Source organism: Gallinula chloropus, assembly GCF_964237585.1.
Source record: "Gallinula chloropus genome assembly, chromosome: 7".
Lineage (NCBI taxonomy): Eukaryota > Metazoa > Chordata > Aves > Gruiformes > Rallidae > Gallinula > Gallinula chloropus.
Genome location: NC_140092.1, coordinates 21,417,956 through 21,486,273, shown reverse-complemented (window position 1 = coordinate 21,486,273; position 68,318 = coordinate 21,417,956). Strand labels below are relative to the sequence as shown.

At 55.2% G+C, this 68,318-nt stretch overlaps 3 protein-coding genes across 3 annotated transcripts; 1 reads left to right on the top strand and 2 right to left on the bottom strand.

Moving 5' to 3' along the window:
- Window positions 1-20,644: 20,644 nt before the first annotated feature.
- On the top strand, window positions 20,645-49,287 carry PRAG1 (PEAK1 related, kinase-activating pseudokinase 1). Its single transcript, XM_084266636.1, has 5 exons — window positions 20,645-20,986; window positions 22,704-24,493; window positions 35,867-36,024; window positions 42,081-42,802; window positions 48,036-49,287. Exons 1-5 carry the CDS (start codon window positions 20,663-20,665, stop codon window positions 49,071-49,073), a joined length of 4,032 nt encoding a protein of 1,343 aa, XP_084122762.1. The 5' UTR covers window positions 20,645-20,662; the 3' UTR covers window positions 49,074-49,287.
- Window positions 49,288-52,392: 3,105 nt separating this feature from the next.
- MBOAT4 (membrane bound ghrelin O-acyltransferase MBOAT4) lies at window positions 52,393-54,565 on the bottom strand (the record flags this gene model as incomplete). The annotated part of the gene is made up of 3 exons (XM_084266729.1): window positions 52,393-53,305; window positions 53,576-53,791; window positions 54,447-54,565. The coding sequence occupies 3 exons, from the start codon at window positions 54,563-54,565 to the stop codon at window positions 52,393-52,395; spliced, it is 1,248 nt and encodes a 415-aa protein (XP_084122855.1).
- A 4,524-nt stretch (window positions 54,566-59,089) lies between these two features.
- LOC311193871 (ribonuclease CL2-like) lies at window positions 59,090-60,161 on the bottom strand. Its single transcript, XM_084266839.1, has 2 exons — window positions 60,066-60,161; window positions 59,090-59,642 (listed from the first exon to the last, which is right to left on the bottom strand). Exon 2 carries the CDS (start codon window positions 59,634-59,636, stop codon window positions 59,178-59,180), a length of 459 nt encoding a protein of 152 aa, XP_084122965.1. The 5' UTR covers window positions 59,637-59,642; window positions 60,066-60,161; the 3' UTR covers window positions 59,090-59,177.
- Between the last annotated feature and the right edge of the window lie 8,157 nt (window positions 60,162-68,318).

Below are 68,318 nucleotides of genomic sequence, written 5' to 3'. Positions count from 1 at the left end.
CCTTCCCCTTGCTGCTGTGGGGCTTGTCCTCCTCTTCCACAGGATCTCTCAGCATCCTGTTTGCCAGGGGCTGTTCAGCAGGACCCTGCAGCTGGAAATTCCTGTTTACACTCCCCTGACCCTGGGGCTTCGCTCTTGTCACAGGCAGTGGGATCCCCCTCCCTGTGCCACTCATGTGTCACGCCAGTTCTAGTGTTCCCAACTGCTTCTTGGGGCCAAAGTGGCCTTGGCCCACACTGGATGTGGAGCCACGCCTCATGAAGGGTTGAAGGACTCTGTTCTAACCATTTTGCTGCTTTTTCTTCTAGGCTTTGGAGCAGGGGAGCTTCTAAGAGCACAGAACGGGGGTTCCCCTCCCATGACTCCTGGGAAACACGCTCTGCATTGTGCAAACAGCTGTGTTGTCTCTCAAACCGACTCCCAGCCTCCTCCCTGCACACACACTGCTGGCTCTGTGCGTGCTGGGAGGCTGGGGGCAAGCCCCCCAGGCAGGGTCTGTGGGTCCTTCTTGCTAGCTGAACAGGCCTGGAGCACAGGCAGTGCCCTGCTCTCCAGCCTTTGGAGCAGGACTTCTGCCAGTGGATTTATTATGTCTTCCCTTTGCCTGGTGACCTGTCACCCTCCAGGATGGCCGTGGCAACGACGGCAGCACCAAGGATGCATTTGGGAGGGGTTATTGGAGACCAGGAGATGTGGTGGGTGATGATGGCAGCCCTAAGGATGTGCTTTTGGGAGGGGTTATCAGAGACCAGGGAATGTGTTGGGTGATGATGGCCCCAAGGATGCACTGGGGAAGGGTTATCAGAAACCAGGAGATGTATTGGGTGATGGTGGCAGCTCTAAGGATGTGCTTTTGGGAGGGGTTATCAGAGACCAGGGGATATGTTGGGTGATGATGGCAGCCCTAAGGATGTGCTTTTGGAAGGGGTTATCAGAGACCAGGAGATGTGTTGGGTGATGATGGCAGCCCTAAGGATGTGCTTTTGGGAGGGGTTATCAGAGACCAGGGGCTGTGTTGGGTGCATGAGGTCGTGGGTGTTCTGGCAGGTCCCTCCCTGGGGCTGTGACCCAGCAGTGGTTTATCAGGCACAGGCCTGTGGCTCATGGGAATCTCAGCTGTGCCCCACAAGCAGCTCAGCACCAGGGAGCTGCACACCCCACCCAATCTGGGAGCAGCACCCCTCACCGCCCCCAGTAAATCACCCAGTGAGCGCAGAGATTGATCCTGCCCTGTTTCCATGGCCCAGCTGTGACTCTGAATGCTCCTCAGACCAGATCCTGGGAATGAGCTATTGAAAGCCCTGTTAGATGCCCTCCAGGTATTCACTCATCCATTAAACTCCCTCACTCCCAAACTGCTGCACTCAGACTTGCCAGATTGCCCAGTGCTGCTTTGTTTTCCGTCCAGAGAAGAATATAAAAGGCATTTTTGTGGCTCTATCTCTTTATTTTGTGTACGTCTGACTCAGTCCTGCGCTGGTTGAGAGGGGTTTGGGCACAGAGCTCTTGTGCTGGGCTTTGGAAGCACGGCCCTTTTTTGGGCAGGGAGCAGAGAGCAATTACAGCTGGGCCTGGCTGTGGGAATGGTGTGTTTGTCCAGTTCCTGGGCCGCAGAGCTTGTGGAGCTAAAGGGCACTGCCAAGGCACGTGGGCGCAGAGCGTGTCGCAACGAGCCAGGTGAGAGCAGCGCTGGGGTGACTCATCCTCATGTACTTTGATCTCCTGATGGGATGAAGAAGGGACGAAACCAAAGCACAGGTGGTTTATGGCTGGGGCTTGATGTGTTTTTCTAGCAGTCTGGCCAGAGCTGTGGGTCAAACCTCTGGGCGTGTGGTCACAGAGAAGCCCTGCTCAGACCTTTCCCCTTGAGAAAGGCCTGAGGAGGAGGCAGCTGCTTCCCTTGCCTGTCCTGGGGATGGAGAAACAGTGGCACTTTCTCTGCTCTGCCCTGTGAGGCCACAGCTGGAGTCCTGTGTCCGGAGCTGGGGCCCCCAATTCAAGAGAGATGTGGGGCTGTTGGAGAGGGGTCAGAGGAGACACAGAGATGCTCAGAGGGCTGGAGCAGCTCCCCTACAGAGAGAGGCTTTCTTACGGAAGTCTTGCAATGAAGGGAAACTTCTCCTCTTCTCAGCATGGTGTCAGACCTGTGCAGTACAACCTGGGCCTGATACCACCAACACATACTTTCCAGATAGTCAAGTACCCCAGTAGAGGCAAAACTAAGGTATTTCAGCATGGAAAAGCTGATGAAATCACCAGCCAAGGGCAACATGAGGCATTGGTACAAGCAGAGCGAGGTTGGTTTTGGGTACCTTGTGCTTTCCCTTTCTTACCAAGGTAAAAAGACTCCCCCCCACCCTGACCTGTGCCCTGCAGCTCTGTGAACATCTGGTTCTTCCCAGCCTTGTGTCCGCTGGGGAAGGACAACAGGCGACCCCTACAATCTGTTTGAATGCTCAAACACACATGCTTGGCCAGCAAGCTAGAGGCTGGGCTGGGGTGTGAGGGGAATATCACCATGGCTCCCATCCTCTGGTAGTAACACCTCGCTGGTGTTACTGACTGCCCTGTCCAGAGGGAGTTTTGCTCATGAACCTCAAAGGTGCTGTTAAATCATCAAGATGAGAAAGGTCTTTATGAACTGTTCACACAAGTCCTCTTTTTTCCTAAAATGCTTATGAGGTACAGGACTGCTTGCTGGTCACCCCGTGCTGCCCTGCACGTGTGTCATCCCATGTCCTGTTCCTTCCTTGGGTTGGATTGATCCGATTTCACAGCGTTTCACACCTGACTTGATTGAATCTCATCTGACTGATGTCAAATCCTATCTTCTACAGGTCTTTAGGGTCAGCTGATGAACCTGCTTCCTGGCATTCTTCTGGTCTTGTTTTCTTTATCACCATCCACAATGTCTCCTGGAGAGAGTCCAGCGGAGGCTGCGAAGGGGATGAAGGGCCTGGAGCATCTCCCCTGCGAGGAAAGGCTGAGTGAGCTGGGGCTGTTCAGCCTGGAGAGAAGCAGCCTGAGAGGGGATCTGATCAATGGGGATCAATAGCTGAAGGGTGGCACACAGGGGGACATGGGCAGCCTCTTCTCAGGGTCTGTGTGGACAGGACAAGGGCCGATGGCCTCACGTTGGAGCCCGGGAAGTTCTGCCCCAATGTGGGGAAGAACTTCTTCCTGGTGAGGGTGAGGGAGCCCTGGGCCAGGCTGCCCAGGGGGTGTGGAGTCTCCTTGTCTGGAGAGATTCCAGCCCTGCCCTGTCCTAGGGACCCTGCTTTGGCAGGGGGTTGGACCCCATGGGCTCTGGAGGGCCCTTCCCACCCCAATGATTCTGTGACTCTGTGTAGATGTCCTCCTAGCCTGACCATTAGCCACAAATAGTTCTTGTCACTAGAGCCAGGTGCTATTTTTTGCCCCAGTTTTCCATCCATCTCCCATCTGGATGATAATTCCCTTTCTTTCTGAACAGAAGTCTGAGTGGGATAACACAAAGTCTTCTATGGAGCTCAAAATTATCCCATCAGCTGCTTCCCCTTCATCTGCCAGATCTTTGAAAGAGGCAATTTAAATGGCTTGATATAGAATAGCTCTGAAGAAACCCCAGTTGTCTGCTTCTCAGACCCCATTTTAGCCCCTTTGGTGCCTCTGAATCAACCCTTTGTGCAGGTTGAGTTTCCAGACACTGAGTTATGGATCTCTAGCTTGACTTCAAGCCCTATGAAAGAGGATGCTCTGCTCGCTCCGTGCCACTTCCTCGCTTCTTCTCCAGCCCTCCAGCAGTTCTTGGAGAGCGTGGCTTAGGAACTGGAGGCAGCTCCTCCTCTGATAATGAGTGTTTTACCTCTCTGAAAGTTCGTGAACCTCTTATTTCACAATCCTGGCCCATTTCCCGACCCCTGTTCTCTTCATCATCATGGCTAAATGCCGGGGCAAGAGTTTGGCTCTAGGTGCCTCAGAGACAGGCTGCAGAGTCTCAGCTGGTTATCTTTTGATCTGGGTGGTTTGTGGAGAGTAATTGATCCCTTCAGTGAGTTATTCACCCCTAGACCCAGCTTCCATGTGAAAGCTAAATGCAAGAAAGGCAGCAGAGCCATTGGTTTCTTCCATTTTCTCTTCTGAAATGAATAATAGGGATGGCGTCACCCAACCCTTGGTCCTCCTACAGCTGCATCTCACGTCCATCACGAGCTTTTTGGTGCATCAGCTATCTCCTTGCTGCTAAGCAGTCATCAGCGAGGCAAATGCTGGGCACAGAGCTAGCTGGTTCAGCTTAAGGCCACCAGCAAACATCTGAGCTTGGCTAAGTTTCCAGTCTTTCCTTTGCTCCTGTTCTCTCCTGTCCTGCTTACAAAAAGCTGCTCTGAACCTTTTACATCTCGGCCTCTCCAGGACATCCTGGTTTCTCAGCTCCCAGCCTTGCCAGAGCAGCCGTTCTGCCAAGTAAGGGCCAATGGCCTCAAGTTGGAGCCTGGGAAGTTCCACCCCAATCTGGGGAAGAACTTCTTCCCGGTGAGGGAGCCCTGGGACAGGCTGCCCAGGGGGTGTGGAGTCTCCTTGTCTGGAGAGATTCCAGCCCTGACCTGTCCTAGGGACCCTACTTTGGCAGGGGGTTGGATCCCATGGGCTCTGGAGGTCTCTTCCAGCCCTGCAGGTCTGATTCTGTGTGTGAATTGCTCTCATAGCTCCAGCCTGATGCTGCATTTGAAGGAACCTTCAAAGGCCTCAACTTGCAAGCTCATTGCTGAGCGTCCTGAGCACCAGGATTTGGGATTTAATAGCTGGGGCTGGGAATGCTTTGTGTCTTTTCCCATGGCCAGGACTGCCCTGGGTGCTGGTGCTTCTTCTGTTGTTCTTCTTGGCTTTGTGGCCACAGCAGTAGTCAGGGTAAGGTCCCATTGCAAAGTTTGCCCTGGGACATACACAGGGTCACTGAGCTGCACTGAAAGTCCTCTGTGTCTTCTGCCCCTCTTCATCCTGTGACAAATGCCTGATTTAAAATGAGAAGCGAGCAATGATGGTGGCCACAAGACTTCATTGCTCCCTCCTTCATCCTCCAGACCTTGCCCTTCATCCCCAAGGTAACCCACAGATAACTGGGATGTCAAATACTCTTGGCAGTTGTAGAGGCAAGCAAATTATTGTATTCCAGGTGCCTGGTGAAGAAACTAAGCCCAAAGAGCCTGGAGATGTGTCCTGGAGGCCAGCCAGAGATGGAAGAAAAGGTGCTCCCATCTTCTGGAGACACCCAGGTAGCACCAGTGAGACCTTACCTCTTCTTGCCTGGCTCAGAGGGCTCACTGGACATATTTTTGGAGACCCTAGAAATACAGAAAGTATCACCTACAAATGGCTCAGCCTGGCTCTTCTGGCCTTTCACACCACCACCTACTTTTGGAGGATGGGGCAAGGGGCTTGGTCCCAAGGCACAGCCCAAGCAAAGACGGCTCAGTCTTTCCAGAAAGTTCCCTGAGGACCTGGCACAGCAGGGACAGTTCACAGCCTGGTCACTGAACAAAGCTGTGCATGTCTTTCCTAACTGCCACACGCTCTTCCCTCAGCCCTCTGATTCACCCAGACCTGCCTTGTCCTTGCATGCCAGCAGTGCCTCAGAAGCTGAGCTGCCTGACGTCAATGAATCACCTAAAACATCCGCTAACTCACCTGGTAGGAGCTCCTCTTACTCATGGGGCAAATTCCAGCTCTCAGCTGCTCTGAAAACTTTCTGCTCACAATGCAGTGAGGACAGCTGAGGTGGTCAGGGATGCAGTTTAGCACAGGACAAGGACAGTTGGACTCTAGGAGCTTAAAGGGCTTTTCCAGCCTGGTGATTCTGGGATATAGAGATGCTACTGGTCGCATTTTGGCCCATCTCCATGAGGGACATGGGCTCACATAGCTAGAAGACAAGGTCATAGAATCATAGAGTGCTTTGGGTTGGAAGGGACCTCAAAGCCCATCTAGTCCCAACCCCCTGCCATGGGCAGGGACACCCCCACCAGCCCAGGGAGTCCAAAGCCCCATCCAACCCGGCCTTGAGCCCTGCTGGGGACCCAGGGGCAGCCACAGCCTCTCTGGGCACCCTGTGCCAGGGCCTCCCCACCCTCAGAGTGAAGAATTCCTTCCTTATATCTAGTCTAAATCTACCCTCTTCCAGTTTATAGCTGGCTAAGCTATAGACCTCAGGGACCTCGGTCTGCAGGGACCAGCGCTTTCCCTTCATCAATGCCCATCCCTGGTGTTTGCTTTCAGAGGAGGTGGGCTTTTTGAGATAGTAGGTGGGGGGTTATGGTTCTTTTTTGTTATTTTTTCTATGTCAGAGGTTCTGTGTTGTTTCTGAGTTTGTCCAGCATTACACCAGGCAGAGAATTCCACTCAGCCCAACAATGTGCCAGGGGCTTGTCCTGGCAGGGCTGCCCTCTCAGAGGGATAGATGTTCAACGTGACGTCAACCACAGCTGCAAAGCCAAACAGGATCCAGTTCTGATCTGGCTCTTTAGCTTTTCCTACCGCAGCTGGAGTTGCTCCTAGGCTGTTCCATAAAGCATTCCATCAGCAGAGGGGTGGCAGCAGGGACAGGGAGGGGATTGTCCCTCTCTGCTCTGCCCTGTGAGGCCCCAGCTGGAGTCCTGTGTCCAGAGCTGGGGCCCCCAGTGCAAGAGAGATGTGGGGCTGTTGGAGAGAGGTCAGAGGAGCCACAGAGATGCTCAGAGGGCTGGAGCAGCTCCCCTATGGAGAGAGGCTGAGGGAGCTGGGCTGGTTCAGCCTGGAGAAGAGAAGGCTGTGGGGGGACCTCATTGCAGCCTTCCCATCCCTGAAGGGAGCAGAGGAACAGGAGGGGAATCAGCTTGTTCAAGGGCAGAGACTGGCAGGACAAGGGGGCTGGAGTGAGGCTGGAGGAGGGAAGGGTTAGAGGAGATCTCAGAGGGAAGTTGTTTGCAGAGAGAGTGGTGAGGGGCTGGAAGGGGCTGCCCAGAGAGGGGGTGGGTGCCCCGTGTCTGGGGGTGTTCAAGGCCAGGTTGGCTGGGGCCCTGGGCAACCTTGTGTAGTGAAAACAGCCCCTGGGGAAGCGGGTAGCACCAAAAACATCTCCCCACCCTGCTGTGCGTCTGCACTGCTCCCACAGCCAGTCTGTCCCCACCCAAGGCACCGTGCCTGTTGCATGTTATAGCCCAGCAGAGGACCTGGGATCTCAGCATTCCTGGCAGTGACTGGGTTGGTGCTGGTGGGACCCTCCATGCTCTAAAGGAGCCTTCTCCACAGGTGATACCCACCCTGGGATGGACGGTGTTGTACTTGTGTGTAAAGCCAGCTCCTTGCCGGTGTCCTTCGGATGTGCAGGGCCTCGTTTCAGAGCTGTTACCAGTAGATGCTGAGGCTGGAAACACGTTCCATGGGGAGCACCAGGAGCACAGTGTGGTGCCTAGGAGGAAATCAAGATGAAGTGCCTGAAGGACAGCAGGAGAAGGGTGAGTAAATCCATGTATGCTGGAGGGGACATGAGCGCACGCTGCTTCTCCAGCACAAGAAACAGGATCTAGGAAGTGTTGAATGAAGCCAGGAAGTGACAGGTCCAGCTATCAGCCATGGTTCTTCCCTCACCCTGCACAGAGCTGCGGAATCACGTGCTGCAGGATGCTGCAGAGAGGGGGTCCTGTTGGGAGACTGTGACTGAACAGCAGCCAGCAGTGTGCCTGGGTGGCCAAGAAGGCCAAGGGCATCCTGGCTTGTGTCAGAGCCAGCGTGGCCAGCAGGTCTGGGGAGGGGATTGTGCCCCTGGGCTGGGCACTGGGGAGGCTGCGCCTCGAGTGCTGGGTCCAGTTCTGGGCCCCTCAATCCAAGAAGGACCTGGAGGTGCTGGAGCGTGTCCAGAGAAGGGCAACCAGGCTGGGGAAGGGGCTGGAGGGCAAATCCTCTGAGGAGCAGCTGAGGGAGCTGGGGGTGTTGAGCCTGGAGAAGAGGAGGCTGAGGGGAGACCTTCTCCCCACCTCCACTGCCCTGCCAGGAGGGTGCAGAGAGGTGGGCGATGGTCTCTTCAGCCAGGGGACAGGAGATGGGACGAGGGGGAATGGGCTCAAGCTGCCCCAGGGCAGGGTCAGCTCAGCTGGGAGGGAAAAGTTCTTCCCTGGCAGAGTTGTGGGGCTGTGGCACAGGCTGCCCAGGGAGGGGGTTGAGTCCCCACCCCTGGGTGTGTTTAACAGGTTTGGTACCAACCCAGATCCCCGTTACTCAGGACAAGGTGGGTTTTGTTGATGTTCTGAGACAGAATTACAGACTCTCTGAGCTGGAGAAGACTTTTGAGATCATCAAGCCCAACCAGGGCCCACCAGCTGCCCCATGGCAGGACACCTGGAGATGTGGAGCTCAGCTTCTGGCCTTTCAGTGTTCCCAAGCTGAGTCTCCCAAAGGTCTCCAGGGCTTGTACTGGGGCAGTACCATGCTGCTTGCACTCCTGGAGAGGCCCAGGGAGCCAGGGAACATTGTGTGACACTGAAAAGCAGGAGTGTTGAGGGATATATTTTCTGGCTGAACTTGTGGAGGCATCTGGAGCCAATTTTGGGATGCACCTTCCTCTGCCTGTGCTGTTTCTTCCTGTTCCTTTCTCTCTTGGCCTCACTTTCTGGCACACTGGGCTCGTTTCCCTGTTGTTTACGAGCCGCTGAGGAATCCTTGGGTGTTATCAGCATTTCTCTGTTTGGGCTAACCTGAGTGCTTTGCCTTATTTTCATACTTTTCCTATCAACACACGTCCCCTGGGACACGGAGGACTCTTCCCCTGCTTCCCAGCCCCCCAAAAATCACAGCTCAGGATTGACCATTGGTCCCAGGGCTGTGAGCATCCAGTAAACCACCCGTGGCCAGGGACATCTCTTTCCCACAGCAGCCTGTGGTGACAGGGACCAGGTCACAGCTCTCTGTAGGTATCATAGAACCACCTGGGTTGGAAGAGATCCTTAAGGTCATTAAATCATAGAATGGTCTGGGTTGGGAGGGACCCCAAGGAGCACAGAGCTCCAACCCTCTGCCACAGGCAGGGACACCAACCTCCAGGCCTGGAGCTACACAAGGTTGCCCAGGGCCCCAGCCAACCTGGCTTTGAACACCCCCAGGCACGGGGCACCCACCCCCTCTCTGGGCACCCTGTTCCAGCACCTTGAGATCATCGAGTCCAATCACAGCACGTCCTAGAGGTTCACACAGCTCTGGTCCTCCCAGGCTCTCCCATATAGCCTGGCTAGATCGATTCAACCCCTAAGTTGTGAGGGTCCCTCTCCTTCCTCTGTTTGGGGCTCATCCTTTGAGGGAAGAGGGTTCAGAAGCTTCTTGCCTTCTCCGAATCCTGACAAAAAATCAGCCCCAAATATTCTCTTTGAAGCTCCTCGCGCGGCGCTGAAGCGGTCTTGCCTTCAAAGGGGTTGCTGGAGACAGACAGGCTGCTTAAAACGACACTCCAGAGCTCTCACATCATCTTTGGGGCTCTATTAAAATTTCACCGTGCTGCTTCCCCACCTCAGATGAATCGCAGCCGCTCCTGGAAAGCATCAGGAGCTGGGGAGGGGGCTGGGGAAGGATGTGTGCAAGGAAAAGGGGCTTCTGAAAGGGATTATTAATGCACAGAGATGTTTTGGTGTCTGAGAGACACTCTGAATGGCAGCTCTGTGCTTTCTTTCCCCCCCCCTCCTCTCTGTGCTCATTAACAGGGTGTAGCTGTGGAGGAGCTGAGAGAGGGGAGGATGCTCAGGCTTGGAGAGAAGGCCTGGGAAGACAAGGGAGGTGGGTGCTGGCTGTCTCTCCCTGAGAGGCAGTTTCAGGTTACTGAGTTCAATGCCTGTGGATTGGGGATATGGCAAGTCGTCTCTTGATGCTCAAACAATTAAAAAGAGGGTGTGGGGCAGGGGGAAGAGAGAGAAAGCAAAACACCTCCCCCTCCCCACCCCACCGCCCCGGGATCTGGCTGCCTCACCTAAGGTGCCTCTGGGAGAGGGAGTTTCACACAGGAAAAATAGTGCTGGGGTGGTTGGGTTGCTTGGAGGGTTGGGGTTTGGAAGCGTGGGATCAAGCCTTGGGGGGGTAAAGGGTATTCCTCCCTCTTTTCTCCAGGCGTAGAGTGGGTCTCTGGGGTCACATCAGGGGGTTTGGATGGCCTTTCACTGGCCCCCAAGGTTGTCATAATACTGGAGGGAAGGCTATAGGGGTAGTCAAGGGGGCAAGGTGCCTTTCTTCACCTGCTAGCAGCATCCTTGGGTGAGGGGAGCACCTCTCCTGCTGCACCTGCCTGTGCCAGGCAGAGGTCAGCTCCCCAAGCTGTCCCCGAGCTTGCAGGCTCCCACTGGGTCTCTCCACCTTGTCTTCTGGAGTGATTTCTCATCCCTCAGGCAACAAAATGCATGACTTTTCCTCCTCCTTTTGCTTCCCAGCCCAGCTTGGAGAGCTTTCATCACAGCACTCTCAGCACGTCCCAGGAGGTGCCTTCACCAGGCTGACCCAGCCGATGGAGATGAGGGATGGGAGGAACCCCAGTGTGGTTCCTCACAGGGCAGGATGCTGCTGTATTTCTGCTTGCCACCTCTTCACTCCAGAACCTGTAAGCAGAGGGGGGAAAACCTCTTTTTTGCCTTTTTAATGCTAATTTTCCTTTCTTCTTCACCTGCCTCAGCGAGCCAAGCAGCAAACTGAGGGCTCTATTCTATCTTCTGAGAGTAAAAACGCCCCCCAAACCAAGCCCTTATTCCTACTGAAGCTGAAACATGCAGTTTCTCTTCTCTGAAAGGATGAGGAGAAGGGGGGGAAGGTGTATACAGGTCCTGGCCACCCTGCTGTATCTCCCACTGCCTCAGTTGATCTGCCCCAGCCGTGCCCCTTGACGCCTGTCACTCTGCTGACAGCAGGAGAGACAAACACCCGTTTACCTTGGCCAGAAAACTTGCCTTGCAAAGGGGAAAAAAGCCAGCTCAGGGCTTTTCCCTTTGGAGAGAGAGAGAGAGAAGAATAGACTTGAAAGCAAATTCCCATGTGTTTTTGCTGGGGGTGAGAGCTTTTCCCACGCTCCCCTGGAAGGAGCGCAAGGAGCAAGCGTTTCCCAGCGCCTGTAAACACCAAACAGGGGGAGAAGAAAACAGCCAGGCTGCTTGCAGAGCAGCAGGAATCAGTGGTGTGCTCTCCTGCAGTGCCTCGGGTCTGTGTGTCTGTCCTCCTGTGGTGATGGCTTCGCCAGACCTAGTGGTGTCTTTACTGGGCGCAGGGCAGATCATGGGGTGCTTGGCTGTGGGAGCTGGTGGGGGTTTGCTGCCCCACAACCACCCCTTAGATGCTCCACAGCACTGGAGGCTGCTGCTTCACAGCATCACAGAGGTGTAGGGGTTGGAAGGGATGTCCAGAGCCCATGGGGTCCGAGCCCATGGGGTCCAAGCCCCTGCCAAAGCAGGGTCCCTAGGACAGGCCAGGGCTGGAATCTCTCCAGAGGAGACTCCACACCCCCTGGGCAGCCTGTCCCAGGGCTCCCTCACCCTCACCAGGAAGAAGTTCTTCCCCACATTGGGGCGGAACTTCCCAGGCTCCAACTTGAGGCCATCGGCCCTTGTCCTGTCCCCACAGCCCCTGAGAAGAGGCTGCCCATGTCCCCCTGTGTGCCACCCTTCAGCTACTGATACCCATTGATAGCCCCCTGTCCTGTCTTCTCCATGAGAGTCTCAGCAACTGCACTGGGAAGAGGCTGGTGGGTTTGCTTCCCAATCTGGCACCTTGACATTTATTCACAGCACAGGACCAACAGGTCACTCTGAAACACTACTGCTTCCCCTGTGAGGAAGGCTGGGAAAGGAAAGCCTGGTTTGCTGCATCCCCTGTGCATCTCCTCATCACCTTGGTCTGATTCCTGACCCCTGTGTGTGGAGAATGGGAGAAATCAGTGAGCATCTTGCCTTTTGGCAGTCCTCAGCACCCAAGTTTTCCAAAGCACTGAGTGCCTTGGGTTCCTCCATGTCCCATCCCGTGCCCCATTCTTCCCAAGTCCATCTGCTTTCCCCAGAGCTGGCACCTGAGCAGCCAGTCTCCAACGGGGCTCTGCAAAACCCATCCATGCGTGGGAGAGCTTGCCCATGCAACTCGTGCCCCAGGAACTGGTTCACCAGCTCTGCAAGCAGAGGCCTGTCTCTGATGAGGGCGTCTCTGTGTCTCCCTACGTGTCTTCAAAACTGGCTGAAAAGGCAGGTGAGTGATTTGAGGGCAGCTTTTGGGGGTGAGGAACCAGTTGAGGCTGGGGATGCTCATCGGGTGTCGGTGTGGGTTGGGTTCAGCTTCTCCAGGAGACTGCTGTGATGAGGGGGAGGTTTGGAAGCTGGTGCAAATCAGTCCCAAGGTAGCCAGGAGCAGTTAGAAGTGTGTCCTGCAAAATGCCCCAGCATAATAGCCTCAAGTTGGAGCATGAGAAGTTCCACAGCAATCTGTGGGAGAACTTCTTTTACGAAGGGGATGAAGGGCCTGGAGCATCTCCCCTGCGAGGAAAGGCTGAGTGAGCTGGGGCTGTTCAGCCTGGAGAGAAGCAGCCTGAGAGGGGATCTGATCAATGGGGATCAACAGCTGAAGGGTGGCACACAGGGGGACATGGGCAGCCTCTTCTCAGGGTCTGTGGGGACAGGACAAGGGCCGATGGCCTCAAGTTGGAGCACAGGGAGTTCCACCCCAATGTGGGGAAGAACTTTTACACAGTGAGGGTGAGGGAGCCCTGGGCCAGGCTGCCCAGGGGGTGTGGAGTCTCCTTGTCTGGAGAGATTCCAGCCCTGCCCTGTCCTAGGGACCCTGCTTTGGCAGGGGGTTGGACCCCATGGGCTCTGGAGGTCCCTTCCCACCCCTGTGAGTCTGTGATCCCAGTGAGCCCGCTGCTTTTCCCAGCTGGCCAAGCACAGAGCATTCCCAGCAACAAACAGCCCTACCCAGCACCCCCAGTTTTAAACCAAGCACTGGCCTCCCCTCACTGGTGCATCCTGGTGCATTCCCATCAGTGAGAAGCTGTCTCCTTCCCCCCCACAACCCCCACCCCAACTCCCCATCACCCCCCTCCCCTTGCCTTTGGTCTTGCTCACAGCCAGCCCTGCCTGCAGCCTGCGTGTGCTCGTATCTGCTCCTGTGATCTCCCTTTGTTTGGCTGCCAGCTTTCTGCACCTGCGTGCAGGCTCAGTCTCCCTCCCGCTGTGGTTAGTCCTTCCCTCCCTCTCCTAGCCCAGGGGCAGGAAAGAGGGTTGTAGCTGGGTCCTAGGGGAGCTGGGGCAGCATCTGGCAAAGGCTGACATGTGCACAGACTGGGAGAAGAGCTCCCTGAGAGCAGCCCTGCTGAGCAGGACCTGGGGGTTCTGGTGGGTGAGACACTTCCCATGGGCCAGCAGTGGCTCCTGCAGCTCGGAAGGGCGATGGGATCCTGGGCTCCATCAGCAGAGGGGTGGCAGCAGGGACAGGGAGGGGATTGTCCCTCTCTGCTCTGCCCTGTGAGGCCCCAGCTGGAGTCCTGTGTCCAGAGCTGGGGCCCCCAGTGCAAGAGAGATGTGGGGCTGTTGGAGAGGGGGCAGAGGACCACAAAGATGCTCAGAGGGCTGGAGCAGCTCCCCTACGGAGAGAGGCTGAGGGAGCTGGGCTGGTTCAGCCTGGAGAAGAGGAGGCTGTGGGGGGACCTCATTGCAGCCTTCCCATCCCTGAAGGGAGCAGAGGAACAGGAGGGGAATCAGCTTGTTCAAGGGCAGAGACTGGCAGGACAAGGGGGATGGAGTGAAGCTGGAGGAGGGAAGGGTTAGAGGAGATCTTAGGGGGAAGTTGTTTGCAGAGAGAGTGGTGAGGGGCTGCAAGGGGCTGCCCAGAGAGGGGGTAGGTGCCCCGTGTCTGGGGGTGTTCCAGGCCAGGTTGGCTGGGGCCCTGGGCAGCCTTGTGTAGCTCCAGGCCTGGAGGTTGGTGTCCCTGCCTGTGTCAGGGGGTTGGAGCTCTGTGCTCCTTGGGGTCCCTCCCAACCCAGACCAGTCTGGGATTCTGTGAATGGCAAGCATCCCCACTCCAAGGGCAGCTGTGGTTGGGATATGGAGGACACAGGCAGCTTGGTTTTTGGGGGATGAAGTGCAAGTTGCCCTGTGATTCACCCTCTAGAAGGGTCCTGCCATCATCTGTCTTGGTGGGAGCTGGAATCTCCATGCTTCCTTTGCTGATTGAGCTTGAATGGCATTAGCTTATCCCACCTCCAAATCCCCCCAGCAGCCACACATGCTGGTTGGGATATGGGGCTCGTGTTCTGTTGGGACAGGGATTAAAGAAACAAAGTGGGTGTGGGTTTTGGGCTGGGGTTTTCAGCTCGGGTGTGGGGTGTGGGGTTTTTTTGTTGAGTAGCAGGTGGCCTACCCTGCCTTCTCCAGGGGTTTTTGGAGCAGGTGGCCTGTCTGACCTTCCCTGGGGGGATGCTCCAGGTTGCCACCAGCCTCCAGGTCAGCACCACCAAAGCCCTTGCAAGAAGCAGGTGAGGCCTTTGGCTGGCACAGGCTGCCAAATATTCACCAGCTGCATGGGGAAAGGGAACCAAAGTGTACAGACACATGTGAGGATGTTCCCTGTCAGCTGGACCATGGCCCCGAGCAGCCTCTCCTGCCCCAAGCTCCCTCCTGATTGGCAGGAGGAGATGCTCTGCCATGGTTTCAGCTTCTTAGAGAGATGCAGGGAGTGAATCTTAACCTCTTATCTGCATTGCACTCCTTTGCTTGAGCTTTTGTAGCCTCTTCTCCCTTCCAAACCCCCCTCCCAGTGGCAGAGGGGGCTGGAGCAGCTGTGGGAGCCCCCAGCCAGGGCGTACAAAGCCCACTTGTTATCAGCACTGTCATATGCCTCTCTGCACCCTCCCCCTTCCCAATTCCCCCCCCTCCAAGACAGCTACATCCCAAAAGCACAAGCCAAGCATCCATCAAAAGGACTATTATCCCACGGCTTCTGAACAGCCACTGTTGCTGCTGGGTAGGGAGAAGGGAGCTCCCCCTTCGACACAGCCCCCCGAGCGAAGGAAAAGCAGTGCCTGTCGCTGGCTGGCATACTGATTTGGGGGGGGGGGGGGAGGGGGGGGAGTTGCTAACTGCCTGCACATGGGGCTGTGTTTAGGCCTTTACACCAGCCCTACAAGGGAGATGGATCCTATAGAGCTCGCACTTCAGGCTTCCAGATGTTGGATAATCCCCTTGGAGGGGGGGTTAAGAGACCACATCAGGGTCTTGTTCTTTATGGCTGATGCTTTTAATCTGCTCCTCCCAGGAGAGAGGGGCTGGGTTTTTGAGGGGTTTGGGGGAATTGGGGTCTCATGGAGTTGTTTTGAACAAAACGAGCACTTGTAGCCCATTGTATGTTCTCTTCTGACAGCCAGACAGGGTGTTGGGGTGGTGACAGTCTCCCCAAAAGCAAGGAGAAGTCCCAGAGCTGGGACCAGCCAGTGCATCATCTCTGGAAGGAAAGGGGGGGCTGGGGGAGAGAAGGGACCCAGCAAACAAACTCACATGGGAAAGGAGTCTGCATGAATGGAGATGTAGTTTTCCAGGGACATCCACATTGTCTGAAGCAGCTCCTTGAGTGGCAGCAGGTATCAGCATCCCAGGAGCCTGCTGAAGGATGGCTCCTTCTCTGGGCAGCAGTACGTGCAGGCACTGGTGACCCCCAGCTCCACCACAGGTTCACTCTTGCCATAGCACCGATGGTGCCACCAGAAAGATCTACCAGCTGCGACAGCGTGGGTGAAGCTGGAGTCCTGAAAGAGCTGTGGGGCTGTGGCACAGGCTGCCCAGGGAGGGGGCTGAGTCCCCAGCCCTGGGTGTGTTTAACAGCCGGGGAGATGAGGTACTGAGAGATCTGGGTCAGCACAGGACAGGGACGGGTGGACTCCAGGGGCTTAAAGGGCTTTTCCAACCTGGGGATGCTGTGATTGTGTCCTGGCAGGGGCAGGAAGATGCCCCAGTGCATCGGGGACCATGGCCAGGAGAAGATCTGGTGGAAAGGAGTATTTGCTCAGGCACAGGGCAGGGAGCAGCACTGATACGAGGGTCACGGTTTGGTCCTGCTAGGATGAAGTTTAAATCTGGTTTTCCATCCCTGAGGTGTTCCTGACTCTTCCTTCGCTACGAAGGCATGCTGAGAAAACCCTACCACCTTAGGAGATTACAAGGCTCTTTTTAAGCTTCCAGGCATGAAATTCAGGTGCTTGAATATGAGGACGTTTATTGTCCTCCAGAACTAGGAGCTATGGCCCAGCCACTCTTTCACCCAAACCTTTTAAAATTGGGAAAACAGTGGGAATTTGGGCCCCTTTTCCCATCTCACCAATGAGATACAGCCAGAGGAAGAGGTTTCTGTCCCGACAGGGGCGTTTCTGACAGCTGATTTACTTGTTCACACTGGCACCGGGACCCCACGAGGCAGGGAAGTGGGTTACTCATACGTCCTCATGGTGATACAGCGAATTAAACAGTGGGTTTCCCATGTTTTCCTGTGTTTCTGCTTACTCTGGGATCTCTGAGCTATTTTGGGAACAGATTGAAGAGGGATGGAAAGCACAGAGCAGACAGCACAGGAGTTAACAGCAGCTGGGATGCTTGCAAGCAAAGAAAGGGCTCTCAAGCTGCAGTACTGCCCAAATTCCCTGACATGGAAGAATTCACTGGGATGGTTTGTTCCCAGGGGGGTGTTTTTATTCTGGGATGAGTGCTGGGAATATCTCTGGCTTCTGTTTTCCTACTCTGGGCTTGGATTTCCCATTGCACAGGTTTATTTGCCTTTTTAATCCACTGATGCAGGAGCCCAGGAGAGGTTTGTTGCAGTGAAGGAGAGATGCCTCAGCTCATTTCCTTGCTTGAGGCCCTGAGCAGGGCAGGGGGGACCTGGGTTCTTGGGGGTTTTTCTCCCTATTTTTTGGAGAATTTTGATGCCCCAAAATGAGACACCACAGAGCAAGTGTGAGGGTGGGGAATGACCTGTTCCAATCTGCTCTGAAGTGCAGCTCAGACACCACAGGGAGCAAAATCCCACTCCACTCGCCGTTATCACTGAATCCCAAGGTTGGAAAAGCCCTTTAAGCCCATGGAGTCCAACTGTCCCTGTCCTGTGCTGACCCAGACCTCTCAGTACCTCATCTCCCCGGCTGTTAAACACACCCAGGGCTGGGGACTCAGCCCCCTCCCTGGGCAGCCTGTGCCACAGCCCCACAACTCTGCCAAGGAAGAACTTTTCCCTCCCAGCTGAGCTGACCCTGCCCTGGGGCAGCTTGAGCCCATTCCCCCTCATCCCATCTCCTGTCCCCTGGCTGAAGAGACCATCGCCCACCTCTCTGCACCCTCCTGGCAGGGCAGTGGAGGTGGGGAGAAGGTCTCCCCTCAGCCTCCTCTTCTCCAGGCTCAACACCCCCAGCTCCCTCAGCCGCTCCTCAGAGGATTTGCCCTCCAGCCCCTTCCCCAGCCTGGTTGCCCTTCTCTGGACACACTCCAGCACCTCCAGGTCCCTCTTGGAGTGAGACCTGCTCATCGATCCCCAGCCTCTCCAGCAGCCACCAGGAGTTTGGGATTTTCCTGAGGTGCCACCTGCATTCTTGGGGCAGTTCAGTGGAGTCAAACCCTGCTTTTGGTCACTGCAAAAGGTCTCCTCCTTTCACAGCATCCCCTGGGGCTGAACTTCACCACATCCTTGCTCGAGTGAACTTTTCCATCTCCCAATGCCTTCCAGCTGCGTCAAGACCTTTCCTCCAGCCTGGTGCAGGTGCCGGCTGTTTCCCCATCAGGGGTGTGCGGGGCTGCTGGGGCATGCGGGTGCCTCCATCCTCCCGGGGCGTGGGGGGCTCGATACGCGCGGGGGATGCTCTGAGACGGTGCCTGTCTGCTAGGGCAGGGGGTGTGTTTGGGGGGGCGTGGGGGGGGGGCGGGTATCGCTGCGTGCGCTTTGTGCGGAGGGCAGACACGCGTGTGCGGGGGAGCGGGAGGAGGGGGGGGGGGTCCGCCCTGCCCCTGCCGGGGCTGCCGCCCACGCCGTGCCCCGAGGGGGCGGGTCGGGAGGCGGGTTGGGGCGGAGCGGCCGCTGCCCCCCGGCCCACGCGAGGCCCCGTTTTACCACTCGCCCGGTAGCGGCGGCCCTGGCCGGGCACAAGGCGGAGCGGAGCCCCGGGAGGCTGGTGAGAAGGGAACGGGGCTGGGAGCGGGGGGGGAGCGGGTGGGCGCCGCGCCTCCGCCTCCCGGGACAAAGCCGGCTCGGGAAGGACCCCGCGGCTGCTCGGGGCCGGGCCGGGGAGGGGAGGGGAGGAGAGGAGCCGCCGAGGTGGCGGGGCCGTGCCGGTGCCCACCGAGCATGCGGGCGGAGGGCTTGGGGAGGCGGGGGAGCGCTGAAGCCGGCTCCCGGTGCGCTGCGCTCCCGCCCGGCACCACCCCGGGAGCCCCGGCGGGCCCTGCCCGGTAAACTTTCCCCAGTCCCGGTGGACGCCCAGTGCCCCGGAGGGGCTGGGCGGCAGCCGGAGCTGTTTGGGTTGGGTTTTGGGGGGTGTTTGGGGTGGGATTTTTTGGCGCCGGAGCATCCTGGTGCCGCATCCTCGCATCCCTCCCCCGGGTCACTGGTCGCCCCCGGACCGGGTCCTCGCCGGTACCCCGGGGTCCGTGCGGTACCCCGGCTCCCGGCTTGCGGCTTCCCCGCTCCGAGTCTGCCCGCTGCGGGCTGGGTACCGGCTGTCCCAGCGTCTGTCTGGGCGGTGAGGACCAAGGGCTGGGTTAGCTGCAGGAAGGGAAATCCCGACCTTTAAAAGGCATTCGGCGGCGCCGGCTGCTAAAGCTGGAAGCGAGGAGTTTTTTCTGGCTCCGGTCCCTGCTTCCCTCCCTTTGATTTGCCTCTTGGCTTCGCTGCCTCTCATCAGGACGCTTGTCCAAGTTTGGGTGATGCCGGACGCTGCTTCCCAGGTCCGAGAGGAAACCGAGTGTTTTTAAAAGACCTTTTTTTCCCTGCAAATAACGTTAATTTTGTCGTTGAGGCGCATCCAAGGGTCATTTTGCTGCCTTTTGCTTAATTTGGACTCTGCAAAATCCCTGGAAAAACCTGCCTAACGCAGCCTTCTCCCTAAAAAGGAGGGACTCACAACTCCCATTCGCGAGTCACATCGATATTCCCCCTTTTTTCCTGCTCTTTCATTAAACAGAACCTAATTTATCAGCTTGCCAGGCAGGACTCTGCGGGTACTGATGCTTTAGCCCATCAAAGCCTCCCTTCCCAAAGGTGGGAGTTCAGATAATGCTGGGGGGATGGGTGGGGGGAGGCAGCAGCTTTCCCACGCACACATCACTTTGCCCCACGAAGCTCATGGTAGTCTTTCTTTTTGCCATGTGATAGGATGGCTATTAGAGAGGATGGCCAGGGCATCTCCAAACCCAGAGGCAAGAGGGTTTTACTGGGGGGCTGGTTTGGAGGCAAAGGTGTCCATAGCTGCGGAGGTGATGCAGTATGTGGTCAGGACACGGGTATAAAGGTGCCTCTTCGCTTGGAGACTCCCAGAAAAGGAGCCAGGGTTTGCTTTATCTTTGGATTGGGATCAGCTGGCCAGGAGGTGATGACCTGAATGTGGTTAGGTGAGGAAGGATCCGTGGAGGGATGTGGGGGACTCGTGTGCCCTGACATCTCTAGCAGCCAGCTGCAATTTTCCTGACCTAGCCACGCTTTCTGATCTTCTCTCCCTTAATCCACTGAGCTTTGTGGGAGTCCTCCTCTGAAGTACCTCCAAAGTCATTAGCTCCAGGTAGCTACTGGCTGAGTGCAGACTTGGGGGGGTGGGGGTTGGGGGTGAGGGGGGGGGTGGAGAGAACGACACAGGAATGCAGGAATGTCTTATTCCTGGGGCATTTCCTCCTGGGGAAGGAAGATGGGGAAGGGATCCTTGTCTGTAAGCCATCCAAGAGCACAAAAAGCTTCTCCCTTTGCAGACAATGAATCATTTCAGCGAGCTGACACTGTTATTTGTGGTTCCTGGCAGAGCAGATAAGAGCTTTCTGCCAGGCACTTGCTCAGATCCGTGCCAGCCTCAGCCCTGCCGATTCCCTTCTCCGATGCGCTTGGGTGGGAGAGGAGCCTTTGTGTACCACAGCCGTGCTTTCTGGGTGAAGGAAGATTGTTGCTGGTCCCCTTGGTTACACACTCACCCGTCCTGGTCCTTGGATCTCCAGGCCTTTTTTATTTTTCTGGAGAGAGGATGCAATGCCACTTTGGAGAAGGGGGGGTTTTCCTGCCCAGCTCTGCTTGCAGGACTGTGAACTGCTATTTCTAAGACCTCTTGATCTAAACCTTCTTGTGTGAGGCTTGTTATGCGTGCTCGTTAGGCAGGGAATTAAATCATGTAGGAATGCTGCTCGCTTGATGTCTTCTCTATTACAGAGCTATGCTTAGAAGTTGAGGCTTTTCAAGTGATTGTGTGGGCTTGAGCTCCGAGCAGGGGGGGAATAAAGCCTCGTAAACAGTAAGCCTTTGTGGTGAAGGCAGAGTAAGCATAATTATCTCCTGTCCTATTAAAAATCTTCCCGTTTTGGGGTATAACCAGAGAAATCAGACGCTGTTGTGCTTTTCCAGGTAGCCAGGAGATTGTTAAGAGCAAGGATCTGGGGAGCAGGCGCAAGATGAGCAGCGGAGGCCGGCGTGGAAGATGCAGAGGGCTCTCGGTCTGAGCAGTGAGGGTCTGAAGATGTCTGCGTGCAGTGACTTTGTGGAACACGTCTGGAAACCTGGCTCATGCAAAAACTGCTTCAGCCCCAAGAGTTCCCACCGCCTGCAAACACCCCCGGACGCGGGAGCTGGCGGCGCGCTCCCGAATGGAGTTAGGAGCAAGGCTGAGAGCCCAGCTTTGGAAGATGAAGGTGTGAGTGCCTCCCCCTTCTCAAAGCCAACGATCGCTGTGAAGCCAACTATGATCAGCTCAGATGTTTCGGACACGTGGGCGGATGGGAATATGAATGCAGATCTGTCACAGGTAATGATTAATCCAGGCAAGGCGTGACTTCCCCTTACCTCTCCTAACGGGAGCAGTAGGGATATCTGTTAAAACAGTTTCCTTCCCTTTGTTCTGCCTCCTGCTCCCAGGTTTCTAAGCCCTGTGTTGGCTTCTCAAGGTGGCTGAGCTGCTCGCAAGGCATGGGTGAAGGAGCTTAAAACCCACCTTGTTTGTTTAGGAACTTGCAGGTTTTAAATGAGGATGTGGGTTAGAAGTTATTTTCCTGGGAAGATCACCAGAAAGAAGTCCTGCATCCTTCTGTGCCTGCTTGCAGTCCTTGCTGACTGCATCCTGGGGTGAGGAACCCCAGCTTCTTGGGCTTTCCCCAGAGCAGTGATGCCCTCAGGGCATAGCATCACAAGCTGTCAAGCCCCAGTACTTGGGGTTGCAGTGGAGATGGTTTGCTCCTTGTCCTGACCAGTTGATATCAGCACTGTCCCAGCTACAGGGTGACACGTGGGCTGCTGTCACCTTGCCCTCAGTACAGGGGTGCTACACCCCCTACCCTTACCCCAGGCTGAGTTTTGCACTATGGGAGTGAGTTCTGCTACCATGGGACAGGGGGAAAGTCACTTGACAGGTGATGACGAAGGGATTTTGGATACTTTTCCCCACCTGCTCCCTCATCCCTACTGCTGGGCACAGCCAGGCTGTTCTCCCGGTATAACCCAGGATGTTCCACGTGTGTAACACTGGAGCATCAGCATGAAATGGAATGAAAATAAGCAGAGGGGAGGTGCAGCTATTTCTTCCCTCTCCAAACCTTTAATTGCACAGGGATTCACAGGCAGGGTGACAGGTTGGGTGCCTTTTTGGCAGTGCGCTCGCAGGAGGAGAAAGGAGAATCTCTTGTTTCATCCTTTGTCCCTAACACAGGGATCCCAGATGGTCCAAGGAATAGGATGAGTGTAGAATCACAGACTTGAAGGGGTTGGAAGGGACCTCCAGAGCTCATCAGGTCCAACCCCCTGCCAAAGCAGGGTCCCTAGGATAGGTCAGGGCTGGAATCTCTCCAGACAAGGAGACTCCACACCCCCTGGGCAGCCTGGCCCAGGGCTCCCTCACCAGGAAGAAGTTCTTCCCCACATTGGGGCGGAACTTCCCGGGCTCCAACTTGAGGCCATCGGCCCTTGTCCTGTCCCCACAGACCCTGAGAAGAGGCTGCCCATGTCCCCCTGCGTGCCACCCTTCAGCTATTGATCCCCATTGATCAGATCCCCTCTCAGGCTGCTTCTCTCCAGGCTGAACAGCCCCAGCTCACTCAGCCTTTCCTCGCAGGGGAGATGCTCCAGGCCCTTCATCCCCTTCGCAGCCTCCGCTGGACTCTCTCCAGGAGACCCCTGGCTGTTTTGTCCCAGGGAGCCCAGCACTGGACACAACACTCCAGGTGGGGCCTGACCAGGGCAGAGCAGAGGGGGAGGATCCCCTCCTTTCACCTGCTGGCCACGTTCCTCCTGATGCCCTCAGAATCCCCAGGATTCAGTGTAATTTAAGTAGGAAAGGCTTGGGGGTACTCATTGAGGGGGGAGTGAGCACAGAGCAGACCCCCCCAGTGAGCGCAGGAGGGCTGTTGGGCAAAGCTAGGCGTGTGGTTTTATTAAATTAAATATATTTTTAGTAATTTATTTTTTTTATTTCTCTTTTGTTTTGTGCACACACAACCCTGACAGAGCCTTTGTCTCTTTGGCCCGTGCAGGTCAGCTGGGGCATGGTTTCTGGGAAGCAGCTCCTCCTGAAACCCAGCGATGCACCACGGCTCTGCCTGGATGGTTTTGGTGGCGTGAGGAAGCCCTTCCTTCACAACTCCCCCGGCGACTGCTCGGCTTGCTGTCCTTCCAGCTACTCCATGGTGGGTCTGCGCAGCTTGGAGAGCAGAGTGGAGAGAAATGTCTCCATCCACAGCCTGGTGCTGGTGGGTGAGGTGGGAAAGCAGGAGGACAGAGCCAAGGACAAGCTTCCTCTGCCACGTCAAGCCCCCTGCTCTAATCCGTCAGGGGACAGGATTGTCACAAGCTCTGGTAGAAACCCTCCTTCCCAAGGTAGAGATGGGGCAGTGCTCCCCTCAGAAGGGGACCGTGGTTGCCTTTCCCCCAGCTTTGAAAGTGAAGGGGGTGAGTACTGTTCCATCACGGACTGCTGCAGGGAGCGCCTGGCCTCCCGGGAGCCCCGCTGCGCGGAGGGGAAGGGCTGTGAGGATGGAGGCACCGCTCCCTGCGGATGGAGGCGGCGGGATGCCCCCGAGGCTCCCAGGCCAAGCGGCAGGGCCGTGAAGTTCGGGGAGGAGGAGCACAGAGCGGTGAATGTGGCTTTCTGCATCACAAAGGACCAAGGTGACCCCCTCCCCTATGCCCTGTGCTCGGAGAGGAAGAAGCTGGCTCTCCATGCTGAGAGCCTTGGGAGCAGGAAGGCAGCCGCCTTGGCTCTATCCCAGGAGGATGAGGACTCCCCTCTCCCTGGAGAGCCCTCTGTCACCAGAAGTTCCCAGCCTGAGGGCTCAGGCACCCCTCAGCAGGCTGTGGTGGAGCCGCAGCGGCCTCGCCTTGCCTTGCCAGCCCGCGCCGATCCCATCTACGCCGAGAGCAGCAAGAGGAAGAAGGGGCAGATGAAGGCTGTGGGCACTGGCAAGGAGCAAGGTGATGGGGCGTGGAGGGACGGCGGCTGGGTTTTGGCTGGTGAGAAGGAGTACCAGGACTCCACCAGTCAAGTAGCAGCAAAGATAACCATAATGACAGCCCACACTGAGGATGATCACAAGACCATCTTCCTCAGCAGCCCTGACTCGGCGGTGGGAGTTCAGTGGCCGTGTATCAGCCCCGCTTCCCACCCTGATTTCAGCACGTCGCCCACCGCAGAGCTCGGAGAGGGTTTTCAAGCATCTGGAAGTGAGAGCAGCCTGAGATTTCATTTAGCAGCTCCTGCCAAGGCCTCAGTTACTGAGAGCCCAGCCATTCCCCCCAAGATGTCCAAAACCAGCCAGCCAGGCAGCGAGGGGAGCCGTGTGCCCCCCACGAGCTCCCACGTGGCACGGTTTGGTGAGGACAACAGCCACGATGGAGCCGGTGCTCAGGTCCTGCCAAGGAGCTATACTGATCCAGGCACTTTTGGGGTGTCCCCTTCTCTCTGCACTCACGTCAACGGGGTCTCTGGGGAAGACTCCAGCAGGGGACCAGCGGGCTTGTCCTATGACCGGAGGCAGAAGTACTACACCCCAACGTGGACCAAGCAGTGCCGGATAGAGGAGGAGGAAGAGGAGGAGGAGGAGCAGGAGGAGGAGCAGCAGCAGCAGCAGCTCTTAACCCACCAGTGGGCAGCAGGAGCTGAGAATGAAAGAGCTGGTGCTGAACCCGTGGATGATGGACTGATGCTGGAGAGCCAGACCGGGATCAGCAAATCATCATCTTTCTCCTTTGAATTCCCCAAGGACAAGAGCAATGGCGTGGAGTTTGTGCCACCACCGCCACCACCTCCACCCAAAAAGCAGTCCAGGTACAGCCCTGGGAGCGTGTGCGTGGCGGGCCATTAACTGTTTGCTGCCGGGTGATTCCTGCAGGGATTAATTGCACAGGAGGTGCTTCCTGTCCCTTTTTCCTTCCTTTTCTGCTCAGAGGTGGGCTCTCAGGAGACTGTGAGGTGATTGCATGGCTGAAATGCTACTTTTCCCCACTCTGAAAAGCTGTCAGATCTCTGCAAGTCCTGGTTCTGGTGCTGTGCATGCTTGCAGAAGACCTTCAGGGCTGCAAGATGCAGCCTTAGGTCCTGATATTGAAGTGAGAGCAAGGTCTGTGCCCAGGGTGACTGGTTTTTCCCAGGGCAGCTTCATTCCCTTGATGATGAATGTGATGGAAGGTGCATGGTTGCGAGCGTGGTTCCACCTCTTGTAGGTGGAACTGGGCAACTTCTCCTGATGCTGATAGCAAGAGCCTCTGAAATGCTCTGATTTTCTGCTTTCACAGTTAAATCTTGAAGCTGTGGCTTCCCAGAGCTCACTTAATGTGGGTTTGGGATGTGTGGGAGCCTTCTGGGTTCAGCCAGCACTGTCCTGGAAGGCAGGTTTGCAGGCAGGGTGACTGGAGGTCCTAGGGAACAAATGTGAATGAGGGATTGCTGTCCATCTGGGAAGGAAGTAGCTCTGCAAGGCGACTAAAAAAACCCACCCCTGGCTTCCGATACTGTGTGTGAATTCAGCATCTGCAGCTGTGTGTATCGAAGGGAAGGGAAGGGGGAAAAAAGGAGGGGGGAATAAAAGGAGAAAAGGAAGCAAGGAAAATTCCTTTCCTTTCCATGCAGGTCATGGATTAGGTTGTTTGGTTGTCCTGGGGAGGGATGCTTCCACGTTCCGTGGGCGTCCTGTGTTTGCTTTATTGCCTGCAGCAGTTTTGCTACCTGGAACTCCAGCCCCTGGATTTAAAGGTTGAGGGAAGAAGGGACGGGTGTTTGGATGAGAACTTGCTCTTGGGATCTGTGGTCAAGCATCACGTAGGCATCAGTGACCTCCTGGTTGAGACACGGGTTGAGTTGGCCCTTTGTTCTCACACTGAGAGTGTCTTTAGGGCTGGCCACCCTATGGAACCAGTGTTTTATATTGACCAAGTGGTGAATAATTCAGGTTTTCCAAGGAAAGTGAAGAAATGAAGCAGAGGGTTTAGTTCTCCTTTGTGCAGGGCTGCCGGCTGTGATGCTGCGTGCCTGTGGGAGTTGAAGGAAGGAAAAGGTCCCCAAGCAGGATGAGCTTTATTGCCTTCAGAATCCCAGAGGACACCATGGGGAGCTTTAGTTTTGACTCTGTGAGCTTCCTTTTGTAGTTGCTGCCGTGTCTCCTATCAGCCTGTGGCTGGATGGAGCCAGGCTCTGCTCAGGGGTGGCAGCGACAGGACCAGGGGCAGCGGGTGCAGCTGGAGCAGAGGAGGTTCCATGGGAACATAAGGAGGAACTTTTTCCCTGTGAGGGTGAGGGAGCCCTGGGCCAGGCTGCCCAGAGAGGCTGGGGAGTCTCCTTCTCTGGAGACATTCAAAGCCTCCTGGATGTGTCCCTGTGGGATTTAGTCTGGGTGATCCTGCTCTGGCATGGGGGTTGGACTGGATGAGCTTTTAAGGTCCCTTCCAGCTCCTGATGTTCTGTGATGCTGTGATTTGATTTGCCTTGTGAGGTGTTCAGTGGTTGAGGCCCAGCAGTGCTGTGATGGCACAACGTCATCAAGCTGTGATCATCTAGGAAAGGCCAAGCTGCCTGTTGAGAGCCCTCTAGGACCTACTTCCTTCCCAGCAGAGCAGAGGGCAGGCCAGGAAAGTGGTGGCACTCAAGCTCAGTAACAAAGATCCCAGCAGCATCTTCCACTAGCAGTAACAGAACCTCCTTCCACTCATGGAGGGGCAGCCACGCAGAGCCTTCTGGCTGCACTGGGGGCAAGGATGCTTCCCTGGGAATGCTCAGTCTCTTTTTGCCCTTGTGAGGGCTGGGCTGGCGGTTAGAGGGCTCCCTTGACATGTTGGGGTGTCTCCTTGGCTGTGTGACTTGGCCCAGCTGTGCTCCAAGCCAGAATCATGCCCCACTGTTGCCCTCCATGTGGACTTACAATCTACCCCAAGGGGTGTGGAGCATTTCCATGCTCCTCAGAGGGGCTGTGTCATGCTCCTGGCATGATCAGGCTGTGCCAAGTGCAGCAGTTGCTTCTGAGTCACCCCGAAAGCATCTGGGAGCTAGAAAACCCAGGTGACGGAGGGCAGGGAAACTGAGGCTGGGAAACACGTGACATACGTGGCCAGGATATCTAGCAGAGCCATAAATGCTGCCAGGTGGTTGAGACAGGTGCTGGCGTTGCTTTTGTCCCCTGTGGCTGTAGGCAACGTGTTGTGCTAGGTGTATTCATCTCCTAAACCCCTTGAGGCTTGCAGCTGAGTCTCGGGGCGCCTTACTCAGAGTGTAGTTCTCCCCCTGGCTACTACAGCCCTGCCCCACTGGCAGAGGAGGAGGTGGAGATGGCAGGTTTGGCAAGCTGGTTGCTTTTGGTTTGTTTGCTTTGAGGGTGCTCTGGGTCCCATCCTGAAGCAGATGTGGCTTCTCTGAGCGTGTTGATGCAGAAACCAGGGTGGTGTTACCTGCCCATGGTGGTGGGTGGGTGGAAGGGAGGGATGGCTGTGTGGTTAAACATCACCATAGCAGGATTGTGTTACCCTGGGCAGGCATTGCTTGCAGCTCTGGGTTGTGAGGGGACTCTTGCCTGGTGCTGGAGCAACATCTCCTCTGGAGGAGCATCTCCTCTGGTCTTCCAGGGCTGCAGCCAAACGCCTGAAGAAGGGAGGAGGTCTTGCACTCAGAGATGACTCTCAGACCTGTCCATACTCTCCTAAGCCAAGGCAGTCTGTGGATATGTGTTTGTCCATAATGGAAGAACCACCACCCATAGTTCTGCCCTTGCAGAGGGACAGAGCTCATCAGCCCAAGATGTTCTGTGGTGGATCAGCTGCAAAGGCTCCTTTGATGGGAGTGCACAGACCTGGTTGTGGCAGTTTTGGGCTTGGGGCTTAGAAAACCAGGGTTCATTTCAGCCACAGGAAAGGTGTGTAACCATTCTTTCCCATTCTACATCACAGTCACAGCCTGGCTTGGGTGGGAAGAGACCTCAAAGCCCATCTAGTCCCACTCCCTGCCAGGGAGTGGGAGGCAGGGACACCTCCCATCAGCTCAGGGTGCCCAAAGCCCCATCCAACCCGGCCTTGAGCCCTGCCAGGGATCCAGGGGCTCCTACAGCCTCTCTGGGCACCCTGTGCCAGGGCCTCCCCACCCTCACAGGGAAGGACTTCTGCTTAATGTCCCATCCAAATCTGCCCTGTTTGATTTTAAGCCATTACCCCTCGTCCTATCACTACAGCCCCAATAAGCTATCCCCCTCCAGCTTTCCTCTAGGTCCTTCCAGGGTCTGGAAGGGGCTCTAAAGTTCCCCCAGAGCCTTCTCTTCTCCAGGCTGTAGAACCCCATCTCTCTCAGCCTGTCAAGCTGTAGTAAGATACTTGCTGGAAAACCAAGCCTGCATATTTGACTTTCTTAATTAAACTTAATTACTTATTTTAAAGAACACTTCCATGTGTGTTCAAAGCAGATAAAGAAAAAATGTGGATCTGTAGGGTTTTGCTTTGTTCATCTTGGCCCAACCAATTAAAGGGGGGGGGGAGGGGAGTTTATGGGATAAATTCCTACAAGACACTGAGGAAACTCTGGTTTTGTAATGAGCAGCATCTTAGGATGGTGGAAGGAGAAATTCTGGGGAGTTTTAAATGAAAAAAAAAGGAAAGTAATGGATTTGTGCCTGTGTCATCATACATAAAGCTTCTCTGGGCCCCTTGTGAGTGTTCCTTCATGCAGCCCTTTTTATTTCCTGCTCGTTTGAAAGATTGTAGGTACAGAAGATGTGCTCTGAAATGGGATGGGAAATGAGTTGAGTTATGAGAAGAGGACCACAAAGATGCTCAGAGGGCTGGAGCACCTTCCCTACGGAGAGAGGCTGAGGGAGCTGGGCTGGTTCAGCCTGGAGAAGAGAAGGCTGTGGGGGGACCTCATTGCAGCCTTCCCATCCCTGAAGGGAGCAGAGGAACAGGAGGGGAATCAGCTTGTCCAAGGGCAGAGACTGGCAGGACAAGGGGGATGGAGTGAAGCTGGAGGAGGGAAGGGTTAGAGGAGATCTTAGGGGGGAAGTTCTTTGCAGAGAGAGTGGTGAGGGGCTGGAAGGGGCTGCCCAGTGTCTGGGGGTGTTGAAGGCCAGGTTGGCTGGGGCCCTTGTGTAGCTCCAGGCCTGGAGGTTGGTGTCCCTGCCTGTGGCAGGGGTTGGAGCTCTGTGCTCCTTGGGATCCCTTCCAACCCAGACCAGTCTGGGATTCTATAAGAGACTGGAAAGGGAAAATGGTGGCTGGTCTCCTTCCAGAAGGCTGGAAGTTATCTGGCTATGAAAAGGGCTCACCAGGGGAACCAGGACGATGACGACTTAAAGGTTCTTTGGTGTGAAATGCATGGCCTTCAGTTTCTTTGCACCAGGATGTATCTTCGCTGAAATTTATGTCTCTGTTGGGCAGAGGATCAGGCTAAAAGGTCCTAAGAGCTCCTTCTAGCCTGCAAAACCTTGGCAGTTAATTTCTTTCACATGCCTCTTGGGGAGCGGAAACAGTGATGCTGTTTTGCATCTTGAGCTGCTGGCTCTTGAGCTCATAATTAAGGCCACCTTCCACAGGCAGCACCCTGGATGGCCTCTGGAATGTGCCAGATGCACTCACTTTGGGTAACAAAGATGGGTAGCATGGCACTGCCCAACAGCCAGGCCAGATGAGCTTGAGGTGTGCCAAGCTTGCACGTTCCAGAGCCACCGCTGCCGCTTGTTTTCCATCCCCTCTTAGTAAGAAGAGCGTTACGGGATCCCAAGGACACTGGGAACTGGATCACCAGGAAAAGAGACAGGTTTGTTCCTTGCTGGGGAGGTGGTGCTGGCTGGTGGGACTGTGCTGGCTGGGTTTTGCCAGGAATCTGTCTGAGGTGGAGCAGCACTGCACCTGAGACACAATATTGCCCTTCTCTTCCCGTTCCCAAGGCAGGTGCTTGTGTTTGGAGCTCAGCTGTCAGACAAAAGCAGGCTGGCTGCATGGAGCTGCTGTGCGAATTAGGACTGCACCTGGGAGTCATGTGGGTCCCAGGTTTTGATCCTCTTCTCCAAGACTATGGATGCCAGCCAGAGCGATTTGCACAGGCTGGAGAAGTGGGCCCAGGGGAATGCCATGAGGTTCAACAAAGCCAAGGGCAGGGTCCTGTCCCTGGGTTGGGACAATCCCTGTTATCCATACAGGTCAGGAGATGATGGGCTGGAAATCAGCCCTGAGGAAAAGGACTGGTGGGGACTCGTGGGTGAGAAGCTGGACATGAGCCACCAAGGAGCATCTGCAGCCCAGAAGCCCAACCCCATCCTGGCTGCATCCCCAGGAGTGTGGGCAGCAGATGGAGAGAGGGGATTCTGCCCCTCTGCTCTGCTCTGGGGAGACCTCACCTGCAGTGCTGGGTCCATCTCTGGAGCCCTCAGCACAAGGAGGACAGGGACCTCTTGGAGTGGGGCCAGAGGACGCCACAGAGATGACTCAAGAGCTGGAGCAGCTCTGCTGTGAAGCCAGGCTGGGAGAGCCGGGCTGGTTCAGCCTGGAGAAGAGAAGGCTCCAGGGGGACCTTATAGCCCCTTCCAGCCCCTGAAAGGTGCCTGTAGGAAGCTGGGAAGAACTGTTCCTGAGGGCATGGAGCGATGGGATGAGGGGGGGTGGGTTTGAACTGGAAAAGGGAAGATTTAGATTGGGTATTAGGAAGAAGTTCTTCCCTCTGAGGGTGGTGAGACACTGACCCAGGGTGCCCAGAGAGGTGGTGGAGGCCCCATCCCTGGAGACATTCAGGGTCAGGGTGCATGGGGCTCTGAGCAACCTGAAGATGTCCCTGCTCACTGCAGGGGTTGGACTCAATGATCTCTAAAGGTCCCTCCCAACCCAACCCATTCTGTGATTCTATGACTTATGTTTGGTCTAGGACAAGCTAGATTTATTGGTATTAAAATCACAGATAAACTCTGGATGGAGTCCATTTAAATACGTAACTAATAATTAAGTAAATAAAGCAATGAAGGGAGAGTCTGTCTCCAGCAGGAGACAGAATCATCTCTGGGACAGGGAGCAAATAGACTTTATGGCTTTTCCCCTCTGATTTTTGTCCAAAACTAATCAAAAACTTCTCTTCCCACTTCTGCCAGTGGGTTGGTTTTAGCAGGTGATCCTTCATCTGCTGACCTCAGAGGAGAGCTTGTTTCTTTTAGAAGGAAAGATGTTCACTCCTGTGTGTGTTTTCTGTCTTCCCATTTAAAAAACAGCAGATCTGGCAATTAAAACGAGCTGCTTTAGTATCTTCCCCATCTCAGAGCATGCGGTGATTCAGTTTTTGACCCATCTACCATCATAACTCTTCACCCTGTCTGAATTAACCCTCACATCTCCAGGCTCCAAACCCTTGTTTCAACTTAACCTTCACCACGTGAAGTCTTTTTGGTTCAGGGAGGAGCAGTGTCATCTTCCGGATGGAGTTGGGAGCGTTACCAAAATCCTTTTCCCTCACCTCAGTTTTGCTTTCTCCACATATAGCAGTCAGTAGCAGAAGGATAAATACAAATCCAAGCCTGGCAGTGCCTGTAAACTGGTTTATAACTGCCCTGCATTTGGGGGATGACCTGCTGGAGAGGAGCTCTTCAGAGAAGGACTTGGGGGTGCTGGTGGGTGACAGGTTGGCCATGAGCCAGCAGTGTGCCCTGGGGCCGAGGAAGCCAATGGGATCCTGGGGGCATCAAAAGGAGCGTGGCCAGCAGGTCAAAGGAGATGATCCTCCGCCTCTGCTCTGCCCTGGTCAGGCCACACCTGGAGTGTTGTGTCCAGTGCTGGGCTCCCTGGGACAAAACAGCCAGGGGTCTCCTGGAGAGAGTCCAGCGGAGGCTGCGAAGGGGATGAAGGGCCTGGAGCATCTCCCCTGCGAGGAAAGGCTGAGTGAGCTGGGGCTGTTCAGCCTGGAGAGAAGCAGCCTGAGAGGGGATCTGATCAATGGGGATCAATAGCTGAAGGGTGGCACACAGGGGGACATGGGCAGCCTCTTCTCAGGGTCTGTGGGGACAGGACAAGGGCCGATGGCCTCAAGTTGGAGCCCGGGAAGTTCCACCCCAATGTGGGGAAGAACTTCTTCCCGGTGAGGGTGAGGGAGCCCTGGGACAGGCTGCCCAGGGGCTGTGGAGTCTCCTTGTCTGGAGAGATTCCAGCCCTGACCTGTCCTAGGGACCCTGCTTTGGCAGGGGCTTGGACCTGATGAGCTCTGGAGGTCCCTTCCAACCCCTATGATTCTGTGATCCACGGGAAGATGCTGGAAGCAGCAGCGGCGGGAGGAGGAGGTTGAAGATATAATTAGTCCCATTTCATGATAGACAAGCATATGGTACAAAGGTGCTTCCTCTTGTGTAACAGTTGCACTGGGCCATGTGTTGTGTTTGATGTTGTAATGCAGTCTGGGTTTTTTTCACTCTGCCATGCATTAGTTCCAGGATTTTTATTTTGGGAAGGGGGGGTGCCCTGTTGACATTATCATCACCAGCCTTCTCCTGGAGTGTGGTTTGGTTTGTGGGCTCTCTATTCTCCTCCACTTCCTTCCCCCTTATGTGGAATTGATAAATCTCAGCATCTCTGTTAGCTGTTTGAGGCCTGTCATCTGTGCTGAGGAGGAGTGACACCCCCCTTCCCTCCTCCTGCTGGCACCCTGAGGCTGGGAAACCCTCTGAGGGAGCTGCAGAGCGGGTGTTCCTTCTGATCAGGTCTCTGTGTGTGTGTGGAGATGCCTTCCAGCATCCTTTTCAACTTTGACGTGGTCTGGGCAGGGCTGTGGGAATGTTGCAGAAAGCCAGGATAAAATTGTTTAGGATGGGGAAAACCATGGAGAACAGTGAAGGGGAAGGGTTGCCTGAATACAGCAGCATGTTGTGTGGAGGATGTTGAGTAATTGGCATGTATTTAAAGCTGCCAGACTGATTTGGAGAGCTGGAAGTCCTGGCTTTTTTAGGTTATCAGGTTGGGAGAGCTGTGACCTGCTCTTTACATGAAGGAGGCTGTGGTGCTGCTCTTGGAAGTCGCTGCTTGTGTTTAAGGTGCTGAGCAGAGAATTTTTTGAAACAGAGGTGAATTAATCACCACTGTGTCTTTGTGAAGGGGAGAGGAGCCTGCAGATGTCAGCCAGCTGGTGAGGGGGCAACCTGAGAGCTTTGAGAGAGGTTGATGCTCTGCCCTTCCAATATCCTTTCGTGAAAAGGGTGAGATGGAGACCAGCCGCCCATGCCCTTGGTGTGGTGGAGAGGAACGCTGCCAGAGCAGGGGGAGGTCAGGTTAGCTGTAAGGCTAATGTAGCTAGAAGCTATGGGGGAGGTTTAGGGTGGGTGTCAGGAAGAGGTTCTGTGCTGAGAGGGGGGTCGGGTGCTGGCACAGGCTCCCCAGGGAAGGGGTCCCAGCCCCGAGCTGGGCTGAGGGCAAGAAGCGTCTGGCCGCTGCGCTCAGTGCCCTGCGCTGCCTGGGCTGGGCTGTGTGGAGCCAGGAGTGGGACTGATGGGCCTGAGGGGGCCCTCCCAGCTCAGGGGGCTCTGGGGTTCTAAGTTGGGATCCCAGCAAGTTGTGGCAACGATGGGTTATTCAGCTCTTGGGGAGGAATTTTACGAAAACAGCAGAGTTTGACCCCAGTGAGTGTTTTCAGCCATTCTCTGGTAGAGCGGACGGTGTTTTAATCGGAGCAGGCCCGGGCCGCTCACAGGAAAAGAGGGAGCTGTGAAGCAGTGGTGTTTCCAGGCAGGATTAGCTGGCCCAGCTCTACCATCTAAAACAAGAGCAGGATGTCGTTTAAGCAGCAAACAATCTCTATTTCAGTGTGCCTGCTCAGGAACTGCCTCTAACACCGAGTCACAGCGGTGCGGAGAGGAAACGCGGGGCTCTCCCTACATCTGACTTCACCCAGGCTGAGCAAAAGCAGCAGCCAGCGCGGTGGTTCTGGCAGCCGCCGCGTTGCTCCCAGGTTGCTCGGAGGAATAGGTGTGGTTGGTGTACGGTGGACCTTGGACCCCGCTGAGCAAAGTCCCATCTCTCTCTCTCACTCACTCTCTCTGAGTGCGGGAATGGTAAGGCAGCTCGGCGGATTTGCGTTGGCGATGGGAAGGAAACTGAAATGCCACCGACTCTTCGTGGGGAAGGGATGGGAAGGGGGGTTGGTGGGGGTGAAGGGGGGGTGGTGGTAGAGGAATGAGTTAGAAAAACCTCTCAGCTGTGTGAAACAAGGGTGGGTGTCTTGTGAAACCATCTTATTTTCTTACGGATTTGGTTCTTGACAGGACAGAGAGTGGACTCGCGTGGGGTGCACGCCCATGTGGGTCTTCCCCCCCTCCCCAAAATAACTAAACATTAAATATCTGAGAAAGCTACAGGATGAAGATATATCTTTCTAATAATTTTATAAAAAGAATTAAGTCCAGTTGGTCGTGTTCAAGAGCCTTAATTGTAGGTTCAGGTTCAGATTAGATATTAGAAAAAGTTTGTTTACTGAAAGAGTTGTGGGGCTGTGGCACAGGCTGCCCAGGGAGGGCACCCCACCCCTGGATGTGCTTAAAAAAAGGGTAGATGATGTCCTTAGGGAGATGGTTTAGCATAGGACAGGAACAGTTGGACTTGATGATCTTAAAGGTCTTTTCCAACCTTGTGATTCTGTAGTGGAACTAAAATCCTCTATGTCTGTCTCACTGTCTGTCTGTCTATCCTTTCTATTTGAACTTGGGGTGGTGCATCGCGAAGTGCTGCGAATTGCCCTAAAAGGCTTGTTGTGGTCAAGTCATCGGCGCTATGAGGCCAACGTGCCTCTGCTGAGCTCTACCTGAGGTGGCTCTTTTTTTAAGAGCCGTACTTTCATCAGCCACAGGGTATTTTTAGCCCAAGGGCTGCTCAGGCAAATGAGGAAGTCTGGCAGAAGTTTCTTCCGGGCTTCTCACGCGCTCTGCTCTCCATGTGCTGGTGTGGACACGGGAGTAAGTGCTTTGTCTGCCTGGGGAATGAAGCGTTCCTCAACCTCCACCTGAAAAAAAATCACCCTGCTCCATCTGCTGTGCTTTCGGTGGGGGGGTGATTTTGGAAGAGGAGGGATCCTGAGCACAGGAACAAGGTGCCATGAGAACACGGTCACGCAGGTCTTTTGTTTGTCTTTCTCAGTAGCTGCCTGATTAGGAAACGGCGGATTCCTCACAGGGAGATAGCTGATGGAAATCCTTTTTCTTTATTTTATGAGACTTCCACTAACCTTTTTACATTCCTAATCCTCCTTGTGTTGAATTTTACCAGCAGATTGGCAGTTTTACTTCAAAAAATGCGGATTGATAACCTTTGTTTGCTAGCTGGCAGAGTCCGAACGGCACCAGAGCTCTGGCTCTGTGCTCTGATGTGCTGCCTGATTCCAACTGTTCCTGTTGTTTTTTTCCAAGCAGGAAAAGAAATGCTGAAAAAGTGGGGGAGAAATTCTTGATCTGAGCAAAATATCCTGCTTTGCCTACAGCAGAGTGCTTAAACTGTGACCCAGAAGGTTGCAAACCCAGTTTATGGCTTGCTTATTTATTTAGATGGGAGCTGGGTGGCAAGCTGCAGGTCCCCCGGGTGGCAAGCTGCAGGTCTTGCATTGAAAGCTGCATGGTAGGTCCTGAGCTTGACAGGCTCTTGTTTTCTGTGGAGGCACTGCTTCTTTTGGGAGGTGCCAATGCATTGAGGAGACAACAGCTACTAGGGATGGACTTCCACTTATGCCACTGCCAGAAGGAATTGGATTCTGACACCAGGCCTCAACCTGCCTGACTGTAAAATGGGAGGAGTGATGCTGCTCCTTTCCCTTGAGAACTTTACTGATGGACAATGCTGGTGGTGGGTCCTACTGCTTCCCAGTGATGGTGGCAAAGATAGAATGTGGTCCAGGATGCACATGTGCTAGGCAAAGGAGATGCAGCCTGGGGCTGGATGCTGTTGGCTCATTGCTTCTCTCTGCTCAAGCACAGCTGGTTTGGCATGGGGTTGGGGGGACTGGAATGGGGGCTGCAAGGCTATAATGCCCTCATTATAGGGAGGTGATGCCCAGGTGCTGTAGAAAGAAGATGATGTAGAGGAATGAAGTCCTGTGGTGTGATAAAAGGCTGTGCAGTGTCTGTATAGATGTGTGGGGACCAAGCTAAGGCAAGAGCGGGCTTGATTCCATTTGCAGGTCTCTTGAGCCATCCCTCTCATGATTCTTCTCTTCTCCTCTCTCTAGGCACGCTCTGAAAATGAACCCAAATCACTCTGAGTTGGAGAGGGTCAGCAACAGCTCTGCTGAGAGCCTCAGCCCGTCCTTCAGGAGCGTCCACGTCAGCTTCACGGCTGGTTCCACCGACAGCCTCGACTCCGACTCGCAGACTGGCAGTGATGGCCGTAAGTGACCCTGGGGTGTGGGACAGGCAGCTTTGGACCTGAGGAAGGAGTTACCTCCATCCTGAGGCCCACTGCTGGGGCAGCATCTTCAGAGCAGGGATCACCAGAGTCTCATCACGCTCCCCTGGAGCATAGCCATCAGGTGAAAGGAGGGGATCCTCCCACTCTGCTCTGCCCTGGTCAGGCCCCACCTGGAGTGTTGTGTCCAGGTCTGGGCTCCCTGGGACAAAACAGCCAGGGGTCTCCTGGAGAGAGTCCAGCGGAGGCTGCGAAGGGGATGAAGGGCCTGGAGCATCTCCCCTGCGAGGAAAGGCTGAGTGAGCTGGGGCTGTTCAGCCTGGAGAGAAGCAGCCTGAGAGGGGATCTGATCAATGGGGATCAAGAGCTGAAGGGTGGCACACAGGGGGACATGGGCAGCCTCTTCTCAGGGTCTGTGGGGACAGGACAAGGGCCGATGGCCTCAAGTTGGAGCCCGGGAAGTTCCACCCCAATGTGGGGAAGAACTTTTACACAGTGAGAGTGAGGGAGCCCTGGGCCAGGCTGCCCAGGGGGTGTGGAGTCTCCTTCTCTGGAGAGATTCCAGCCCTGTCTGGATGTTGACCTGTGTGACCTGTCCTAGGGACCCTACTTTGGCAGGGGATTGGACCTGATGGGCTCTGGAGAGCCCTTCCAACCCCTGTGACTGTGATTCTATGATCACCTAGTTCACCTAGTTCCACTTCTCCTACCCTCTGCCTCTTGAGGAACTTAAGGCGAATGTGGCAGAGTGAGGCCAGCGTCATGGGCTTTTCCTTCATTTCATTTGGCAAGTGCCAAAATAATTCATCCTGTGGCTCTCTTCACTGGATAGAACTTCCATGTGAGAGCAAATTGTCCTCATCTTTCATATGTTGCATGATATCACAAACAGCCCTGCAACAGAAAGTCCACTGTGGATTTGGAGGGCAAATCCTCTGAGGAGCAGCTGAGGGAGCTGGGGGTGTTGAGCCTGGAGAAGAGGAGGCTGAGGGGAGACCTTCTCCCCACCTCCACTGCCCTGCCAGGAGGGTGCAGAGAGGTGGGCGATGGTCTCTTCAGCCAGGGGACAGGAGATGGGATGAGGGGGAATGGGCTCAAGCTGCCCCAGGGCAGGGTCAGCTCAGCTGGGAGGGAAAAGTTCTTCCCTGGCAGAGTTGTGGGGCTGTGGCACAGGCTGCCCAGGGAGGGGGCTGAGTCCCCAGCCCTGGGTGTGTTTAACAGCTGGGGAGATGAGGTACTGAGAGATTGGGATTTTGGGATTTGAGGTGTACCAGGAGGTGTGTCACACTAGAGATGATCGCTCCCTCTCACTGTGTGCCCAGTTATTTCTTCAAGGGGAGAAAAAAATCTGCCTGCACTTGTTTGAGTGAGGTTAAAACATCCTTACTATGAAGTCACTTTTTTCACCAGCGCGTAACTCAGACACGCACCAACATGTTCAGCCGCCCAGAAAGTATTTCCTTTGCAACAGCAGCTTTGGTGGTGTGGAAGTTCTCTCTTTCCAAGAGCAACAACGTGCAGCAATAAAATTAAGAGCTGGAGCTCTGGAAACTCCATTTTTCCACCACTAAATTGGAGCCTGAGAAGAGTGAGACTGTGCCAGGAAATTGTATGGGGGAAGAAAAACTCCCATATGTTTGATATCTGCTTGCTGGGCACAGAAACAATTCGCTGCCCTGACCTGTCCTAGGGACCCTGCTTTGGCAGGGGGTTGGACCCCATGGGCTCTGGAGGGCCCTTCCAACCCCTGTGATTCTGTGAGTGTGTGATTCTGTAACACAGTTCCTCCTGCTGATGCAAGCAAGATGCTGTGCAGTCAGTCAGTGAGGGAGGTGAGCTCAGACTAATGTGCTACGCTGTCAGATGTTAAAATACGAAGCCTGGAAGCATTTAAGCCCTCAGCACGCAGATGGATTCGGCATTGGGGGTGCAGAACGCTGTTAGGGGTGTCGTGCTTTGGGTAGAGCCTGGTGGCACGTGACAAAAAGGAGAGGAAAAAAAAGAGAAGAAAGAGTAAGAGGCCTTTGGCATTTGTGGCCTAGGCATGTGGACTGGCTGCCAAAGCATCCAGTGCTGGCTTTTGTTCTGTCAAGTAAATCCTGCCTCTCCAAACTGGGACTCGGCTGCGTGTCCTGGCAGAGAAGCCTCTGATCTGCTCCTGGGCTGCACGCTGAAGAATTTCTCTTGGCTGTCTCCTCTGTCAAAGACCCCCTGGCCTGGGTATGACAGGAGATGCTGTGCTGAACGATCCCTGCCTGTGGCTTTTCACAGGACTTTTTAATGGAGGGGATTTTTCCTGTGGACACGGTGAGGTGTGATGCAGATGCCTGGGCTTTCATTAAAGCTTGGGGCATGTATCTCCATTGAGCCATGGGCTCTGCAGTTAACTAGAGAGCAGCCAAAAAGGAGGTGATCCTCCTCCTCTGCTCTGCCCTGGTCAGGCCCCACCTGGAGTATGAAAATGGATGTGATGCTACCAAATGCTGGTGGGAAGGGATGGAGAGAGATTGTGCCAGCATCCACTCTGGTAGCTGAGAACAAGGGGACCTGCCCTGGCTTCATGTGAACTAACAGCAGCTAACAGAGATTGGAGAATAATTGGAGTAATTAAGTCTGCCCAGAACCTCTCTTCTCTCTTCTCTTTTCTCTTCTCTTCTCTCTCTTCTCTTCTCTTCTCTTCTCTTCTCTTCTCTTCTCTTCTCTTCTCTTTCTCTTCTCTTCTCTTCTCTTCTCTTCTCTTCTCTTTCTTCTCTTCTTCTCTTCTCTTCTCTTCTCTTCTCTTCTCTTCTCTTCTCTTCTCTTTCTTCTCTTCTCTTCTCTTCTCTTCTCTTCTCTTCTCTTCTCTTCTCTTCTCTTCTCTTCTCTCTTCTCTCTTCTCTTCTCTCTTCTCTTCTCTTCTCTCTTCTCTCTCTCTCTTCTCTCTTCTCTTTCTCTTCTCTTCTCTTCTCTTCTCTTCTCTCTTCTTCTCTTCTCTCTCTTCTCTTCTCTCTTCTCTTCTCTTCTCTTCTCTTCTCTTCTCTTCTCTTCTCTCTCTTCTCTTCTCTTCTCTTCTCTTCTCTTCTCTTCTCTTCTCTTCTCTTCTCTTCTCTTCTCTTCTCTTCTCTCTCTTCTCTTCTCTTCTCTTCTCTTCTCTTCTCTTCTCTTCTCTTCTCTTCTCTTCTCTCTCTTCTCTTCTCTCTTCTCTCTTCTCTCTTCTCTCTTCTCTTCTCTTCTCTTCTCTTCTCTTCTCTTCTCTTCTCTCTCCTTCTCTCTTCTCTCTTCTCTCTTCTCTCTTCTCTCTTCTCTTCTCTTCTCTTCTCTTCTCTTCTCTTCTCTCTTCTCTCCTCTCTTCTCTTCTCTTCTCTTCTCTTCTCTTCTCTTCTCTTCTCTTCTCTTCTCTTCTCTTCTCTTCTCTTCTCTTCTCTTCTCTTCTCTTCTCTTCTCTTCTCTTCTCTTCTCTTCTCTTCTCTTCTCTTCTCTTCTCTTCTCTTCTCTTCTCTTCTCTTCTCTTCTCTTCTCTTCTCTTCTCTTCTCTTCTCTTCTCTTCTCTTCTCCTCTCTTCTCCTCTCTTCTCCTCTCTTCTCCTCTCTTCTCCTCTCTTCTCCTCTCTTCTCCTCTCTTCTCCTCTCTTCTCCTCTCTTCTCCTCTCTTCTCCTCTCTTCTCCTCTCTTCTCCTCTCTTCTCCTCTCTTCTCCTCTCTTCTCCTCTCCTCTCCTCTCCTCTCCTCTCCTCTCCTCTCCTCTCCTCTCCTCTCCTCTCCTCTCCTCTCCTCTCCTCTCCTCTCCTCTCCTCTCCTCTCCTCTCCTCTCCCTCTCGGCCAGGTTGGATGGGGCTTTGGACACCCTGGGCTGGTGGGGGTGTCCCTGCCCATGGCAGGGGGTTGGGACTAGATGGGCTTTGAGGTCCCTTCCAACCCAAAGTGTTCTGCGAGTCTATGATTGATGTGCCACAGTACAGCTTTGGGTCTGTGTGTGACACGCCAGGACAGGCTGGGACGGGAGCTCAGGGATCTGAGCCCCTGTGCTTACGTGAGAGCTGGTGAGTCACTAGTGAGAGCTGGTGAGTCAGGAGTGACTGGGACAAGAGCCTGCTTCTGCTGACATGAGACTGCCCTGGGGCATTCCTGTAGAGCAAGCAAGAAAGCCACTGCCTGGAAGTGCCTGCAGGCAGCTTCGGCCTCTCCAGCAGCCTTATGAGGAAGAGGGATGGCCTGCTGCCCCTCTGCAGCTGTGGGAACTGCATTCAAAGGAAGCAATAGATCCTGCTACCTGCTGATCTCTTTTGGAGCTAAGCCCCACCTTTCAAGGTCTACACTTGGATTATGCAAGGCATGAGCAGAGCTCAAGTTTATCCAGAGTCCCACCTGTCATTCAAGTGGCACAGAATATGATCTGAAATGATTATGTTTCCTCTTTCAGTCTCCTCTGCAGACCCCTCCACTCCTCATCCCTTCTGTCTCTGTGATCTGAAATCAGCGCTCTTCATTTCAACTACAAATCATCTTCCCTTTTTTCTTCCCCTGCTTCCATGATGTGCAACTCCATTAGCTTCTTCCAGTCTGGCCAGGCAAGGAAACCAGCAACGAGCTGCTAGCCATCCCAGTCTGAATCCCAGTCCGTGCAGATGGCACCTGGATCTGCTTAGGGTTCAGTGCATGTGGTGAGGCGATGCTGCTGCAGAGCAAAGAGGGCTGGCAACGTGCTTGGGAACAGGCATGAGGGTGGGGGGAGGCCACGTTTAATTTTTCAGGGTCAACTCAGATGGGAGGGAAAAGCTCTTCCTTAAAAGAGTTGTGGGGCTGTGGCACAGGCTGCCCAGGGAGGGGGCTGAGTCCCCACCCCTGGGTGTGTTTAACAGCCGGGGAGATGAGGTACTGAGAGATCTGGGTCAGCACAGGACAGGGACGGGTGGACTCCGTGAGCTTAAAGGGCTTTTCCAACGTGGCAAGTCTGTGATGGAAGTTGCTAAAATCCCTGTCCTTGCCCAGAGACCCTTACCCAGCATGAGGCAGAGCTGGGATCACTCTGCTCATGGTGATGCTCTGGTACAGGTGGAGGATTGAAGCGGGCTGGGTTTAAGAGGTTGTCCTCAACTTCCAGGTTCTTACCTTCCTGGGCATGACATCACAGCTTAAATATTTACCTTCTGCTAGCTTTGTACTCCTGCCTGTGTGGTTCACAGGGACGTGGTTTTGGGATGGGAGGGGCATTCCTTTAGGTGGCTGGTTGCAGGCTGCTTTGCAAACCTGCTGTGCTCAAGCAGATTGAATCCTGAAGCCCTTCAGGGAAGCTTTGCAGATGTGGTGGGAGAGAAACTTTGCATGAGCCAACAGTGTGCTCTTGCAGTTCAGAAGGGCTATGGGATCCTGGGCTCCATCAGCAGAGGGGTGGCAGCAGGGACAGGGAGGGGATTGTCCCTCTCTGCTCTGCCCTGTGAGGCCCCAGCTGGAGTCCTGTGTCCAGAGCTGGGGCCCCCAGGGCAAGAGAGATGTGGGGCTGTTGGAGAGTGGTCAGAGGAGCTGAGGGAGCTGGGCTGGTTCAGCCTGGAGAAGAGAAGGCTGTGGGGGGACCTCAGTGCAGCCTTCCCATCCCTGAAGGGAGCAGAGGAACAGGAGGGGAATCAGCTTGTTCAAGGGCAGAGACTGGCAGGACAAGAGGGATGGAGTGAAGCTGGAGGAGGGAAGGGTTAGAGGAGATCTTAGGGGCAAGTTCTTTGCAGAGAGAGTGGTGAGGGGCTGGAAGGGGCTGCCCAGAGAGGGGGTGGGTGCCCCGTGTCTGGGGGTGTTCAAGGCCAGGTTGGCTGGGGCCCTGGGCAACCTTGTGTAGCTCCAGGCCTGAAGGTTGGTGTCCCTGCCTGTGGCAGGGGGTTGGAGCTCTGTGCTCCTTGGGGTCCCTCCCAACCCAGACCAGTCTGGGATTCTGTGATTCTATGTGAACAGACGAGGACTGTTGTTGAGTGCAGATGTTACCTGTGGGGGTGGCGGGGATGTGGAGAGGGACCCGTGCTTCCCCTTCACAAGAGCCACTTGTAGCATCTTCTTGTGTCTCACTGTCTCCTAGGGCACTCATCTGAGCTGAACCTCTCACCTCCTCCAGTTGAGAGCCAAGTCTTTGCAGCCTCCAGTGAGGATGGTCCCTCCTCTGCCCCCAGCTGCCCACCTCCTCTGCCCCAGAAGAAGACCGTGAGCAGAACAGTGTCCTCCCCAGATGGCTTTTTTGTGGGACAGGCGTCTTCAGGCCCAGCAGCCGGTGCTGCCAGCCCCAGGCTGAACGTCAGCCACTCCGACAGCAATTTCTGCCTCCGAGGGGAGTCTCCCTTTGCCTACCCAGGCAGCCTGGGGGGCCGCCACAACGCCTTCTCCTCCTCTGAGTCCCTGGAGAAAAGCTCCAAAGGAAATGGCTTCTGGGGCTCAGCTACTGGTAAGGGCACAGGGACTTCTGTCCCCAGCCGAAACTTCCAGTCCCTTTCCTCCTCGCAGCTCAGTGTGTCCAGCCAGGTGTCGTCAGGCTCCAGCCTCCAGCTCCACAACCTCCTGAGCAACATTGACAGCAAGGAGGGGGTGTACGCCAAGCTGGGGGTCCTCTACGCCGAGTCCTTGCGCCGCCTGGTTGCCAAGTGTGAGGACTGCTTCATGAGGGAGCAGAAGAACGAGCTGCACTTCAGCGAGAACAACTGGTCGCTCTTCAAGCTGGCGTGTAACAAGCCCTGCTGCGACTCAGGGGATGCCATATATTACTGTGCCACCTGCTCCAAGGACCCTTCCACCACCTATGCTGTGAAGGTAAGCCCGTGCCCAGGAGGTACCCAGGCTTATCTCCATCTTCCAGTTGGTTGGGAGGGTGAGGAGGACCACTGTGGGGTCTAAGGCTGCGGTGAGGGTCCGTAGCAGGGCTGGGGTTGAACCTTTAAGCTGCTTTTTTCCTCCTTTTCTGGCGTATGGATTTGAAAGGAAGGGTGGGAAGTGGATGTAGTGATAAGCCTTGGAGAAGCACATCAATGGCCTAGTTTCTCTGCTTGTCTCTCACAAGTGAAGTTTGGCAAGCAAAACCCCTTCCAAAATTGCCACTCTTCACCAAATCACAGGATGGTAGGGGTTGGAAGGGACCCCTCCTGCCAGAGCAGGATCACCCAGACTAAATCCCACAGGGACATGTCCAGGTGGGTTTGAATGTCTCCAGAGAAGGAGACTCCCCAGCCTCTCTGGGCAGCCTGTTCCAGGGCTCCCTCACCCTCACAGGGTAAAAGTTCCTCCTTATGTTCCCATGAAACCTCCTCTGCTCCAGCTGCACCCGCTGCCCCTTGTACTATCACTGGACATTCCCCTACCCCTTGCAAAGATTAATTTGGAGAAGTACTTTACCTCCTAACAAACTCCAGTCAGATGCTTATTGCTGCACACTAGTAGGGTCTGTAGCCTAACCAGATGCTCTGAGAAGCGTGTGTGCCAATACTGCGTTGTAAGCTTGGAGGCATCCACCTTTTGACAGCACAAGTTGATGAAAGGCTGTTCAAAAGGCAGTGTTTTTGTCTCTGCCTGCCTTTTAAGTGGAAGGTCTGACCCAGAAACATCTGAGTGCTTATGGAAACTATAGGCACTGTTAAGATAGGACAGATCTTAATTAAACAACACAAGGCTGACCTAGACATGCTGTGGAAGGTCAGGTCTGAAATATTTTCTGATAACTATGGAATCTGTGTTTGAAATGGAACCTGGAGGTGCAATAGTTCAGCTCTTTGAACCCTGGGTGAGTGAGATTATCCAACCACTTCCATGCACATCCCACGGATTTGGGGTTCCTGACCCATGTTACTACTTGAATACAGAGCCTTTAATTTCTGCTCTAACTTCACCTTAAGGGCATCTCTTTGCCTTTTACTCTTCAGGTTGTTTTCAAAACCTGAAATAACTCCCCAAAAAGCACTGTCACGGATGCATTAAGCAAGAGAAAGAATAAAAAACCCCAAATCCATGCTGAATCGTTTCCCAGTTATGAACCCTGAGGGGATGCTGGAGTTAAGTGATGGTTGTAAAGCCGGTTGGTATTCGAGAGGAAGCGCACTCAACCCAGCAGAGGGGCTGTAAATAACTAGGAGGTAGATGAGGTCGCACACTAAATACCCCTTGTTGAGCACTCAGAGCTGCAGCTTCTCTTGCCTCTGATGCCTAAAATCACTGCAACTTTCCTCTGGAAAGCTGAGACCTGGTGCTGAGCTGGTGTGCTCCTTGGAAATCTGTGCTTCCCTCTTTAAGGAGCACATCTCTGCTCCTGCCTGCTGTGTTAGGCGGGGATTGGAGGCTCAGCTCTATGGATGGACCAGTTCTGCGCTCCCCAGTACAAAAAAGCCAGGGGTCTCCTGGAGAGAGTCCAGCTGAGGCTGCGAAGGGGATGAAGGGCCTGGAGCATCTCCCCTGCGAGGAAAGGCTGAGTGAGCTGGGGCTGTTCAGCCTGGAGAGAAGCAGCCTGAGAGGGGATCTGATCAATGGGGATCAATAGCTGAAGGGTGGCACACAGGGGGACATGGGCAAACTCTTCTCAGGGTCTGTGGGGACAGGACAAGGGCTGATGGCCTCAAGTTGGAGCCCGGGAAGTTCCGCCCCAATGTGGGGAATAACTTCTTCCTGGTGAGGGAGCCCTGGGCCAGGCTGCCCAGGGGGTGTGGAGTCTCCTTGTCTGGAGAGATTCCAGCCCTGACCTGTCCTAGGGACCCTGCTTTGGCAGGGGGTTGGACTCAATATGCTCTGGAGGGCCCTTCCCACCCCTATGAGTCTGTGCACCAGCAAAAAGTGAAGTTGTGTGTGTGTTTACACACGCGTGTGAGTTAATGTGCAAAGCTCCTGCGTGTCACCCACCTTTAGGTGGCTGAAATAGAGAGTCCCTGTGAGACCTGTGACTCTCTGGCTGATGCCTAGCTGTCCCTCCTGGCTTATGGATTTTCTGACATGGGAGATGAAGTTAAAATTAGCCTTGGAGAGCTCAGGATCAGTGGAGAATTTTACTCCAGCCAAGGAGCTGGAATCCAAGCTGCAGGAGCTGGAGTCTGGGCCGCGCACGGGTGGATGTGGCCACGCGTCAAACAGTTAGAAGGATCCAGGGTTACATGAAACGGCTTTGGAGGAATTAAGCCAAGATATGCTCCACGCCTTGGCTTCTTTCTCCACTTTAAAGAGGCGTGACTAAGCCTGCCCGGGGCTCCTACTTGGAGCTTGCTGCATGGAGGATGCCGCTGGCGCAGCCAAACTCACGAGGAACCGCTGGCTGGGAAACTCCTCCTTGGCTGCGTTTGGTTGCAGTTCTTTTTTCCAGAGACTCCTCTCTTGCAGTGTGCTCCTGCAGCTCAGAAGGGCTATGGGATCCTGGGCTCCATCAGCAGAGGGGTGGCAGCAGGGACAGGGAGGGGATTGTCCCTCTCTGCTCTGCCCTGTGAGGCCCCAGCTGGAGTCCTGTGTCCAGAGCTGGGGCCCCCAGGGCAAGAGAGATGTGGGGCTGTTGGAGAGGGGTCAGAGGAGCCACGGAGATGCTCAGAGGGCTGGAGCAGCTCCCCTACGGAGAGAGGCTGAGGGAGCTGGGCTGGTTCAGCCTGGAGAAGAGAAGGCTGTGGGGGGACCTCATTGCAGCCTTCCCATCCCTGAAGGGAGCAGAGGAACAGGAGGGGAATCAGCTTGTTCAAGGGCAGAGAGTGGCAGGACAAGGGGGATGGAGTGAAGCTGGAGGAGGGAAGGGTTAGAGGAGATCTTAGGGGGAAGTTGTTTGCAGAGAGAGTGGTGAGGGGCTGGAAGGGGCTGCCCAGAGAGGGGGTGGGTGCCCCGTGTCTGGGGGTGTTGAGGGCCAGGTTGGCTGGGGCCCTGGGCAACCTTGTGTAGCTCCAGGCTGGAGGTTGGTGTCCCTGCCTGTGGCAGGGGTTGGAGCTCTGTGCTCCTTGGGGTCCCTTCCAACCCAAACCAGTCTGGGATTCTATGTGGGGAGGAACAAGTGGGGCTTGTTCCGCAGAGGGCTGGAACACCCTCCTCCACCTTTTGGGGACCTTCTATGTCTTCCTGTACCCCACTGCCTTCATCTGCAGGCTGCTTAGCTCTCCCAAGCTTGCCTTTCTACACAATAAGCATGTAGCCACAGCAGGAGGGGGATATTTTTGTTTAGCAAAGAGAGGACAATAGGGATTTGAAATGCCCCATCTCCACAGCATCATCTCATCTATGTGCATTACCTGCTGATGCCTAGATTCCGAGTCTTGCTGGAGAAACACAAAAGCAGCCCACATCTCTCCAGCTCCTCTCTATTCTTCCCTCCCTTCTAACTCGGGGGCAAAATTGATTTCTTGTCCGATTTTGCACGCGTGCTGCGACCAGCAGCGGCACGCTTCAGGCTTTGGAGCCTTTTATGCTGAGTTTCAGCCTGTTGCTGATTCCTGTGGGTGAGATAGAAATACATCACTAAATAAAGAGGGGGGGGGGGCGGGAGAACCCAACCCCCACCACGACCTGTGTATAATAAAAATGCCAGAAGGCCCCATAAGCTAATGGAGACTCTGATAATAAACCTGGGTTTTAATGCGGTCGTCAAGCTACAATACAGCACAAAATTAAGGCAAATCACGTGGGTTTAAGGACAATCTGGATTATAACATGCTTTTACCCTCTAATTGGCTGTTCCCTCACTAATTTTAAGCCTGTTGTCAGTTCCTACTTTCTCTCTGGTGCTGTTGCTTGTGTTTTTCCCTTAGCTGAGGGAGTTGAGAGTAGTCACTAGGAAGCAGAGAGGCTGAGAAGTATGTGAAAGGGGCTCCAGGGCTAAGGACCAGAGGAGAATTAGGTGAGAAGGACGTGGTGGGAGGTCTCTGTCCATTCCTCAGCTCCAAACAAGGCTGCCTTCAAAGCCACATCATGTCATGCAGAGCCTCATCCAGGCAAGCATTAACTGTCTCCAGGGATGGAGGTAGCACATCTTCTGCTGCAGGCTTTGCTTTCCCTCCTGCAAAACATCTCCTGGGCTGCAGGGATGATGTCTGTGATGCAAAAGCTGCTTCTTTAGGCAATGAAACAAAATATGCAGAGGTTCCCTGTGTGACTATCCACCTCCTATCCTGCACACATGGAGCATTGCCTGGTGAGGGAAGCGTGCTTGGAAACAGGGCCCAGGCACCTGGTTTCTGAGGTTGGAATGTTGCAGGATGAGAAAGGTCCTCAACCCAGGAGATAGTTTAATGTACTAAAGGGACTTTCTGAGGGTCCTGGTGGGTGACAGGGTGACCAGGAGCCAGCAGTGTGCCCTGGGGCTGAGGAAGCCAATGGGATCCTGGGGGCATCAAAAGGAGCATGGCCAGCAGGTCAAAGGAGGGGATCCTCCCCCCCTGCTCTGCCCTGGTCAGGCCCCACCTGGAGTGTTGTGTCCAGTGCTGGGCTCCCTGGGACAAAACAGCCAGGGGTCTCCTGGAGAGAGTCCAGCGGAGGCTGCGAAGGGGATGAAGGGTCTGGAGCATCTCCCCTGCGAGGAAAGGCTGAGTGAGCTGGGGCTGTTCAGCCTGGAGAGAAGCAGCCTGAGAGGGGATCTGATCAATGGGGATCAATAGCTGAAGGGTGGCACACAGGGGGACATGGGCAGCCTCTTCTCAGGGTCTGTGGGGACAGGACAAGGGCCGATGGCCTCAAATCGGAGCCCAGGAAGTTCCGCCCCAATGTGGGGAAGAACTTCTTCCCGGTGAGGGTGAGGGAGCCCTGGGACAGGCTGCCCCGGGGGTGTGGAGTCTCCTTGTCTGGAGAGATTCCAGCCCCATCTGGATGCCAACCTGTGTGACCTTTCGTAGGGACCCTGCTTTGGCTGGGGCTTGGACTCAATATGCTCTGGAGGTCCCTTCCAACCCCTACGAGTCTGTGATGCTGTGACCACTGTACACCCTGCTTCTACCAATGTCTTCATTAATGCATGTAAATCTCAGCTTAGGAACCCACCTCTGAACCTCTGGTCTCTGCCCTGTCTCTGTCACCGACTGATAAAACTTTCGGTCTCTCCTCACAGATCTGTAAAACCCAGGAGACCAAGGTGGCTGCTTCCTACTGCAGCCCGGCGGTGCCGGTCCACTTCAACATCCAGCAGGACTGCGGGCACTTTGTGGCCTCTGTTCCCTCCAGCATGCTGCTGGCCTCAGACGGTGGGAAGAGCATCCCTGGGGATGGCCTCCATCCCTCCCGCGCTGCCAGCGAGCACGACTGCGTGGTGGTCATTACCCGAGAGGTGCCGAGCCAGACCACCGCCGACTTCGTGAGGGACTCGGTGGTGTTGCACCAGGCCAAGCCCGAGCAGTATGAACGTCGTGTCTGCTTCTTGCTCCTCCAGCTCTGCAATGGCCTGGAGCACCTCAAAGAGCACGGCATCATCCATCGTGACCTGTGCCTGGAGAACCTCCTGCTTGTCCCCTGCAAGCCCCCCATGAGCTGTGTGAAAGCCAAAGATGACAAACACTTACCCCGCCTCATCATCAGCAATTTTTTGAAAGCCAAACAGAAGCCAGGAACTGGAGACTCCAAACTGAAGAAGAGTCAGGCCCGGCTGGCCCCGGAGATTGTGTCGGCTTCTCAGTACAAGAAGTTCGATGAGTTTCAGACTGGTATCCTCATCTATGAGCTGCTGCACCAGCCCAACCCCTTCGAGGAGAAGGTGCACCTCAGGGAACAGGAGTACAGCCCTGAGGACCTCCCTGCTCTGCCCAGCTTGTCCATCTACTCCCGGGGGCTCCAGCAGTTGGCCCACCTCCTGCTGGAAGCGGATCCCATCAAGCGCGTGAGGATCACCGAGGCCAAGAGGATGCTGCAGTGTCTGCTCTGGGGGCCTAGGAAGGACCTCACTGAGCAGCCCCTGGGCCAGGAGGAAGCCCTGCGCCGGGTGCTTCAGAACTGGGTGGACATGAAGCGTGCCCTGCTCATGATGAAGTTTGCAGAGAGGGCTGTGGACACGGAGCGGAGCGTTGAACTGGAGGACTGGCTGTGCTGCCAGTACTTGGCGTCTGCTGAGCCTGCCTCCCTCTCACATACGTTAAAACTGCTGCAGCTCCTCTGACCTTGGGTGCATCTCGGAGGCAGCTGAGGGCTCCCAAAAACCTTTGGTGTACCTCAAATGCTTTTGGTACCCAGCCCTATTATTGTATGTGAGTGGTTTGAACCTCAGCCTCTCCACCCGGGTTTTCTCATCCCCTGCCCCGCGCTCCCATCCGAGTGCACAAGACTTGTTTAGTACCCTCAGAACTGTTAACTGGTGAGCACGCAAAACTGGGAACCTACCCCCCACCCTCCCAGCTTGGGGTGGGGGGGAGCCCAGGTATTTTTTGGTATGGTAAGTCTGTGGACTAATAAACCCCTGCCTGTGTGTGTGCATGTTTCTAACGAGTGCGATGTACTTGAGTTGATTTCCATGCCTGTGGGATGGTGCTTTTGACCCCCCTCCCGGGGCATCCGGAGCCTCTTTACCCAGGAAGAGCATCGCTCTGCAGAGCAGGCAGCAGGGATGAGCAGTTGGCTGCTTCTCATGGGGAACAGGAGCAACTCATGTAAAGCTCCTTTGCAAGGGAGAACTGGGAGGGGCTTTCAAATTCACATCTCTTGTGGGTTTTGGCATCCTTTTCTTAATCTTTTCTTTTTTTCTGGCTTTAAAAGCAGAAAGTATTGCTTGTTTCTGTCTCTGGGCTGTATTTTACCCCCTGTACGTATTTGCCATACCAATAGAGCATGGCTTTCCTGTCTGGTGGTGCAGCCACACAGGCTGTTTGGTTGTGAAGGGGCAAGAGGGGAGCTCAGGATGGGTCTGTTCATGAGGATGATGCTGGGTTTTGGGAATTACCCCTTGTAAAGTTAATGAAATGGAAAATCCCCACTTCACCTCTGAGGCCTTGGGGGGGAGAAGTCTGGGCCAAGTTGCTTTGCTTTCCCCATCCCTCCAGCTCCCTCCCTTCACCTGGTAATTCACCTGACCCTGGTGTCTAGCGTTTATTTAACCCCTTTGTTGACAGAGGAGCTGGCCAGGGCCGGCAGCCTATGGTCTGGGAGGATCTTTCTGCTGCTGGTGTTTGAACTGGAAAGGCAGAGGGCTGGGTGTGCTGCAGACAGGCTTCTCTGATAGATGCAATGCAAGGGTAGTGGGATGGAAGAGGGAGAAGCTGGCCTGGCTCCCTCTGTCCCACTTCCTAACACACAGCAGCCACCCAGCTTGGTAGAAGAGCCATATTGCTGCTCAGGAAACCTGCTTTTCCAAAAGCTTCTGGGCTGCTTTTGCTCTCTTCCACCCAACAGCAAGGCAGAGATAAGCTGTTCTGCTCCTGGAACCAGTTCTGCAGCCCTTGGAGAAGGGATAGGCTTGGGACACACCAGGGAGAGCCCAGTATGAGCTCAGCCAGATGTCACTCACAGCTCAAAATGGGGGAGAAATCCATGAGTTCTTTCTGCCAGCCTTGCTTCATCTCCAGATCCAGCCTGCTCTCTTGAGGGGAATTTAATTCCCTGGGGTTTTTTGACACTCTGTCTCCTTCCTGTGAATCTTTTCCAGGCTTCTCACCTGGATTTTCTTCATTTTTTTGATCTGTTTGGCTATGATTGCTGCTGCTGGGAAGGGATGGTTCCTTGGCTGGGCACCCATTTGCAATGAATTTCTCCTGATCCCCTTAGGGAGGAGGCCATGCAGGTCCCTGCCTGTTGAAAGAATGTGGGATGGCTCCAACCATGGCCCTCAGGGACTTTTTTTTTGTGCACTGGCTTTCTTGCAGCTGACTTCTGGGTCCAATTCCTTCCAATGTAGGTGGCAGGAGCCTTCTGGCTTGGGATCCACTGTCCCATGGACCATCCCAGACACATCACCCTGTCCCTGGCTTGCTGCTGGTGGTCTCACATGGGCCAGCAGAGTGATGGAACAGCTGGAGAACCTGCCTGAGGGGGAACCCAGCATGTTTTTCAGAGATAAGATGAAGAGATGGCTCGGTTATTAGCTTGGGTGTGGGGAACAAGTTGGAGGCAGCTCTGCAGGACAGCACTGAAGGAGGCGGGGCCTGGCTGTGACAAAGCCATGCTGTGGTGCTAACAGGGAGATATGAGGGGCAAGCAGCTTGCAAAGCTTGGCTTGGGTGCTCAGCAGGACTTGAAGTAGCCCAAGCATCCAAGCAGCTTGCGTAAAGCAAGGTTGGGTCTGTTTTGGGTGCTGAGATTCAGTTTGGTGACAAACATTGTCACAGGTACAGGCACGGGGCCTGCGCGGCGTGGGATGCCACCCTGGTCAAAATGCTTTCTGTTGAGTTTGGGTGCTTGAGGCTGTTCCTGGTGTTGGTCCTGGTGCCCTGCAGCAGGATGCTCAGCAGACCAGAGGCCAGCAATAGTCCTGCAGCGTTTTCAGCTGTATTATCTTGAGGCTGGGTGAGGGGCTTCTTGCTCTCACATAGACACAGCTCCATCCTTTCCTGATGTTTTCCTCTGTGGCAACTCATGCTTCTTCTCCAGCCTAAACAGCTTTTGGATCCCAGGCCAATGCGTGAACTGGAGAGGTGTGTTAGGTTTCTGCTGTGTAGCTGTTGTGGGGCAAGTGACACCTAAGCCTTGGTTGAACACCACAGCCAAGTTTGATCTACTCCCCCCTGCTTCTGCTGTCCTCATCGTGCCATGGGCAGCAGCCCCTCTTTTCCTAGCAGGAGTTCTTGCCCCCGTGCCCAGGATCCTCTGCAGGAATGGAGATGGGGATGGATCATTCCTGTTGCTCATGTGGCATAGAACACAGCTGACCCTGCATGTCACCCACTCAGGGAGAGCTGGGACTGCAGGAGATGTCTATACTGGGAACCCAGTTTGGGGGGACAGTGATAAGGAGCAATTGCTGGAGGAGCAGCACAGACCCATGCTTCTTGGTGGTACTGCTGGGTGAGGAAAGTGTGTTTCTTGTGTTGCAGTGCCCCCAGACAGATTGCCAGCCCCTTTGCCTGTTCCCAGCGGTCCGTGTACATGAGAAAGGTGGCAAGGCAGCTCTCTGCTAGTGCCTGCTATTCCCATGGAGGACAGATTCCCAGGAGCTGGGCACAGTTGCTGATGGATGCATCTGTACCACAGGTGAGGCTGGTGGGCAGGTGGTGTGCTCCCTGGGTGAGACAAGGCTGAGACACCAAAATCCAAGACAAACATGGGCCAGGTAGTGCTGCTAGAAGGCCTCTTGCCTGGTGAGCTGGTGACCTCCCCTCCCTGCTTCAGAGCACCCCTCAGAGATGGGGGATGTCCCAGGAGTAAAAGCCAACCTGGTTCTCCAGAGATGCCCTTATATGAGATTGCTTGGCCAATGGCACTTCTCTGACTGCGTGCTCACGTGTGCAGGGAGGTGTCTCACCAGCCACACAAGATAACCCAGGGCAAGCTCAGTTCTCCTTAAGCTTCTTGGCAAGCAGCAGCAGCAGCAGCACGAGGCCGTAGGCGAGAGGGAGGATGCTGCTGTAGGAAGTCCAGAGCAGGCAGAGCGTGGAGAAGCTCTCAGCCTCCACAGCCACCAAGATGTAGGCGATGATGAGCTGCGTGAAGATCCAGGTTGTGCCTCTGTAGAGGAGCTTCGCACCCTGGGAGGTGGCCCAGGAGCTGAGGAAGGGATGGATACGGTAGTCGGCTTCCACCATGACAGCCCAGCACAGGAAACCGAAGACCTGCCCAGGCCGGAGGCCATGCCACCAGGCAGAGAAGGCGAAGGTGGCTAGGAGCGGCTGCGTCGGGCAGCGCTGGAAGATGAGCCTCCTCAGCCAGCGGGACGTAGTCTTGTTCCAGGTGCGGGTGAAGACGGACAGGCGGTGGGTGGTCTCCAGTGTCCACAGGTCCTGGGCGGAAAGGTCTCCCCGGCCTGCTCCCAGCCCAAACCCCGCCACCTCGAGGAGGGCCTCATCCAGCACCCAGTGCCAGTAGTAGGCCAGCCGGAGGAGTAGGGCCTGTGCCCAGGCGTGGGGCAGGCAGCCCAGGCCGGCGCAGCCGTGTCTGCCGGCCAACCATCCCTCCAGCCCTGCACGCAGAGCCCACAGGGCCAGGGTGCAGAGGCATCGCTGGCTGGCAGCTCGCAGGGGGCTGGGGAGAGACCCCAGGGACTCGGTCTGAGCCCGAAACCTGCTGAAGGAGCACAGAGGACCTCCAAGGAGAGCTGGGAAAAAGAACAGGTAGCTGCAGAGGGGCAGGGCGCGCTGAAAAAGCCCCTGACCCAGCTGGGGTGGCGTGAGCCCTTCATGGATGTCCAAGGCCAGAGACGTAGCCTTCTGGGTCAGCAACATGATTGCAGAGAGAGCGATGGCTGGCCTGTAAGGAAAGGGCACTTGAGAACTGCTGGGTGTCCCTCAAAGGCAATGTTGGGGGCACGGGGGCAAGACCACGCGTGGGAGATGTGCTGCCCCACGTCCCAAGCGTGGGGCCATGCCCACAGCATTGCCCACACACTGGGATGTGGATGGAGGGGAGGCTGTGGAACAGCGAGCATGTGCAGCTTGGGGCCCCCCCCCCACCCTCACAAAATAAGGGAAGGGTCCCCAGCCCACCAAGGGGAGTTGTGGGAAGGAGGCAGAGCATTACCTGGCATCTTGAGGGTCCAGCTCCTGGCTGCTCAGCCCCAGGTGGCACAGTGTCTGCCAGGACATCAGGAAGGCAAAGACCCAGGTGTGGGCATGAGCTGAGCTGACGGAGAGGAGGATGAGCACGGAGCCAGCAGCAGGGATGAGGAGCAACACAGCGTAGCTGCCCATGGCTGTGCCAGCAAGGAAACATCCTCCAGCAAGGAGGAACATGTACCTAGAAGAGATCAGATGCCCTTTGGCTGCATTTTGGGGAAAACAGGGCTTCAAATTCCTGCCAGTGTTGATAATAGGGCTCAGTCTTGGTACTGCAGCCTCCACGATCCCCTTTGGCCTCTTGTGGGCGGAGGGTTCACCAGGGCCATCATGGCTGCAAGCAGGAAAGGGGGGGATAACAATTTGGGCAGGTATTGCTGGCTGTCACACCAAAGCCAGTCCCCATTGCCTGTCCGGTTCCCCTTGCCCGTGTACCATCCTGGTTCACCCCTAAATCCATCCCTCACAACACTGGAGGGTCTGGTTTGTCCTTAATAACCTTCATTTGGCCCCACTGCAGAGAAACATAGAATCCCAGAACCCCCTGAGCTGGGAGGGCCCCCTCAGGCCCATCAGTCCCACTCCTGGCTCCACACAGCCCAGCCCAGGCAGCGCAGGGCACTGAGCGCAGCGGCCAGACGCTTCTTGCCCTCAGCCCAGCTCGGGGCTGGGACCCCTTCCCTGGGGGAGCCTAGAAGACCAGGGACAGCTCACATTCAAGCCATACAAATGTCCCTACCTGAGTCAGTGGGGACTTGTTACCATGTGTCCTGCTGCCCATCTGGCCAGAACCCCCCAGAAACACCCACAGGTATGGTGGGGTGATGGCCACGTACCGGTCAGTCAGAGAGAGGCATCCTGAAGCACAGAGATGATGGAAGAGAGCAGCACCAGAGAAAGCCACCAGCCGGTATGGGGCTGTGGGAAGAAGGACAAGCAGGTCTGCCCAGCACATCGAGCTCCTTGCTTCTTCAGCTGCCTCTGATGTCTGGAGAAAGGACTGAGCCAAGGGCTGCTCTGGCTGCTCTTTATATACCACAGGACCTCAAACAAAACCAGAGCAGAGCCAAGGAAACGGAGGTATCTGCAGGAAGAGGAGCATGTTTTGTGTATCCATCAGCACTGCCTCCTTAAAGCACCTCCACTCCAAGGTTTGTGTGTGGATGGAAATAGTTGGGGTTGGTTATTTGCTCTGCCAGGCGCCTGGGCCATTACCACATACTGGGAAGGCAGCTGGAGTGAGCTGCAGAGATAAGGGGCCTTTTGTGAGCTGCCCTGGGCTGTGCTGGGATGCACCTCGGAGTAAAATCCACAGGTACTCCTGAAGCTTTGTCCTTTCTCTTCACAGCCTCTCAGCTCAGTCCTTCACAGAAAGCTATGGCTTCTTTCCAGCTCTGGTCCCACTCTGGCCTCATTTGTTATGGGGATGTCCCAGTATTTAAACCCTTGGTGACAAAGAGGATGCTTCTCAGTGGCGAAGGAGGGCAGGTCAGCTCCTCAGCCCCACTGCCCAGACCAAGCCACAGGGCCTTTTAGTTTAACATAGATTCACAGAATGGGTTGAGAGGGACCTTCACAGACCATCTAGTCCTTCACTAGAGCAGGTCACTCAGAGCCCCATCAAGCCTAACCTTGAATGTCTCCAGGGATGGGGCCTCCACCACCTCTCTGGGCACCCTGGGCCAGTGTCTCACCACCCTCAGAGTGAACTTTTTCCAGCCTAAATCTCCCCTTTTTGAGTTTAAACCCATCACCTTCATCCTATCACTCCATGCAATTGGAGACAAAGGAAGAGCTCTATTGTCCCCAAACATTTTGTATTCTTTAAACCACACATTTGTTCAAAAATATGTCATGTGAAAGCAAACAGTCTTTTTTTGGGCCAAACTGGAAAGATTATTTGAAGAGTCACCTGTAGGGCAGCCTGTCCCAGGGCTCCCTCACCCTCACTGGGAAGAAGTTCTTCCCCAGATTGGGGCGGAACTTCCCGGGCTCCAACTTGAGGCCATCAGCCCTTGTCCTGTCCCCACAGACCCTGAGAAGAGGCTGCCCATGTCCCCCTGTGTCGCACCCTTCAGCTATTGATCCCCATTGACCAGATCCCCTCTCAGGCTGCTTCTCTCCAGGCTGAACAGCCCCAGCTCACTCAGCCTTTCCTCGCAGGGAAGATGCTCCAGGCCCTTCATCCCCTTCGTAGCCTCCGCTGGACTCTCTCCGGGAGACCCCTGGCTGTTTTGTCCCAGGGAGCCCAAACCCTCATGGGGAAAAAATTATTAGAGCAAAGGCTTCTGAGAAATTGTGGTTTGCTGTATTTGTGGCAGGTGTACTTTAAGAGTGAGTGATAGCACCGGAGAGAAGCTTTTTCCGTGCCAATTTTGGCATGCATGGCATGAAGCAGCCTGGTTTCACAGGACTCCTGCCATAATCCATGGAGCCTGGTGTTGACTTTGCTGAGTCAATATTCCTGAAGGCACTCGTGGTGCTGGCCTGAGCCAGTCACTACTATGGTGCTGTGAAAATCTCATTGCTTTTCCAGAAATAGGACTGAATTTCCACAGTAGCACTGGGAAGGTTAACACCCCTCTCTACACCATCAGTGTGATCATAGAATCATAGAATGTTCTGGGTTGGGAGAGCACAGAGCTCCAATCACCTGCCATAGGCAGAGACACCAACCTTCAGACCTGGAGCTACACAAGGTTGCCCAGGGCCCCAGCCAACCTGGCCTTGAACACCCCCAGACATGGGGCACCCCCTCTCTGGGCAGCCCCTTGCAGCCCCTCACCACTCTCTCTGCACAGAACTTCCCCCTAAGATCTCCTCTAACCCTTCCCTCCTCCAGCTTCACTCCATCCCCCTTGTCCTGCCAGTCTCTGCCCTTGAACAAGCTGATTCCCCTCCTGTTCCTCTGCTCCCTTCAGGTACAGGAAGGCTGATCTTCCAGGGAGCACTTGAGAGAGCTGTTATTTGCTGTACTGCCACATACAGCCCAAGCAATTTCCTGGTTCCTGGCTAAAGGATTTAATTGTCTGGTAACACAGTAGGTAAGAAAAGCAGGTTGACCCCTGTCAGGGCAAACCCTGGGCATGAAATTCCAGCAGGTAGGACTCAGATAGGAGCTTTGAGCTGGTATCCAGGAAGCTCATAGTTGCTTTCTTGGTGGAACATAGTGTGGTCACGGGAACAAGTTTGGTTGCCTGTTGTGATAATAACCTGTACTGATGCACACACTGCAAGGCGAAAAGCATGCCTTGAAACCAGGAAAAACCCAAAGAGCCCTGGGACAGGCTGCCCAGGGGGTGTGGATTCTCCTTCTCTGGAGAGATTCCAGCCCCGTCTGGATGACGACCTGTGCGACCTGTGCTAGGGACCCTGCTTTGTCAGGGGTTTGGACCTGATGTGTTCTTGAGGGCCCTTCCAACCCCTACGAGTCTGTGATGCTGTGAAAGAAATAAAATCAGGCTGACATGGTTTGTCTTTCCTCTAGAGAAGAGCCCACAAACTGGGGTGCCTTTACACGGGGTTCAGGAGGCCTGACCTGAGCTCCTGTCTCAGACTTCATCTGTGACCTCAGGAAAGGTCCTCAGCTCCCACCCACAACCCAGAGGTGATAGTTGCTGTCTCCCCACGGTGGGATAAGGCAGAAACAATTACAAACCTTGGGACTACACAGTTGGCTGTGATAGGCAGGACATGAAAGGGCCTAAATGGGAAGGAACATGCTGGCTTTTTGCTACCTGATGCTGTTAGAGATCTGCTGGCTGCTGCCCGGAAACAGCCCAGTACTGCTTGTGGCAAAGGCCTTTTTGTCTCCCTGGGTAAAGGACTGCATCCCAGTAGATTAAGGATAGTGCAGCCATGACCCCACTCACAGGTCTGGAGCTGTGCCTCGGGAAGGAGACAGGTCATTTCTTGTTATCTTCTCTGCCTCTCAACACCCAAATCAGTGATTACAGGTGTGCATGTTAATTGGCAAGAGATTAAATTAAAGGAAATTGGTGCAGGCTGCTTTTTTGCCTGCAGTAAGACCCTCCTGCCCTTGAGCTCAGCCACATCAGCTGAACCTAGTGCAGGTGAGGGATCAGCTATCTGCAGCAGTGGCAGATAGTTGAGTGGTTTATTCTCAAGGCAGGATCTTACTAGGAAGTCCTTTCAGTATTGAGACCAAGGCCAGATGGAGATGGGTCCTCTTGTACCTGCTAAGGTTTGTGTCATTCGGGAGAGAGACGAGAAGGGCAGCCAGGCGGGGGAAGGGGTGGGAGGGCAAATCCTCTGAGGAGCAGCTGAGGGAGCTGGGGGTGTTCAGCCTAGAGAAGAGGAGGCTGAGGGGAGACCTCCCCACCTCCACTGACCTGACAGGAGAGTGCAGAGAAACAGGAGGGGAATCAGCTTGTTCAAGGGCAGAGACTGGCAGGATAAGGGGGATGGAGTGAAGCTGGAGGAGGGAAGGGTTAGAGGAGATCTTAGGGGGAAGCTTCTTGCAGAGAGAATGGTGAGGGGCTGGAAGGGTCTGCCCAGAGAGGGGGTGGGTGCCCCGTGTCTGGGAGTGTTCAAGGCCAGGTTGGCTGGGGCCCTGGGCAACCTTGTGTAGCTCCAAGCCTGGAGGTTGGTGTCCCTGCCTGTGTCAGGGGGTTGGAGCTCTGTGCTCCTTGGGGTCCCTTCCAACCCAGACCAGTCTGGGATTCTCAGTGTCCTGGTAAGTACTGGTGGGGTGGGATGAAGTCATGGAAGCCACGCTCTTCCTAGTGGTACCCCACAGCAGGACAAGAGATGATGAACACAAGCCAAAACACGTGAGGTCTCATGAAAACCCAAGAAAATACTTGTTGGTGTAGTCTGCATGTTGTGTGTGCACCTTGTGATGTGGTTGTGGGGTCATGGTTGTGGTGTTGTGGTTGTGGGGGTGTTCAGCATCTGTGGGGTGGGAGTTCCAGGCTGTGTGTGGCCCCGGCAAGTGCTCAGCTCCATGGGGGTTCCAAGGGGTCCCAAGAGCAGCTTCAGCCCCAGAGAGGCCCTAGATGGTGTCAGAGGCATGTGGAAGAGGGAGTCTTGGGGGATGTTGGGGGTACCCAGGGGGTTATGGGGCACAGGGGAGTTTGGGGTGGCCTTTGGAAGCTGTGGCACATCCAGGAAAGCAATGTGACACCCAAAGGGTCAGGATACCAGTGCAAGTGAGTTGTGTGCATAGCCAGGGGACCAGAGGACCCTGGGGGGCTATAGGACACCCAGGGGAGCTGTGCAGCCCCTGAGAACGGGGTATGGAATAACATGGGGGGAATCTATGGGGTAGAGGAGAGGCTAGAGCCCTGAGGGGCTATGGGACACCCAGGGGCTGGGAAAACCCAGGGGTTTGAAGCACATGAGGGGCCAGGTCCACCTTAGACAAGGTTGGGGGCACCCGAGGAGGCTCCTTCCCACCCAAAGAGGGGTATGGTCTCAGGGTCCCCCCCCCCCAAAGAAGCTGATGCTAGAGCCCAGATCTGTGGCAGTTCCTTTATTGCAAGACCTAACGTAGCCCCCAGCTATGGGAGGGAGACCCCGCACCCCCAGGCAGAGCCCTCCCCACGTCAGGGGGAGGTGCCGGCGAGGTGCACGGGCCGCCCGTCGCGGCAGTTGACTTGCACGTGGTGCTTGAGCTGCTGCATCCGGTAGGCGCAGGGGGGGAGAGTGTTCCCCCCCCGCACGCGGCAGACGGTGATGCTCATGGCTCTCGGGGTGCTGTAGACCACGTTTTCGTCAGCCATGGCGGGGCAGGTGGCCACCAGCTCACTAGGTGGAGCGTGCACGAAGGTGTTGGTGGGCTTGCAGGGCCGCTTTCGGGCCGTCACCGGGGCCGTCACCGGGGCCGTCACCGGGGCCGTCACCTGTCGACGTGCCAGCATGGTCTCGCAGTAGCGGTGTGGGCTGAGGGAAGTGGTCCGGGGGTAGTCCACGTGCTGCCGCAGGAACTTCGGGTAGCCGTGGTCACCCGCCGCCCCTGCCAGCACCGCCAGCACCACGGCCATGCATAGCGCCCAGCTCGCCATGGGCACCTGTGGGAAGCAGGGTCAGGGACATCTAGACGTCTGGATAGCCTCACTGGAAATCCCACCCTGGATGCTCCTCTACAAGTTGCCCCTCCAAGGCAACTTAAAACCCTTAAAACCCCCTTTTAAATGCATAGGGACCCCCTTTTTGGACTCCTGTGCACCTGGACCATCTGCGGATCCCACCTGGATGCCCAGGTCCCCTACAGAACACCCTATAGACACCTTGATCCCCTACAGTTCTGCAGTCCTCAGAAGCCTGGGTCACCTATGGAAACCCCTCCTGCCCCAGAGCCCTCAGCCCCCATAAATCCACCCCCTGCCCTGGCACCTGGATCCCCTACATATCCTCCCATTCCCACTGGACCCTTGGGTTCCTCACAGTCCCCTCCCACACACTTTGGTCCCCTATGCGTCCCTCACCCGCACCTGTGTGTGTGCGTGCCTCAGTTTCCCTTATGGCCTCAGGGTCTCCGGAATCCCTCCCACTCCTCTGTGCCTCTTTTATACTGGCCTGAATGGGCAAGGATCCAGGAGGAGGTGCAGGGCAAAGAGCAAGGTCCAGCAGATGTGCGTGGGGAGCCAGGTGTCCAGGAGGTCCCACTCCCCCCTCACAGTCCCCCCCCCTGTCCCCCCCCCCCAAGGTCATTAGGTAGTCATTAACAAACCATGTGAGTGGCTGCGCACGTCCCTTTGGGTGCCCCCTTGGCCATGGTGCTTTGAACCAAGCAGGCTGACCTGGGCCATGTGTCCCATGGGGTGGAGGCCAGCTGGACATCTGGGTCCCCTTGCATGGCAAGGCAAGATGCCTGGTTCCTTTGGGGGGTGGGTGGGATGTCAGCATCACCTCTGGGGCAGCTGACAGATGCTTTTGCTCCTCTTGGAGCTCCCTTTCCTCTCTGCATTCCTGCAGGCAATTTCACATCCCTGGGAAGTGCCAGGATGTGTCATGTCCCACCATTACCCCATGTGTTCCCCACTGCTCCACTGAGGCAGCGACAAGCAAAGAGCCAGGAGCCAGCCTGAGGCCATCAAAAACCCACCCCTTTCCCTTGACTATCAGGGAGAAGCTTGGTGGGGCCCTACAGAGAGGAACAGATCAGGCACCTGGCCAAAACCTCCTGGATGTGGAAGGTCAGCACAGCCCGCTTGCTGGTCCTTGAGGCTGACAGGACCCTGTTCCTGCTGGGCATGGCAGCAGGATGGGGGCTCTCATCACCACATCCCAGACACACTGCCTTCCCCTGTCCTGGCGTGGGTGGGAAGGTGATGGTGTCCCCAGGAGGAGGAACAAGCCTGGATGCCTGCTAAGGATCCCAGTGCTGCCTCTAGCTGTCATGGCAGCAGTACCTGTGCTGGAGCCTACCTGGAGAACCCTCAGGCATCCTTGCCAGAGGTCACTGTGAGGCTCACTGGTGAGCCACAACTCCTGGTCCTCTCTTGTCCCAGGTGAGTCCTGACTGCCCAGCACTGCCCTGGGCACTGTGTCCCCCTCTCCTATCCCTGCCTGATGCAGACCCCTCTTGCCCTTTGCTGCTGTCGTGTGTCACCCAGAGTCAGCCCTGCCTGCGGGGAGGCGGGTGGATGGTCAGGCAGGCACAGTCTGGTGGGGAGCAGAGGGCTGATGGGCTGTGTGTGCCCCAAGCTCGCTGTGCAGCATGTGAGGCATCAGAGCAAGAAGCTGCATGGGCCTGAGAGAACCAAGTGATGGTCAACAAGGCCAAGCACAAGGTCCTGCACATGGGCTGAGGCAATCCCAAGCACAGCTCCAGGCTGGGCAGGGAATGGATGGAGAGAAGCCCTGAGGGGAAGGGCTTGGGGGTGCTGGTGGACAAGAAGCTCTACGTGACCCAGCAACGTGCGCTTGCAGTCCTGAGCAGAACATTTCAGGAGTGATTCTCACTGGGAACCTTGGACCTCATCATCAGGGAAGAAAGATGAGGGCAGGGTCAGCTCAGCTGGGAGGGAAAAGTTCTTCCCTACAAGAGTTGTGGGGCTGTGGCACAGGCTGCCCAGGGAGGGGGCTGAGTTCCCACCCCTGGGTGTGTTTAACAGCTGGGGAGATGAGGTACTGAGAGATCTGGGTCAGCACAGGACAGGAACCATTGGACTTGATGATCTCAAAGCTCTTTTCCAACCTACTACTTTGAAATCCAGTTTTTAGAACTGCAGGAGTCCTCTTCCTCCAGGGATCACACAGGGGAGAGTGAATATCTTGGCCAGTCGAGGAGAGGTCCCTGCCAGCCCAGGTGCTGCTAGCTGTTCCCCCATAGTGTTGTCTTGGGTGCGCCTTTCCCTCTAAGCCCCTTCCAGCCCAAGGTCTTCCCTGTTTTCAGCTTGGGAAGCTTACTGTGTCAGGCTGAGGCTGCCCTCTTGTGATATAAATCAAATAAATCCAGATTCATTGGTAGCCACCCGGGGTTCAGGCCGGTCTGAGTCAGGACTGAGCAGGCAGACTGTGAGGCTTTGGCAGTGCTGTGTTGGGCACTTCTCCATACCATCTGTGGCTACTCCACATAAGAAAATTAATTGCCAGGGAGCCTGGTGTACAAGCTCATAAACGGATTGTTCAAACCCAGCTTCTGGTGAGAGCTTTTGCATGCTGCATTTCTCAGTGTGAGAGGAGGAACTTCATCGGGGAAGCACATGAGATTCCCAGGATTGTTCTGGAAGATCAGAATTCCCGCTCCCTCACCATCTTCCTCTAACCACCCTGCTGCCTGGGGGACCGAGAGGTTGTGTGGTGGTGTCTCTCTTTGACCCCATGTGCAGTCCTTGGTGCTTCAGCTCAGACCCAGACTGCAAAGGGAGAGACAGTATGATCTATGTGACACAGTTTGATGTGTCAGAGCTGGTGTAGGCACAGTCTCCAGCTCAGAATTGTTCCTTCATGTGCATCATTCTGGGAGGAGTGGCTGCCACACAGGAGCACTGTGCTGCCATCCAACGAGGCCTGGACAGGCCAGAGAGCTGGGCAGGGAGAAACCAGATGGGGCTCAATAAAAGCAAGTGGAGAGTCTTGAACCTGGGAAGGAATAACTGCTTGTGTCAGTACAGGCTGGGGGTGACCTGCTGGAGAGGAGCTCTGTGGAGGAGGACCTGGGGGTCCTGGTGGTTGACAGGTTGGCCATGAGCCAGCAGTGTGCCCTGGGGGCTGAGAAGACCAATGGGATCCTGGGGGGCATCAGGAGGAGTGTGGCCAGCAGGTCAAAGGAGCATCTCCCCTGCAAGGAAAGGCTGAGTGAGCTGGGGCTGTTCAGCCTGGAGAGAAGCAGCCTGAGAGGGGATCTGATCAATGGGGATCAATAGCTGAAGGGTGGCACACAGGGGGACATGGGCAGCCTCTTCTCAGGGTCTGTGGGGACAGGACAAGGGCCGATGGCCTCAAGTTGGAGCCCGGGAAGTTCCACCCCAATGTGGGGAAGAACTTCTTCCTGGTGAGGGTGAGGGAGCCCTGGGACAGGCTGCCCAGGGGGTGTGGAGTCTCCTTGTCTGGAGAGATTCCAGCCCTGACCTGTCCTAGGGACCCTGCTTTGGCAGGGGGTTGGACCCCATGGGCTCTGGAGGTCCCTTCCAACCCCTGTGAGTCTGTGATCAGCAGTGCTGCTTATCTCCAAGAACGTCTTTCTTTGCCCTGTCACACCAAGCTAAGATTAAAAGCCTCATTTACATCTTCCATCATGCTTAATAGTCACCCATGAAAACAGCCAATTTAGCTGTGAAAGGCACTTCAGCAGCTCTGAAAACTCGGTGGTACGCTGTACGATGCTATCTGCATTGCTAATGGGTTGGATTTTGCCAGGGGTTACGCCCTTTGATTTCTACAAAACAAGCTGCTCCCTGAGATGTTTGAAGAGCTGCGTGGTTTAGATTCTGAGAGCAGTCTGGGAATGTTTAAGGTGCCAGCAAGTCAGTAGGAATGATAATAGAAAACTAACTTTGCAGGTTTTCCCCTCCCTGGAATACGGTGGAGCTTTCTGTAGGAGGATGTTCATGTGCCTTGAAAGGTGGATCTCTTCCAGGAAACTGAGGTGGTGATGTGAAGCTGATGAGAATTAAGCATTGTAATTAACTTTACTGGGGCTTATTTCCTATACAGTTTCATATATCTGAGCTTTTTCCCCTGACACAGGTACTTTGTAACTGGAATAAAGATAAAACCAAGCAGCAATTCAGGTGGGACACCACAGTCTGTTGTGCAATGGGAAAGTTGACCTCTTTGGAGTAAAGGAAATGAGATTCAGTGTGACAGATAATGGGTAAAGGAATTTAGAATCATAGAATGCTTTGGGTCCCTAGGACAGGTCACACGGGTGCATGTTCAGTGAGGGATGGTCAGGGGGTAGATTTTGGGGATGGTGGGTGTGTTTTGATATCGTTATGATACCAGTGAACCAAATGACAGGTTCCTGGAGGTCCCTGGACAGGACAAGGGGAAATGGAGACCTTCTCCCCACCTCCACTGCCCTGCCAGGAGGGTGCAGAGAGGTGGGCGATGGTCTCTTCAGCCAGGGGACAGGAGATGGGACGAGGGGGAATGGGCTCAAGCTGCCCCAGGGCAGGGTCAGCTCAGCTGGGAGGGAAAAGTTCTTCCCTGGCAGAGTTGTGGGGCTGTGGCACAGGCTGCCCAGGGAGGGGGCTGAGTCCCCAGCCCTGGGTGTGTTTAACAGCCGGGGAGATGAGGTACTGAGAGATCTGGGTCAGCACAGGACAGGGACGGTTGGACTCCATGGGCTTAAAGGGCTTTTCCAACCTGGTGATTCTGAGCATCTCACCACAGGTACATCTGTGTGGTGCTGGCACTGTTGTCCTGCTTCTGAAGATGAAGGAGAGCTTTTTTATTTTCTAGTGTTTTCCAGATATCCCTTCCTGACCATGTTAAGGGAAGCAAAAGAAATGAATAGCTCTCAGTGCTGAGATCATATGTTACAGTGTGCCTGTCTTGAGAATTCCCAAGTCAGCTTTGGTCCCAAAGGTTGGAGTTGGAACTGATGGTGTGTTTAGCAGGAAGCAGGATGGTTGTGCTGAAGGTGTTTCACACACAGCTCTGCGCAGGTCATTTTCTACAGCACTTTCCTGGGGCTCCTCTGGCTTCTTCTTTACACAGGATATTGAACAGTGATACCCCCTGCCCCATTTGTTGTCACAGTGCAAAGGCAGCTGTCTTCTGGTAGAGCAGCTCTAAAAATATTCCTCAAGGAGGTCGGTGGTGGAAGTGTCCCAGAAGCAGCTCCCTCAGGAGCTCCCCTCCCGTGGAAACAGTGAGTAATTGATGCCTTGATTGCTGATTTAATGGCTTTTGCTTGGAGCACTCAAGAGCTGCTCTCTGTCTATGCAGTCTTCCTGAATGCTTCTTTAGATTAGGAATATTATTAGAATAATTCATCACTGGGTTTTCATCCTGACTGTTTATCCATGCTCCCCCTCACCCACCTCCTTGCTACGGGGCAAAGTATAGGTCCACGTTTTGCCTGCAGAGCAGAGGTGTTCTTCCTTCTCAGGTCATTTGCTGGATGTGCCTCAGTTTGCCTGGAGCGATGGGATTTCCTGAGCAACAGATTTTTCCAGAGCTGAGAGGTGCCAGCAGCCAGCAAAGGTGTGACAGACATCCTAAAACTGCAGGAAAGGTAGCTACCCCCTCCCTCCTTTCCTATATAAAGCCTGTACTGGGAAATGCAAAATACATCCAAGAAGGGGGCTGCAGGCAGGTGGAGGTGCTGCATGAGGGTCACACACACTGTCTGGAGATGCTGCCTGCTGCCAACTCCTCCTGGCTGTCAGAAGGACCCATAAAATGCTGTTGTCTGTACCAGCCAGGACTGACTGACACCATTCTTTGGGTTATGGAGCATCTCCATAGCTGCCATTGCTCAGGAGGGGCGGGTGTTGCTTGCTCTGCAGGTCAAATCTCAAGCTGAAAGAGCCTCCTCTCTGCCTCTCTGGGCACGTTTCCAGAAGTAATCTGCAGTCTGTTGGGTGCAGAGCCCAGGCTTTCCTCTAAACACCCAGCACCAGCGAGGGCCTAAGGCTTGAGGAGGGAAGGAAATGATCCACAAGGTAGAGGGGGGACGAAAAGGAAGAGAGATCCTTGCTGCATAGCAGAGTTTAGTTCTCCTACCATAGGGCCAAGGTGTGAGAAAAATGATGCTGCATCCCGTGTTCAGCTTCCCTTGCTCAGCTGCCATCACCGGCTCGACCGTTAGATGTCCCCACGGAACAGAAAACTGAAGTGTGCCCAGGGGTGGGAAGGAGAGACCAAAGTGGCAGGGAGGGGATGGGCAAAGGGACCTGGAAGGGCTTCTTGCCAGGCCTGGACATCCTTGAGGCAGGGATGATCCTCAGGCCTCTCTTGTCGAGCTCTTGTTTTACAGACCAGGACTGTAGTCCCAGCACAGGGTCACAGAATGAACAGGATTGGAAGGGACGTCTGGAGATCATCCAGTCCAACCCCCTGCCAGAGCAGGATCACCCAGACTAAATCCCACAGGGATAAATCCAGGGCCACCAAGGTGATGGGGGGAGTGGAACCCCTTCCTTATGAGGAGAGGCTGAGGGAGCTGGGCCTCTTTAGCCTGGAGAAGAGGAGCCTGAGGGGTGACCCCATCACTGTCTATCAGTATGTGAAGGGTGAGAGTCAGGAGGCTGGAGCCAGGCTCTGCTCAGGGGTGGCAGTGACAGGACCAAGGGCAGTGGGTGCAGCTGGAGCAGAGGAGGTTCCATGGGAACATAAGGAGGAACTTTTTCCCTGTGAGGGTGAGGGAGCCCCTGGGCTAGGCTGCCCAGAGAGTCTCCTTCTCTGGAGACATCAAACCCTCCTGGCTGTGTCCCTGTGGGATTTAGTCTGGGTGATCCTGCTCTGTCAGGGGGTGGGACTGGATGAGCTTTAAGGTCCCTTCCAGCTCCTGATGCTCTGTGATGCTGTGATTCTGTGAAGTGTAGAGTTAAATACTGGAGAGGACATCCCAAAGGCTACAGGTTGGGGTTGGCCCAAGTCTGCTTGGCAGCCACAGTAGGACAGGTGTGCACACAGCTCTGGATGTTGTAAAACCTGTTCATTGATGCTTTGGCAGGCCAGTTGGGTCTAACAATCCTTCCTTTGAAGACATCTGCTTGGAGTCACCATGAAGATAGGTGCCTGGAGAGAACAGCCTGTGTGAAATCTGCTGAACAGAGAGGCAGCGCTCCATCCCAGGGCAAGCTGTGGTGCTCCAGCCACACGATGAGGACAGATCCAGGGATGTGAGAAGCTGCTTTTCAGGAGGGCTCTGCAGTGATGCTTCGGGATCCCTTTCAGAGGCTGCGGGATCCCTGCTGTGTGCCCGGTAATCGTGCCAGCACCTCCCCAGGGGTGAGGGAAAAGCGAGCAGGGCAAACACTCGTCAGCCTGGCCCGAGATGGGCCCTGCATCTCCCCCCGCCGCGGCCCCCGACCCTGCCCGGCTGGGGTAGAGCATCGACCGCCGAGCCGAGCCACAGCTCCGGCGGCCCCCGCACCGCCGGGGGAGGGAGGGAAGGAGGGATGGAGGGAGGGACGGGCATCTCCGCGGCCGCCCCCCGCCCGCCCCCGCGGCACCTCCCGGCCTGGCGAGGCGGGTAGCGGCGTTTCCTCCCTCCCTCCTTCCCCGTCCCCGCTCCGAGCGCGGGAGCATCCCTCCATCCATCCCTCCATCCATCCATCCGCCGGTCCCTGCCGCCTCCTGGCCCTGGTCCCAGCCCGGGTCCCTGGGCCCAGCACGCAGGTGAGTGCAGCCCCGCCGCACCGGGATCCGGGAGGGATCAAGGGAGGCCGGGGAACCTGGAGGTGTCGCGGCCTCTCCGGGGGTGCAGCCGGGCTCCGGCAGGATGCGGTGTCGGCGGTGCTGCTGGCCCGACAGCTCTGGTACCCGGAGGATGCTCAGCGTGCGCTGCATCCCTTGCAGCCAGAGCATCCTCTTCTCCCTTGGGTGGGAGCCCGGTCCGTGACCACATCTCTGGCAGTGGGAGACCCCTCAGCAGAGGTCCCGAGGTGCCATGTAGTAACCACAGAGTAGCCTCTGTTTATTTCTTTCTCCCTCGTTACTTACAGGTAAAGATTGGGCAAACTTTGGAGGCTCAAGGTTTTAGGGTTTGTGTTAGAAACACCCCATTAGCTGTTGTAACACTGAGTTGCCTGTCAGTCTTCTCATGTTTCTGTGGTGTACTTAGCCCTGAGTTCCCTACACTGGGAGCTGATGAAGGCTATCCTGTGGAAACAGAGATCTGTCGGATTCAGGTGCTTGTTCCATTGTAGGGTGATGATTGATTTGATTGAAGAAAGTGGGTGAAGGGATGGAGTGTACCCTCAGTCAGTTTGCTGATGGTACCAAGCTGGGAGGAGTGGGGGACACGCTGAAAGGCCGTGCTGCCATCCAGGGAGATCTGGAGAGCTGGGCAGGGAGATCATGCATGAGGTCCTGCACTCAGGGAGGAACAACCCCTGGCACCAGCACAGGTTAGGGGTGTCCTGCTGTGAAGCAGCTCTGTGGAGAAAGCCCTGGGAGTGCTGGTGGACAACAGGTTGGCCATGACCAGCGATGTGCCCTGTGGCCAGGAAAGCCAACGGCATCCTGGGGTGTGTTGAGAGAAAAGTGGGCAGCAGGTCAGGGAGGTTCTCCCGCCCCTCTGCTCTGCCCTGGGGAGGCCTCATTGGGAGCCTGTTTTGGCA

Excerpts from the sequence above, each read along its gene's own strand:
- PRAG1 (XM_084266636.1), top strand. The coding sequence starts at position 20,663 with ATGCAGAGGGCTCTCGGTCTGAGCAGTGAGGGTCTGAAGATGTCTGCG. Across the intron at positions 20,987-22,703 it reads TGAATGCAGATCTGTCACAG|GTCAGCTGGGGCATGGTTTC; the intron begins GTAATGATTAAT and ends TGGCCCGTGCAG. Across the intron at positions 42,803-48,035 it reads CCACCACCTATGCTGTGAAG|ATCTGTAAAACCCAGGAGAC; the intron begins GTAAGCCCGTGC and ends CTCTCCTCACAG.
- LOC311193871 (XM_084266839.1), bottom strand. The coding sequence starts at position 59,636 with ATGGCGAGCTGGGCGCTATGCATGGCCGTGGTGCTGGCGGTGCTGGCA.